This window comes from Schistocerca piceifrons, chromosome 1 (assembly GCF_021461385.2).
Source record: "Schistocerca piceifrons isolate TAMUIC-IGC-003096 chromosome 1, iqSchPice1.1, whole genome shotgun sequence".
Lineage (NCBI taxonomy): Eukaryota > Metazoa > Arthropoda > Insecta > Orthoptera > Acrididae > Schistocerca > Schistocerca piceifrons.
Window position 1 is genome coordinate 436,720,554 of NC_060138.1, and position 72,089 is coordinate 436,792,642.

Consider the following 72,089-nt stretch of genomic DNA (forward strand, 5'->3'; position numbering starts at 1 on the left):
AAATTTATCCCTTTTTTCCAGAAAAACTGTGTAATCACACTATACGTCTATCTGTTTAGTAGAGATCAGTCCTTGTAACCTTTTTAAATTAATGTATGTGGGAGATTCTTGTCGTAATTTAAAATCTATTACGTCATGTCCACTTCGGTATCACCATTAGCGCCAAAATTATTAGATAGAGTCAGACATCACTTGGGTAAAGCTTTACATTGGTGTAGCTGAAGGGTCGTTGTGTCCCGCAGTTAGGTACCTGACGGACGTAAAGAGTGGTATCCTACATTATCAAAATAAACTTAGATTGAGCCGTGGTGGCTAATTTCACTATCAATAACTTTTAGCTGACATCTCACCAGGAGACGCGGATTACTCCCTTGTGTGGTTATCGCTGCCTGGTCTAGCCTTCAAAAGTGGCTAGTAGAATCGCGGCTAAATAGAGAGACCTCCAAAGAACGTGGTCGTCAGTTGACGGGGGTCTTAGCACCGTCTGTGGCCGGGGTCGCCAGCAGTGTTGGAGAAACATACGCGTGGTGCGGATAGAAACGATGTCTTTTCCGGGTCGTCGTTCATTCTACTTCGCCACGACTGGGCAGAAGGCAGAGGTCTGGTTCCCTTATGTTGTGCAAGCTATTTGAACAGATGTTCATGTTTATGTTCATTTTGTCGTCAAGCACGCCTTGTTACTTAGCTCTGTGATTTTAGGAATAGAGTATCGCCCTGTCTTCTCAATGTGATTTTGAAGTAAGCTGTCTTACTCTGCTTGCCAGCATTCTCTCTCGAAGGATTGCCATGGATAATGTTTTTATGGTTATGTGACATGTTCAATTGACACGCATACCTATACCATGGACCTAACTGTTACTTACTTATTCTTTCTTAAAACGATGTTCTAAAATTCTGATGCAAGATAACCATTTGTTCAGAGTTTTAAAGTTTGTTTTCACGATGCTCTAGAAGCTGGTGGGCTCTCTGGTATTACTATTATCCAACCTTTTTAGGCATCTTATAAGGTCCGGCTATTGGTAAGTCCTAGCGAGTGTTTATTATATTTCTTCCTGAAGAAATTACAGCTCCCTTTCTATAGTAATGCTAGGGAAGCTTATTTCCTAAGGCGTATCAGCTTACCGGAAACCCTCTGTAAGTGCAATAATGATTAAACCGTAACTTTACTTGTAGTATAGTGCAGTCAGACACTTATCTTCCTTGTTTGTTAGCAGCACTTATGAAGTTTCAGGGAGAGTGTTTCGTGTCGTCAACTTCTTGCTGCGTTTGCCTGTATTACTTGCGGCCGTGTGCACGGCTCTCTAGCATTTCCTACCGCGAACTGCAGTATGTTTGAAGTCGCGCCTCCTGGCTGTCCGTGCTCGAGTTGATATCTTATGTTTTCTGACTTGCAATGTAAACGAAATTTTGCTGTCGGCCAAGAGGCCTTTGCTTAACCGGCTTCACACAGGAAATTTTCTCTTTAATTTCTAATACACATTGCGTTCTTGTCCAAGTTTTTTGTAAGTTTTTGTGTGTTATCCCTATGTTACCTTTGTTAATATTCATCTTTTGGGGTCCATCTAATGACTTGGACTTGAATTCACTTGAAGAAATATATCTAGAACCATTGTAATTATTTTAATTGGCTAATTTTCTTGAAATTGTTTAATTTAAAAATTTTGAAAAGAGGCAATATCTTTAAGGATATATTTCTTCAGTTTGTTTGAGGGTATTATTATTTTAACTAAACGACTGTCTCACTCACCATTTTGAAAGCTTGTCATGGCAAAGTAATTACAATTTTTCTACCCATTTTTCCAAGGCGGCCTGTTCTTATCAAAGAAAATACACTACTGGCCATTAAAATTGCTACACCACGAAAAAAACGTGCTACAGACGCGAAATTTAACCGACATGAAGAAGATGCTGTGATACGCAAATGATTAGCTTTTCAGAACATTCACACAAGGTTAGCGCCGGTGGCGACACCTACAACGTGCTGACATGAGGAAAGTTTCCAACCGATTTCTCATACACAAACAGCAGTGACCGGCGTTGCCTGGTGAAACGTTATTGTGATGCCTCGTGTAAGAAAGAGAAATGCGTACCATCACATTTCCGACTTTGATAAAGGTTGCATTGTAGCCTATCGCGATTGCGGTTTATCGTATCGCGACGTTGCTGCTCGCATTGGTCGAGATCCAATGACTGCTAGCAGAATATGGAATTGGTGGGTTCAGGATGGTAATACGGAACGCCGTGCTGGATCCCAACGGCCTCGTATCACTGGCTGTCGATATGACAGGCATATTATCCGCATGGCTGTAAACAATCGTGCAGCCACGTCTCAATCCCTGAGTCAACAGATGGGGACGTTTGCAAGACAACAACCGTCTGTACGAACAATTCGACGACGTTTGCAGCAGCGTGGACTATCAGCTCGGAGACCGTGGTTGCGGTTACCCTTGAGGCTGCATCACAGACAGGAGCGCCTGCGATAGTGTACTCAACGACGAACCTGGGTGCACGAATGGCAAAACGTCATTTTTTCGGATGAATCCACGTTCTGTTTACAGCATCATGATGGTCGCATCCGTGTTTGGCGAATTCGCGGTGAACGCACATCGCCATACTGGCATATCACCAGGCGTGATGGTATGGGGTGCCACTGGTTACACGTCTCGGTCACCACTTGTTCACATTGACGGCACTTTGAACAGTGGACGTTACACTTCAGATGTGTTACGACCCGTGGCTCTACCCTTCATTCAATCCCTGCAAAACCCTACATTTCAGCACGATAATGCACGACCGCATGTTGGAGGTCCTCTACGGGCCATTCTGGTTATAGAAAATGTTCGACTGCTGCTCTGGCCAGCACATTCTCCAGATCGCTCACCAATTGAAAACGTCTGGTCAATGGTGCCCGAGACACTGGCTCGTCCACAACACGCCAGTCACTACTCTTGATGAAATGTGGTATCGTGTTGAAGCTGCATGGACAGGTGTACCTGTACGCGCCATCCAAGCTCTGTTTGACTCAATGCCCAGGCGTATCAATGCCGTTATTACGGCCAGAGGTGGTTGTTCTGGGTACTGATTTCTCAGGAGCTATGCACCCAAATTGCGTGAAAATGTAATCACGTGTCAGTTCTAGTATAATATATTTGTTCAGTGAATACCCGTTTATCATCAGCATTTCTTCTTGGTGTAGCAATGTTAATGGCCAGTAGTGTATATAAAAATAAATGTTGTTGTCCTTGGGTAAATGATGTCCATGAAATTGACCTTGTCCTTCCATGTCATTTCGCTGATCTTGGTAATTCTCGATTTCACGCTCTACGGACATTTTGTAAAACTATATACAGCGCACCAATCTTAGATAATAATGGAAGAAGTCATTTGTTACACATATGACTTGTGTCAGTGCTTGGAACGCCATTATGCATGTGTTAAAACATCCGTAGCAATATAGCTTTTGTACTCTGTTTCCTAGCAACTTAAAATAAGAAGGACAAGTAAATTTTCACAATTATCACCTTGCACTGGTATCGTAGTTATGACCTTTACACCTTGTCTCAACATATAGAAAAATTGAGTCATTTTACACTAAATAACTGTAGAGAAACATCATTGGTTATGAGGTCAAGCTTCGTTCGAATGCAAAAGTCCTTCACAACTGTTGTTATACGCTGTATATGCTTCAGTGCTTCTGACAGCTATATTAACAAAAAACACGTGCACAACGATGTGAACCAACCGTTGGACCAAGTTTGAACAGTATACAAGTTAGCATCAATCGACGATATCCGTAGACATTTGTAAATATTACTGTCTAGATCAATGCATCATTTTTAAGGGTTATTGTTTTTAATTACTGTGTTATGATGTATTCACACTAAGTAATTTAAGTATCTAAATGAGACAATACATATGTTGAAGTGAGAGATTCAGTTTGTCATAGCCATTCAATACGGGGAAAAGGCGTATGAACTCAGACCTCCTCAAAGATACGCTGCGGCAAATCAGAAGTTAGTGGAACAATATGGTACAAACAGGATATTATGCACCAATACTATCAAGCATTTCCACCTGACATTGGTACTCCTCAGTAAGTCGCTCCTCTGCATTCACTACAGACGGTTCCTAAAGCACCTCTATCGGAAACGGCTGATTGACTCACTCCGATGTGAGGAGTAGTGGAGAGAGATTGCTGTTTTTATGCAGACTCTGGTCTGGAGAGGAGACGCTGGGCTTCTTATGAGTGGGTTGCTCTTGGGACACTGATACTGAGGATGAATTCGCACTGGCATTGGACTTCACAGGGGAGGCTGTGGTGAAGTTATAGTGGTACAGATCGTTTAGATCTCGACAAAATAAATCTCGGGTAAACAGCTTGGTGTGATTGTACAAAGGACACAATATTTCACACCTGATGATGGCAACAAGGTGGATTTCCGAAATATTGTGTCCTTTGTACACTCATACCAGGCTGTTCACCCGAGATTTATTTCGTCATTGAATACGTCTGGAGATATTGAAGAATCACAGTTTAGATCTCAGTCATCCCAGACTGGGAGCGGACAGTCTTATTCGTATCAGGTCTGCTACTGCTACCTTGACGTTGTATACACTGCCGTGAGTGAGTTAAACTGGTCCGTGGTATGACCGGCAAACGGGAGCGTCACACACTGGAATACGCCGAGATTTCAATTCTCCCTCGTCTAACAGATCGCCAGCCGACGACTCTGCATATTTCGTGAATTACGGACGCCACACATCGAAACTCTGCAGACGCTTGCACCATGACCGTCACTTTGAAAAGGGGTGCAGTACTACTGCCCTGGCATGTTAGGGCAAACAGGATCACAGTCCCGCCACTTGCCCAGTGTCGAACTAATCCATCAAAGACTGTATAGTGTTGATAATTTCATGTTTTGAGCAAGGTTAAACAGATTAAACAGCTAAACCTTCGAATTTTCCAATGAAACGCCACTAAGTGAAGTGCTAATTATTTTTCACTTCCATTTGTACTGAAAATAGTTCATGCTTTATTTGTCAACTCACTTAACTTGTTTTGTTTGTCCTGTTTTATGATCAATAAACTTTTGCCTAGTTTTAATGATGCGGCCTCCATATTATTTAAGTTCTTCAGTATTCACGCTAATTATTTGTTGCCTCTATTTGTGTTGCTAATAGTTCTTGATTTATTCGTAATTTCGCTTAACTTGTGTCACTTGTTATTTTATGTTCAATAAATTTTTTTAATTTTTTTTTATTTTTAAACCTGTGTTGATATATATTAATCACTCATAAATAACTGACTACAACAATGACAAGCCCAGTATTTCGATAAATAATTTTAGCATTCCAGATATATTTAAGACAGTCTCCAATGGAAGCTAGGGACAAGAACCATTGTCAATGGCAGAGTCAGTTTAGCAGACGCATGGAAAATTAGACACGAAGATGACTTAGAAGTAAAAGTGATTGCTGTGAGGGCGTAAACTTACAGCCATTTGCAGCGTTTCAAATCAAACTACTAGATCAGTGTTGTTTTGCAGCCACATTGATGTGTTCCACAATGGTGGAAGGGTGGACGCGCCTCGTATTAATCTGCACTAGTTATGAAGCCTAAAAAATTGCATACCAATTATTTCCAAAAGACACAAATGCCTGACGTCTTGATTTCTCAGAGTGGTCCTTCAAAAACCGACTAAAGCTGACCATGAAAAGTATTGCTACTTCTGCGTGTGTCGTCTTTGACAGCTTTTCAGTAGAACCCGACGGGACTAGTGGTCGTCGCGCACTGGTTTGACCAACTGGAGTTGATCATGTTGCATTTGCAAGGAAAGTACATTCAACCTACGGGCCACCTGAACCAACAGTTTAAGCGCGCTCTTGTATGCCGAGCAGGCTAGGGAAGGCCACAGGTTGTCGACGACTAACCCATCGTTGCTCACTCTTCCTTCAGTCCGGAACCACGCAGCTGCTACGGTCGCAGGCTCGAATCCTGCCTTGAGCATGGGTGTGTGATGTCCTTAAGTTGGTTAGGTTTATGTAGTTCTAAGTTTATGGGACTGACCTCAGCTGTTAAGTCCCATAGTGCTTAGAGCCATTTGAACCACTTTTGCTCACTCTTCGAGACAACTCGATTAATAAATGTTCCAGTGTAGCGTGAAATTACAACTGCAACCGAATCTCAGAGTCGTCTATGTAGCTGTTCATTCAACAAATCATCGTAACATCGTTACACAGAATCACTCCATGGCTTGGCCTCATTTTCTCCTGTATTACAATAATTTTTATATTTGTCATTCTCCTGTTAATCTACATGTTACTGCCTGTTCAGTAATGTGTAGAAGTCGAACGGTTTAAGCACACCTTGCCACTGTTTTTAGCATTATAGAGTCGGTGGATTAAGAGAGCCTCTCGTTTTGTTGACATGTCAATGTAATTTAGTGTCACCTGCGTTTGTTATCGTCGTGGCTTTGTCGATTCCCCATCTGTCCTCAATATCTAATAGTAGATTGATAATAATCACGGTGACTGAACTAGAGGGCAAGTACGAAATGAAGCTTATTTTTTGTTACTTGTATTTATTGTCTGATTTGTGGAACGGGTCTCAGATTTTTGTTACTGGTGGGAATATTATGTACCAATCACCATACAGTCACGCAGTGGTAGTCACTTATAAGGGGACGTACCAACGTCCACTAACCGACTTGATTCATATTGGTATACATAGGCCACGACTATGACTTCAACATATCGTGGGCTTACTGCAAAATGCCACTAACTCTGTTTTAGCTAGTTTCGAGAAAAATTGATTTTTATAATCCTTAGTGAGCCATAAATAATTGAATTAACAAATGAATTGTTGCAATGCAATAACTAAGTAATGGCGATATCTAGTAAAGGTTAATGCATAAATAGCTTGTTAATGCTTTATAGCTTTTTATTAATTAACATGAAATACAAATATTGCATCACATAATAGGTTTTGGTAGTCAACATAGTAATTATTTATCAACTTGAGCAAAGTTACATAAAAAAACACATTACTGAATAATTAGAAGCACAATAATGAGTCATTTTATAATATCACTTAACAATTGAAAAACACTCTGGAAGGTTCTTTTCTTCTCCACTCTATACATCTGCTTTGCTACTGTCGCTGTCTTCTACACCTGGCTCAGGAACTGTGTCAATGGCTGCAGGTGATTTAGGAATAGATTAATACCAAGACTGAAATTCTTCAGGAATGACACCATTTTTGCATAACTATATCAGGCAGTTCTTTTCTTTTTCCTTATAGGCAGAATGTTGGGATAAAGATCTTCTAAGTGAATATTTGGTCGTATCTGTATTCGATCACTCCTGGATTGGTCTTCTGGTAGCGAAAACATTTCACTTTCAGCCAGTCAACTTTGTTTCCGTGAATGTCAGTACTTCTGTTTTTAATGATAGATGCTGAAAGTTTAGATAAATCCTTGAATTCTACATTTTTCATTTCATCTATTGCGTAAGGAGAACTTTTCTTGTTTGGAATTCTTTTAGATCTTGCAAGTCTGAATATGTTAAGCCAATCCTGAATAGTATAACCGGGTACATATTTTTTCGCACATTCAATTGCACTGTGCATGCTATCTACTTCCATGAAGGTGTGGCCAGATTCGAGAAATTTGTTGTCTGAACCAAGTGCAGAAACCATGCAGCTACGCTTTTGATTCCTATTTTGACCGCCGCAGGTGTCAGAGAAAAACGAAATGTACTTTATACCTGGTCGAAGCTATTTAATATACTTCATGATGCAGGAACCATTTTCGGAGCTACCTCTCTTTCCTTTTAGCTCGGACCAAGCGTAGCAGAATGCATCATTTGGCTCAAATAGTTTGTAGACAGTTAAATTGTATATACAGATTTTTCAGGCTGTAGTACATCGGGCTGACGTCAGTTGCAGATATATGCAAGACAGATTGCAGATCAAACGTGGAACACATAAATGTCTTTTCTACCTCACATTTTTCTTTATCGGCGGCTATTGCTTGGTTGCGTTCATTTTTCCTTGCAATATGCTCATTATACTCTGCTTCTAAAGCTTTCTTTTCTTCATTACTTTTTGATTTCTCATAACTCACACATTTTTGACACTGATCGTTTTTTGGCTGATAGAAGGCCAGATTATAGTCCTGATAAAATATTATTCTATACGTTACTTCACTAACTAGTTCGAAATCCTTACATTATTCTTTGTTTAGACCATACATTTTGGATGTACTTAGTTTGGAGTCTAAATACAGTCGTTTTGTGGTTTTCCCTGAGTAGTGAGATTCCATTGTAGGAAACTTTTCTATGTGGTCTTTAACTTTCTGCATTTCAGTAGGTTTAGTTTAATTATGAGGAATTTCTTTGCCTCTCTTATCACTTTCTACGAACAATTCACTCTCATCTTTTCCCTTATATGCAGTGCCTATAACATTAGCCGAAATACAGAGTTTTAATAAAGAATTTCTTACACACTCTGACTTTCTTATTGTCTTTGTTCAGGTAGTATACCTTAGAATCTTTACGTATATTCAGCGGCTGAGGAATACTTCGTCTCCATGCTGGAGTTAAACTCAGTGTATTGCAAAGAATAAAACCCTTTAGCCTTGTATAATCACAGTCCCAGAAGCTTCTACAAATAGAGTACCTAATTTCATTAGAGAAAGTTTTGTTGCACTTATATCTACATCTTTCACAGTTAACTGGCTTTTGCTTTTTGTTTTCAACTTTACACTTCTTAATTTCATTCTTCTTCCAATTTTTGGGATCACTTTTCTTCCATTTTGATCGTTTACCACTAGTTTCCTTTATAGCACAAATTTTTTTTTTCTCATGAGATCCGTACTATCTGTATCACTCGAATCTGCTCCTTGATGGAGAAATCTGAGTCAAAATCAACCGCCTCTACACTTTGATTGACACTTTCACTTGATTCCCCTGTGAGCTCACCTGATACAGTTCCTGCTTCGGTTTATCTTACCCAATTGACTCTATGGGGACTTCATTGAATACTCTGCGTGCATCATGAACTCTGCTTCCAGTTGACACACTTGGAGATACACATTAATTACCTTAAAGTAATAATATGAAATAAAATTAATTTATTAATTTTAAAATGTCAGTATACTATAACAGTTCAGTTCATGTTTACAGATTTGTATTATTCTATTGCTTACCTCCAATACTATCTGCTGTGAGTATCGTTTTCTTGGTCAATGATTCAGTCGGGGCAATTCCTGAATACGTTTTAGAATTAAACACACTCTAGGCAAACAGCAAAATGCTACCGCACTCACTGAACTAACAGCAGCTACTGTGACAATATGCTCTTATTCAAACAAACTGAAATAATCGAAAAACTGAAATAATCGAAAATAAGGCTGTACTTGAATTGTTCACGTATTTTACTATAATGGTAGTATTACAGCCTATGTGGAATCGCGTGCATTGTTGTTGGCTGTTGGAAATACGATACACAGATTTACCACAGTCTGATAAACGAAGCTGCTGTAAGAAATACAAGCTTGCAACAGTCGACTTATAAAATTTAAATCCAGTAAGTTGTGGTTTCTTTATCTGCTGAAATCCACTAAGTAAACTTGAAGGATTCTCGTTGTTCAAATTATTTTATCAAGCATATTGAAAGGTACTGGAAAAATCATTCAAGTGCACCAGAATGATTTTTGCTGTACAAAGAATCACTTATGTACCTAGTGGAATCTTGGCATATCTCTCTAACTCCTTAGAGTGATAAATGCTCTTAACTGGTTTCTCCAGGCGAAGGATATTCGTTTTCTGATACCGGCTTTGTACATAACTCGAAAATGTCAAAAATTGGAGTTAACGGGTTTTTGCAGTAAGCCCACGATATGTAAAAAGAAGACGAAACTCTTAACCGTTTCCGGGAAAGTCGAGTTTGAGAATTTTACACCGTATTCATACAGGGTGAACAATAAGAAAACCGACAAACTCGAGGTACGGATTGCTCATTGGAAATGCAGGAGGAAAGATTCGGTGAACACGTGATCACATCATGGATTGCTGCACACTTTCACACGTTCTGGCTCCCCTCCGAATAGCGTTACAGGCGTCGTGAAAACGCTGTTGAAGGGTCTTCATATCTGGAACCGGTTTAGGACACACAAAGCTTTTGAGATGCCTCCAGAGGTGAAAATCCAGAAGTCTGGTGCTACATGGCCTCCGCGTCCTGCTCAGCGTCTGCTGAGGATTTGGTCGAGGTGTTGGTGGACTGTAACGCGGTGGTCGGATGGTGCTCCATCATGCAGAAACCACATAACTTGTCGCTTGACCAAAGGCACATTCTCAAGCTGCCCAGGCCGAGTATTCCGCAGGAAGTCCTGGTACTCTCTCCCGTTGAGATGTTGTGGAACAACAAACGGTCCAAGTATGTGGTCGCCAAGAATCACTGCCCACACACTGATATTGAACCGATGCTGATGAGACGCTTAAACCATTTCCCGAGGATTGTCAGCATCCCATAGATGACGATTATGCAGAGTCATGATGCCAGTTCTGGTGAAAGCTGCTTCGTCGTTAAAGAGGACTGATGACAGAAATCGCATAATTGTGATGGCCTGGTGCAAAACCATCGGTAAAGTCCTTCCACCAGAGGAAAACTGTTTGCCAATAATCCTAGCACTCGTTGCTGGTAATAGGCGTAGTAGTGGGTGCCATGCACGATACACATAATCGCACTTTGGAACTTACACGATACTGCCGGGCCACTTTCCTGGAGTTTGTACCAGGGTTCGTCTCAATATGATGTAAAACACGATCCTCCAAATCTGGTGTACGCACATTCCGCCGCCTCCCTGCACGTTTATCCTTCTGAAAGGACCCATGATTACACAAACGCCCAAAAAGGGATTGAACGTTTTGTATGGGGTCGGTGAGGGTACTTGTTTAGGTATAGTCGTTTTGGCTCTCGACCGTTTCCATGCGCTTGGCCGCACACAAACACCATCTTCGCTTATTTCCGATTTGAACACTGGAACTTTCTGCTGGTTACAGTACTCTGCGACAATCACACAGCCTGCAACACGCAAGGAACACACGGCACGTGGTCAGAGGAACTGTCATTCGACAGCACCATCTATCGTGGCAACGTTGCATTTCGGACACATGTTCATGGGACCTTTTCTCCTCCATTAACTAGACCGATGATCTCGCTGTTTGGTCCCTCCCTCAAATCAACGAAGCAACCTCCATTTAGAATCATGAATCCGTCCCTGCAGTTTTAGTTTTATTTCTGTTCATCCTGTATATCTTATGATCGATAGTGCTCAATAAGTCTGCAGCCGCGCGTGTTAAACCGTTAGTTCCCACGCGAGGTCCGTCGATCGAATATCTCTCCCTATACTCGTTTCTTTATTGTTTACCACGTAATTACTGACTGATTCACTTATTATTTTCATAATGTTTAAGCTGAAGAAGGAGAAAAATTATCGTAATGAGAATGGAGAGTAATGGTTCACAATCAGATCACTGTAGTCACTTTACTTATATATTTTTTTTATCTGTAAGCGTGACAAGGTTAATGTGTAACGTATGGAGCAGTATAGGAACCAAGACGTTACCGATAATATAAAAACGGGAAACAGTAATTATTACTACATACAGCACTTGTAATGAACGCCAAATCTTGTTTGTGCATAGTTTCGTCAATATGTCTATTGTAAAAACAAAGTTATATATCAGTTTAAAACAGCAGATACAAATTCGCTTGATGCCTTCCTAAGAGAGAGTCTCCAATCCTTCCAAGCTTATTATGTAAGTGTAGACCAGATATGGCTGAAATTCAAAGATACAGTATCGACAGCAATAGACAGATCCATACCGCATAAGTTAATAAGAGACGCGACTGATCCACCATGGTACACAAAACACTTCAGAACAAGGTTGCAGAAGCAACGAAAAAAGCATGCCAAATTCAGAGGAACGCAAAATCCCCAAGACTGGCTAAGTTTCACGGAAGCTCTAAATTTAGTGCGGACGTCAATGTGAGGTGCTTTTAATAGTTTCCACAATGAAATATTGTCTCAAAATATGGTAGAAAACCCAAAGAGATTCTGGTCGCACGTAAAGTACACCAGTGGCAAAAACCAGTCTATACCGTCACTGCGCGATAGCGATGGAAATGTTACCGATGATGCTGCCACTAAAACGGAGTTACTAAATACAGTTTTCCGTAACTCCTTCAAGAAAGAAGACAAAGTAATTATTCCAGGTTTCTAAACCAGAACAGCTGTTAATGTGAGTGATATTACAGTAGATATCTTAGGTGTTGCGAAACAAGTCAAATAACTTAAGAAAGGCAAGTCTTCCGGTTCAGATGGTATACCAATCAGGTTCCACTCAGAGAATGCTGACACAATAGCACCTTTCTTAGCAATCATATACAACCGCTCACTTGAAAGATCTGTTCCGAAAGACTGGAAAGTAGCACAGGTCACACCAATATTCAAGAACGGAAATAGGAGTAACCCAATGAATTACAGATCCATATCACTGACCTCAATTTGCAATAGTATTTTGGAGCATAAACTGCGCTCGAACATTATGAATCACCTTGAAGAAAATGGTTTATTGATACATAGCCAACACGGATCCAGAAAATATCGTTCTTGTGCAACAAAGCTAGCTCTTTATTTCCACGAAGTAGTGAGTGCTGTCGACAGGGGATCTCAGGTCGATTCCGTATTCCTGCATTTCCGGAAGGCTTTTGATGCCGTTCCTCACGAGCGACTATTAATCAAATTGCGTGCATATGGAATATCGTCTCAGTTGTATGACTAGATTCGTGATTTCCTCTCAGAGAGGTCACAGTTCGTGGTCATAGACGGCTAATCATCGAGTAGAACAGAAGTGATAGTGTCATAGGCAATCTGCTGTTATTGATTTACATAAATTATCTAGGTGATAATCTTAACAGTCAGCTTAGATTGTTTGCAGATGATGTTGCAATTTACCGTCTAGTAAAATAATCAGACGATCAGTTCCAATTACAAAATGGTCTAGAGAGAATTTCTGTATAGTGTGAAAAGAGGCAATTGGCACTAAACAAAAGAAAGTGCGAGATCATCCACAAGGGTACTAAAAGAAATCGGATAAATTTGGGGTATACAATAAAACGCACAAATATAACGGCTACCAATTCGACCAAATACCTAGGAATTGCAATTACGAGCAACTTAAATTGGAGAGCCCACATAGATAATATTGTGGGGAAGGCGAAACAAAGACTGTCCTTTGTTGGCAGAACACTTAGAAGATGCGACAAATCCACTAAAGAGACAGCCTATATTACATTTGTCCGTCCTCTTCTGGAATATTACTGCGCTGTGTGGGATCCTTACCAGGTAGGATTGACGAAGGACATCGAAAAAGTGCAAAGAAGGGCAGTCCGTTTCGTGTTATCGCGAAGTAGGGGTGCGAGTGTCACTGATATGATACGCGAGTTGGGTTGGCAGTCACTGAAACAAAGGCGGTTTTCCTTGCGGCGAGATCTGTTTAGGAAATTTTAATCATCAACTTCCCCTTCCGAATGCGATAATATTTTGTTGACACCCACCTACGTAGGGAGAAACTTATGGCTCTGAGCACTATGGGACTTAACATCTGAGGACATCAGTCCCCTAGAACTTAGAACTACTTAAACGTAACTAACCTAAGGACATCACACACATCCAAGCCCGAGGCAGGATTCGAACCTGCGACCGTAGCGGTCACGCGCTTCCCAAGTGAAGCGCCTAGAACCACACGGCCGCACCGGCCGGCCTACGTAGGGAGAATTGATCATCCTAATAAAGTAAGAGAAATCAGAGCTCGAACGGAAAGATTTAGGTGTTCCTTTTTCCCGCGCTCCATTCGAGAGTGAAATGGTAGAGAAGTAGTACGAAAATGGTTCGATGAACCATCTGCCAGGCACTCAAGTGTGAATTGCAGAGTAACCATGAAGATGTAGATGTAGAAAGTTGGGCTCCATTTGTCAGCGGTGCTTAGGCATCACACAATTTCACGGCTTACCATGCGTATCTGCTGGAAACGAAATAAAAGAAGAGTATCGGAAGCGAGATTCTGTACACAGATCTCGTGCTTGTGAAAATAAGCCCTTATTCATTTGGGTGCTAAATCTTTGATTATTAGCGGCCATGCGAAATATCTAAGCATGCGTGAAGTATTAAAACTTAATTTGCTCGAAAACAGTTGTACTGGTACTTCTTGCTATTTACATATGCTGAAGTCCTAGACTTGCGCTACAGAGCCTGTCAGTATGAATCACATCGGTGAGGAGGTGTTCGTGCGGCCTCCTTGATAGACAGCACCAGCCACGTGACAAAGTGTCCACGTTCAGGAGTTACGAGAACGCGCGGCGGGTTCCTCGAACTTGGCGGCAGAGCGCATTGTCCGCAAGCCAGTGCCGGTCTGGATAGACATAGAAGCCGCTCGCTGTGTGAGCAGCTTGCCGGGGCTTACCAGTCGCGTACACGGGCGGGCAGAGGATGAGGGGAGGGTGAGGGGACGGCGGTTGCTGAGAGCGTGTCGGCGCCGCCGCGCCGGTGATGAATATTCAGAGAACACGGCGCAGCAGCCCGCCCACACCCGCAGTTTAATGAACGTCTTCAGACGCCGCGCAGCCCGCAACCGGCGCCGCCACCCCTGCCTCCTCGCATATGGCCACCGACTACACAGGGGTGGCAGCTGAAAAGCAAGTTCGTGTAAAGCCGACAGTCTTTAGCTGTGTGCCTTTACTTACTCTTGTCATCTCGTGCATTGTCTGTAACGGGAATAAACACACCGACGGAAAATATTTGAGCATCAAAATTAATCAATGCAGTGTAACGAAATTTTGGTAATACATCTCTGTAGGTAACATTCGTAAGTGAGTAACATTGCAAGATTACTGGTTTATGTAAGAGCGAGGTAAGACATTGGAAATGTAAAATGCTGGTACACTAATAACCAGTCATGCAAACGCACCTGCATTCTGTGGCACAGATGCCGGATGTCAATTTGTGGGATAGAATTCCATGACTGTTGCTCGCCGGCCGGTGTGGCCATGCGGTTCTAGGCGCTTCAGTCTGGAACCGCGTGACCGCTACGGTCGCAGGTTCGAATCCTGTCTCGGGCATGGATGTGTGTGATGTCCTTAGGTTAGTTAGGTTTAACTAGTTCTAAGTTCTAGGCGACTGATGACCTCAGAAGTTAAGTCGCATAGTGCTCAGAGCCATTTGAACCATTTTTTTAACTGTTGCTCCTGGTCGGTCAGTACAGGCACGGTTAACGCAGTTTGTGGATGACGCTGGAGTTGTTGTTCGATGATGTCCCATACTGGAGACAGATTTCGTGACCGAGGAGGCCAAGGCAACTCTTCGACACTCTACAGAGCATCTTGGGTTACAACTGCGGTACGTGAGTGAACGTTATCCTTGTGGAAAGCACCCCTGGAATGCTGCTCATGAATGGCAGTAAAACAGATGGCATCGCAAAATTGACGTATAAATTTGTAGTCAGGACATGTCGGATATCTACAAGAGTGATCCTGCATTCATACAGATCGTAACTCAAGGTGTAGGTGCAGTATCTCTACCACGCAATAGGCCAGTTGCAGGCCCCCAATTCTAACCAACACAAGACCATCACTGGCATCGAGGAAGAGCCAGTTTACATCAGAAAACATAACAGACGTCAACCCCAACCCCCAATGGGTTCTCGTTCAATACCACTGAACTCGCAAATGGCGGGATTTGGGTCCGTGGATTCCTCGCTACAGGGTTTCTGGTTCGGAGCTGTTCTTAAAATAACAGATTTACAATATTCTGCCAACGGCCTTGTCAAAGAGGGTGGAGGAGCGGATAGAGGTTCGGGGCACCCTCTTGTCCCAGGGGTGGGAAATTGCCCCTAAAGGCGGAAGAATCAGCAATGATCAACGACATGAGGATGCAGAAGGCAATGGAAACCACCGCATTAAAGACACGTAACGTGGATCCACAGGACATGTGGCCTGTAATTGAAGAAGTGTCATGATGATCTCTCCATTGACAAAAGATTCCGGAATAGTCCCACACTCAGATCTCCGGGAGGGGCCGGCCAAGGGGGAGGTTGCCATCAGAAAAAGATTGAATAATCAACGAATGGATAACGTTCTACGAGTCGGGGCGTGGAATGTCAGAAGCTTGAACGTGGTAGGGAAGCTAGAAAATCTGAAAAGGGAAATACAAAGGCTCAGTCTAGATATAGTAGGGGTCATGTGAAGTGAAGTGGAAGGATGACAAGGATTTCTGGTCAGATGAGTATCGGGTAATATCAACAGCAGCAGAAAATGGTATAACAGGTGTACGATTCGTTATGAATTGGAAGGTAGGGCAGAGGGTGTGTTACTGTGAACAGTTCAGTGACCGGGTTGTTCTAATCAGAATCGACAGCAGACCAACACCGACAACGATAGTTCAGATATACATGCGGACGTCGCAAACCGAAGATGAACAGATGGAGAAAGTGTATGAGGATATTGAAAGGGTAATGCAGTATGTAAAGGGGGACGAAAATCAAAGAGCCATGGGCGACTGGAATGCAGTTGTAGGGGAAGGAGTAGAAGAAACGGTTACAGGAGAATATGGGCTTGGGACAAGGAATGAAAGAGGAGAAAGACTAATTGAGTTCTTTAACAAGTTTCAGCTAGTAATAGCGAATACCCTGTTCAAGAATCACAAGAGAAGGAGGTATACTTGGAAAAGGCAGGGAGATACGGGAAGATTTCAATTAGATTACATCATTGTCAGACAGAGATTCCGAAATCAGATACTGGATTGTAAGGCGTACCCAGGAGCAGATATAGACTCAGATCACAATATAGTAGTGACGAAGAGTAGGCTGAAGTTCAAGACGTTAGTCAGGAAGAATCAATACGCAAAGAAGTGGGATACGGAAGTACTAAGGAATGACGAGATACGTTTGAAGTTCTCTAACGCTATAGATACAGCAATAAGGAATAGTGCAGTAGGCAGTACAGTTGAAGAGAAATGGACATCTCTAAAAAGGGCCATCACAGAAGTTGGGAAGGAAAACATAGGTACAAAGAAGGTAGCTGCGAAGAAACTATGGGTAACAGAAGAAATACTTCAGTTAATTGATGAAAGGAGGAAGTACAAACATGTTCCGGGAAAATCAGGAATACAGAAATACAAGTCGCTGAGGAATGAAATAAATAGGGAGTGCAGGGAAGCTAATACGAAATGGCTGCGGGAAAAATGTGAAGACATCGAAAAAGATATGACTGTCGGAAGGACAGACTCAGCATACAGGAAAGTCAAAACAACCGTTGGTGACATTAAAAGCAACTGTGGTAACATTAAGAGTGCAACAGGAATTCCACTGTTAAATGCAGAGTAGAGAGCAGATAGATGGAAAGAATACATTGAAAGCCTCTATGAGAGTGAAGATTTGTCTGATGTTATAGAAGAAGAAACAGGAGTCGATTTAGAAGAGATAGGGGATCCAGTATTAGAATCGGAATTTAATAGAGCTTTGGAGGACTTACGGTCAAATAAGGCAGAAGGGATAGATAACATTCCATCAGAATTTCTAAAATCATTGGGGGAAGTGGCTACAAAACGACTATTCACGTTGGTGTGTAGAATATATGAGTCTGGCGATATACCATCTGACTTTCGGAAAAGCATCATCCACACAATTCCGAAGACGGCAAGAGCTGACAAGTGCGAGAATTGTCGCACAATCAGCTTTACAGCTCATGCACCGAAGCTGCTTACAAGAATAATATACAGAAGAATGGAAAAGAAAATTGAGAATGCGCTAGGTGACGATCAGTTTGGCTTTAGGAAAAGTAAAGGGACGAGAGAGGCAATTCTGACGTTCCGGTTAATAATGGAATCAAGAGTAAAGAAAAATCAGGACTCTTTCATAGAATTTGTCGATCTGGAAAATGCGTTAGACAATATAAAATGGTGCAAATTGTTCGAGATTGTGAAAAAAGCTACAGGGAGAGACGGGTCATATACAATATGTACAACAACCAAGTGGGAATAATAAGAGTGGACGATCAAGAACGAAGTGCTCGAATTAAGAAGGGGGTAAGACAAGGCTGTAGCCTTTCGCCCCTACTCTTCAATCTGTACATTGAGGAAGCAATGATGGGAATAAAAGAAAGTTCAGGAGTGGAATTAAAATACAAGGTGAAAGGATATCAATGATACGATTCGATGATGACATTGCTATCCTGAGTGAAAGTGAAGAAGAATTAAATGATCTGCTGAACGGAATGAACAGTCTAATGAGTACACAGTATGGTTTGAGAGTAAATCGGAGGAAGACGAAGGTAATGAGAAGTAGTAGAAATGAGGACAGCGAAAAACTTAACATCAGCATTGATGGTCACGAAGTCAATGAAGTTAAGGAATTCTCCTACCTAGGCAGTAAAATAACCAATGACGGACGGAGCAAGGACGACATCAAAAGCAGACTCGCTATGGCAAAAAAGGCATTTCTGGCCCAGAGAAGTCTACTTATATCAAATACCGGCCTTAATTTGAGGAAGAAATTTCTGAGGATGTACGTCTGGAGTACAGCACTGTACGGTAGTGAAACATGGCCTGTGGGAAAACCGGAACAGAAGAGAATCGAAGCCTTTGGGATGTGGTGCTATAGACGAATGTTGAAAATTAGGTGGACTGATAAGGTAAAGAATGAGGAGGTTCTATGCAGAATCGGAGTGGAAAGGAATATGTGGAAAACACTGATAAGGAGAGGGGACAGGATGATAGGACATCTGCTAAGACATGAGGGAATGACTTCCATGGTACTAGAGGGAGCTGTAGACGGCAAAAACTGTAGAGGAAGACAGAGATTGGAATACCTGAAGCAAATAATTGAGGACGTAGGTTGCAAGTGCTACTCTAAGATGAAGAGGTTAGCAAAGGAAAGGAATAGGTGGCGGGCCGCGTCAAGCCAGACAGTAGACTGATGACCAAAAAACAAAACAAAAAATTGTCGTGTCACGGTCGTTCCCAGTGCTACTCAATTTGCTGCTGCAGAAGCACTACAATGCGCCAGTGCTCTACGCCAAACACGGTGTTCTTCCCACTTGGCCGTCCGGAGTCCGGTCTTGTAGCGCCAGTGCATTCCCTTGACTAACGCTGTTAGAGATTTTGAGGAGAGGGCTCTCGATTCGGCGATGTTGAAACCAACAGTCTTCTGGCGGTATGTGAACGATACTTTTGTAGTGTGGCCTCACGGTGAAGAAGAGCTTTCACGGTTTTTACAACATCTGAATGCCATCCACACAAATATTCAGTTTACGATGGAAGTTGAAAAGGATTGTTGCCTACCATTTCTGGACGTCATGGTTAAACGCAGGGTGAATGGGTCATTGGGGCATTCTGTCTATCGAAAACCCACGCATACGGATCTGTACCTGCAGGCGTCAAGCTGTCATCACCCGTCACAAACTATGGGTGTCCTTCGAACGTTGGTGCATAGGGCACATGTCGTGTCTGATAATGACAGCCTTGCAGACGAATTAGAGCATTTGAAATCGGTATTTCAACATAATGGATATTCTGCACATCAGGTCAGTACTGCTTTAAGGAGGAAAAAACGCGACCACCCACAAGATCAAGAGGATAAGGAGGTGTTTAAGTCCAGAGCATTTCTCCCATGTGTCGGGAACATTTCATGAAAAGTAGGCAGAATTTTAAAGAAACATCGTGTGAAGGCAATCTTCCGGCTACCTACAAAGACTCGTGCTCTTCTGGGCTCTGCCAAGGATGATCTGGTATTACGGAAGGCTGGAATTTATAAAATACCTTGCGAGTGTGGGAAAGCCTACATTGGTCAAACCACACGCACAGTACACGACCGCTGCGTTGAACAAGAGCGCCACACTCGCCTTTTACAGCCCAGTAAGTCGGCCATAGCCGAACATTGTATTTCCACAGGACATACTATGGATTATTCGGCCACAAAAATCTTGGCCCCATCGAGATCCTTCTGGGATTCAGTTGTGAAGGAATCCGTGGAAATACGTTTAGCGGAAAATCTCATTAATCGTGATGGCGGCTTTTTATTGAATAAGGCCTGGGACCCGTTGATTTCTTTAATTTCAACCAAAAGAAAACTTTTTATGGCTTCTGACATGTCGAGCGACAAGTAATTTTAAGTTTAATATTGAAACTTTGCATTTTTTGGTCACGTCTGTGTGCATGTTTTACTTTTTTCACACCTTCGTTTGCGCTCCATAGATGCAGTGATATTGTAGAGGGCCTTGGAATCGATAGGTGGCGCGCATGCTACGGTAACTTGCCCATGCGCACCTGCGGCATTTTTACGTATAAATAGAGCGACTTACACTAGCAATCTCCAGTGTCAAACACTCGCCTGAAAATGGCTGTAAGGTTGTCAGCCGAAATATCGTGGAAAGAAGTCGATGAGATCCGGCTGCTATCCCGAAATCTTGTGGAATATTCGATACGCCGGGAAAATTTCAAGAGTAACTTCTACTTTTCTGGGAAGCCTTTCTGCAGTGTCGCAGAAGGAACATCGAGTTTCTCGTAGCCCTATTACATGGTTTCATTCCACCTCGTTGAGACGTTGATGATGGTGTCTTTGTCGACTCAAATGCATTCTTTACTAACACCAACTCACCATATCCAGTTTGAAAGGTAACCTACGCTCACGACCGTTAGAGGGCATATACACTCCTGGATATTGAAATAAGAACACCGTGAATTCATTGTCCCAGGAAGCGGAAACTTTATTGACACATTCCTGGGGTCGGATACATCACATGATCACACTGACAGAACCACAGGCACATAGACACAGGCAACAGAGCATGCACAATGTCGGCACTAGTACAGTGTATATCCACCTTTCGCAGCAATGCAGGCTGCTATTCTCCCATGGAGACGATCGTAGAGATGCTGGATGTAGTCCTGTGGGACGGCTTGCCATGCCATTTCCACCTGGCGCCTCAGTTGGACCAGCGTTCGTGCTGGAAGTGCAGACCGCGTGAGACGACGCTTCATCCAGTCCCAAACACGCTCAATGGGGGACAGAATCGGAGATCTTGCTGGCCAGGGTAGTTGACTTACACCTTCTAGAGCACGTTGGGTGGCACGGGATACATGCGAACGTGCATTGTCCTGTTGGAACAGCAAGTTCCGTTGCCGGTCTAGGAATGGTAGAACGATGGGTTCGATGACGGTTTGGATGTACCGTGCACTATTCAGTGTCCCCTCGACGATCACCAGTGGTGTACGGCCAGTGTAGGAGATCGCTCCCCACACCATGATGCCGGGTGTTGGCCCTGTGTGCCTCGGTCGTATGCAGTCCTGATTGTGGCGCTCACCTGCTCGGCGCCAAACACGCATACGACCATCATTGGCACCAAGGCAGAAGCAACTCTCATCGCTGAAGACGACACGTCTCCATTCGTCCCTCCATTCACGCCTGTCGCGACACCACTGGAGGCGGGCTGCACGATGTTGGGGCGTGAGCGGAAGACGGCCTAACGGTGTGCGGGACCGTAGCCCAGCTTCATGGAGACGGTTGCGAATGGTCCTCGCCGATAGCCCAGGAGCAACAGTGTCCCTAATTTGCTGGGAAGTGGCGGTGTGGTCCCCTACGGCACTGCGTAGGATCCTACGGTCTTGGCGTGCATCCGTGCGTCGCTGCGGTCCGGTCCCAGGTGGACGGGCACGTGCACCTTCCGCCAACCACTGGCGACAACATCGATGTACTGTGGAGATCTCACGCCCCACGTGTTGAGCAATTCGGCGGTACGTCCACCCGGCCTCCCGCATGCCCACTATACGCCCTCGCTCAAAGTCCGTCAACTGCACATACGGTTCACGTCCACGCTGTCGCGGCATGCTACCAGTGTTAAAGACTGCGATGGAGCTCCGTATGCCACGGCAAACTGGCTGACACTGACGGCGGCGGTGCACAAATGCTGCGCAGCTAGCGCCATTCGACGGCCAACACCGCGGTTCCTGGTGTGTCCGCTGTGCCGTGCGTGTGATCATTGCTTGTACAGCCCTCTCGCAGTGTCCGGAGCAAGTATGGTGGGTCTGACACACCGGTGTCAATGTGTTCTTTTTTCCATTTCCAGGAGTGTAAAAAGCAAAGCTATTTTGCATTCTAATAGCAGCGCTATTAATGTCACTCTTATCTGGTTGGCACTAAATCTGAACAGACATCACCTTTCAGATAAAGGAACACCCCTAACAATTTTCCTTTATGTTGCATTACTTCTTCGCGGTACATCATTCTTTTACGTAGGTGTCATTTCATTGCACTACCGTTTAAATACCGTAATATAAGGCACTCTTTTAGAGTAAAAGGCCAATACGAGCAGAATTTCTGCAGAGAAAACGAGGTCATTTTTATAATCATTAAAATATGTACCGAAATTTATCAAAACAGATATGACACAAAAGAAAAACACGTTGTAGACCCTGGTATAGGTGTAGCGTCTTTGATTAACAAATAAGACGCCTTTGGTCACGTGTTTGAAACCCGCCATCGCTTACAATTTGATAGATAATCAGGAATGGAGGTCAAAGACTTTCAGCATAATAAGTCACACTCATTCTGACAATGGTGTTGCCACAGAGGGTGGAGGAGTGGACAGAGTTTTAGGACCCTCTCCTCTACTCTGGATGGGAAACTGCCCTTAAAGACGGAAGAATCAGCAATCGTCAACGGCATGAGGATGTAGAAGGCAACGGAGACCACTGAGTTAAAGACACCTAACGTCTACTCACAGGACATGCAGCCTGTAACTGAAAAAGTGTCATGATAATCTCTCCACTGGCAAAAGACTTCGGAATAGTCCCTCATTCGGATTCAAGGAGGGGACTGCCAAGGCGGAGGTGGCCATAAGAAAAAAGAGCTAATAATCAACGAAAGGATAACGGTCTACGACTTGGGGTCGTGGAACTTCATAAGCTTGAACTTGGTAGGGAAGTCAGAAAATACGAAAAGTAAATGCAAAGGATCAAATTAGGTATAGTAGGGGTAAGTGAATTGAAATGGAAAGTACGCAAGCACTTCTGGCCAGATGAATATAGGGTAATATCAACAGCAACAGAAAATTGCCTAACTGTAAAAGAATTCGTTATGAATATGAAGCTACTGCCGAGAGTGTGTTACTGTGAACAGATTAGTGATAAGGTTGTTCTTATAAAATTCTATAGCAAACCAACACCCATAACGATAGTCCAGGTATAAATGCAAACATTGAAAGCTGAAGGCGAAGAGGTGGAGAAAGTGTATAAGGATATTGAAAGGGTAATAAAGTGAGTAAGGGAAGATGAAAATGTAATAGCTGTGGGGGACTGGAATGTAGTTGTCGGGGTTGGAATAGAAGAAAAGATTACAGGAGAGCCGGCCGCGGTGGTCTCGTGGTTCTAGGCGCGCAGTCCGGAACCGCGGGACTGCTACGGTCGCAGGTTCGAATCCTGCCTCAGGCATGGATTTGTGTGATGTCCTTAGGTTAGTTAGGTTTAAGTAGTTCTAAGTTCTAGGGGACTGATGACCACAGAAGTTAAGTCCCATAGTGCTCAGAGCCATTTGAACCATTACAGTACTGTATGGGCTTGGTTGTAGGAACGATAGAGGAGAAGGACTAATAGAGTTCTCCAACAAATTTCAGCTCGTTACAGCAAATACTCTGTTCAAGAAACACAAGAGGAGGAGGAATACTAGGAAAAAGGCAGGTTACACGCAACGATTTCTGTTAGATTACATTGTGGTCAGACAGAGATTCCAAACTCTGGTTCTGGGTTGTAAAGTATACCCAGGAGCAGATATATACTCAGATCACAGTTTAGTAGTGATATAGAGTAGGCTGAAGCGTCATAGATTAGTCAGAAGAATCAATACGCAATGAAGTGGGATACGAAGTATTAAGGAATGGCGATGAACGCATGAAGTTCTCTGGAGTTATAGCTACAGCCTTGGGGAATAGCTCAGTTGGTACAGCCAAAGAGGTATGGACATCTTTAAAAAGAGCAATAACAGAAGATGGAAGAAAACGTAGGTACAAAGAAAGTAACTACTAAGAAACGGTGGGTAAGAGAAGAAATACTTCAGTTGATCGATCAAAGAAGTAAGTACAAAAATTTTCAGGGACCTTTAGGAATATCGAAATACAAGTCACTGAGGAATGAAATAAATCTGATGTGATTGAAGAGGAAACAGGAGTCTGAATTTAAGAAAATTTGTTCAAATGGCTCTGAGCACTATGAGACTTAACATTTGAGGTCATCAGTCCCCTAGAATTTAGAACTACTTAAACCTAACTAACCTAAGGACGTCACACACATCCATGCCCGAGGCAGGATTCGAACCTTCCGGACTGAAGCGCGTAGAACCGCACGGCCATGAATTCAAGAGAGCTTTGGAGGACTTACTATCACATAAGGCAGAAGGGATAGATAAGATTTCAGAATTTCTAAAGTCATTGGGGGAAATGGTAACAAAACTAAGTAAAAAAGTAAGGCTATTCATGGTGGTGTGAATTTTGTATGAGCCTGACAATATACCCTCTCTCTTTTGGAAATATATCGTCTACTCAGTTCCGAAGACTGTAAGAGCTGACAAGTGTGAGAATTCCCGCACATTCAGCTCAACAGCTCAAGCATCCAAGTTGCTATCAGGAATAATGTACAGAAGAATGAAAAAGAAAATTGAGTATCTTCTAAATGATGATCAGTTTGGCTTTAGGAAAGGTAAAGGCACCAGAGAGGTAATTCTGACTTTGTGATTTATAATGGAAGCAACACTAAAGAAAAATCAACGCATGATCAAAGGATCATGGTGCAATATGTTCCAAATTCTAAGAAAAATAGAAGTAAGCTATAGGGAGTGACAGGTAATACACAATATGTACAACAGCCAAGAGGGAATAATAAGAGTGGACGTCCAAGGACGAAGTGCTCAGATTAAATAGGGTGTAAGACAGGGATGCATTCTTTCGCCCTACTGATCAGTTTGTACATCGAAGAAGCAGTGATGGAAATAAAACGAAGGTGCAGGAGTGGATGGATATCGATGATACTGTTCGCTGACAGATTGCTATCCTGAGTGAAAGTGAAGAAGAATTACATGATCTGCTAAATGAAATGAACAGTTCCAGTGAGTATGGAATATGAACTGTTAGTAAATCGAGGAAATACGAAGGGAATGAAAAGTAGCAGAAACGAGAAATGCCAGAAACTTAACATCAGGATTGATGGTCACGAAGTTGTCTCCTACCTAGGCACCAAAATAATCAAATACGGTCGAAGCAAGGAGGACATCAAAAGCAGACTAGCATTGGCAAAAAGGGCATTTTTGGCTATGGGAAATCTAATAGCGTCAAAAACAGGCCTTAACTATGTGAAACATTACGATGATTAACAAGCAGTGATGAAGTCAGGATTGTCAAGGGATAAAACATTATCCACACTCGCTCACAAACGAGCACTCGTAAATATTGTACATAGTATGCAGGTTTGTCAAATGCCAAGGATAGAATAACGACGCACTACAAATAGCAATCCTAGAAGTAGCTCGACCTCTGAAGCAGACGCCATCAAAATGTCATGGAGTCTATACATGAAATATGAATGTGAATAGTACATTTATTTGTCATTATTATTGTCAATGTTTATGTTTATGTAAAATCTATGTAGTATTGTCAATTTAATGTAAAGCTTTATTATCGAAGGAGAAACATTTATGTATGTATGTGAAGTGCAACGCGACGGACGAGTAAAACACTTGTACGTGTGACGTGATACAAAAATAGTAATGCCTGATAATAGCAAAAATAATGGGTGACCGGTGATAAGGTGAACACTACAGCCTAGCAAAGTGAATACATTGAGTATGATGCGGCCGGCCGTTGTGGCCGTGCAGTTCTAAGCGCTTCAGTTTGGAACCGCGTGATCGCTACGGTCGCAGGTTCGAATCCTGCCTCGGGCATGGATGTGTGTGTTCTCCTTAGGTTAGTTAGGTTTAAGTAGTTCTAAGTTCTAGGGGGCTGATGACCTCAGATGTTAAGTCCCATGGTGCTCAGAGCTATTTTAACCATTTGAGTATGATGCGTGTGCGACGCAGAAAACAAAGGAAATCCGTATAACCACTAATTGCTGTGTGAGAAACGCCGAATTACAGTACACAACAGAAGACAATGCCGAATCCTGCTATGCGGCCCCTACCTTCAATTTCACTAGGAGAAAACCTCGTCCAGGTGCTCGATGAGATATTGGTGTTCATCGAGTTGAACTTTGGGGCTGAATCCGTCATATCCATTTTCCGGACTAAATGGGCGTACACAACACCGACTTCATTAGCCGCGAGTGACTTTACAACGACTCTCGGGCAGTGCTACCGCTGACATGACACTTGCGTCACTGCGAGAGGAGCGTTCAACAATGAGCTGCTGCTGGCGATAAGTACAGCGAACAATGGGAAAGCGTGTCCCGAAAGGACACCTTCTCAGAATTGCCAATGAAGTGGAAGCAAATGAGAAAAACAATTTTCAAAACAGAGTGGAATGTCAGTTTAAGAAATTTATTATTTTTCCCCTGTTCACGCCATACAGGTTTAACAAATGTAAGGATAAATAACAAACTAAGACGGTAGCATAACATGCACGTGCAATTATGTAATGTAAATGTATGTGAATGTATTGATGTGTATGAATTTGCGCCGGCCGGTGTGGCCGAGCGGTTGTAGGTGCTTCAGTCTGGAACCGTCGCAGGGTCGAATCCTGCTTCGGGCATGGATGTGTGTGATGTCCTTAGGTTAGTTAGGTTTACGCAGCTCTAAGTTTTAGGTGACTGATGATCTCAGATATTAAGTCCCACAGTGCTCAGAGTCATTTGAAACATTTTTTGTATGAATTTGCTATGGAGAAAGAAATTAAGTTTTGTGAATATCCTTGTAGCAGCATAAGGGTATTAAAACTCCACTGACTTACACCAAGTAGCCAAACTATGAGCCCCAATATAAATAAGGCTACTTATACTGTTTACCTAAATAAAGAGACTTATTTCCGACAGTATACAGTAGGGGACATTTGTGATGTATCTTTTGTAGTTCTTCCTTTAATGTTTTTGTTTACTACAAAGGCAAAGGCAAAAGGTGAACTGGTAGCCCAGCGTAGAGGCTGCGCCTACCGTCATGTATTTTTAATTTTCAAATGTTGAAAAACGTAAGACGTTACTCCTGATCCTTGGTAATAGGGAAGACTCGCTCTCTGTTAATGAACGAAGGTAGACGCACATCATTTTAGAGCGTAATCGGCGGTAACCATTTTGGTTGAGAGGATAAGTAAAAAGTCTGTATTTTTTATGAAGAATATAGGCTTATTCTATCAGTGAAGTTGTATGAGTCGTTATCTCAAGCCGTACCGTAATATATAAAAATCCAAGAATCCCACCTCAGTACTTCTGAGTTATCATGAAGATCCGATTACAGCATTATGGACACGTCAAGATTTTGTAGGTAGATACGGCGGTCGAACGTAGTATTATTAATTGGTAAGCACAAATCTACAAAAAGAGAGAAACTATTTCGTTTATGTGGAACTAATATTTGCAAGGTTCTTTACCCTTTTACAAGCATAGCTCAGTTTATTGTTCATGTCCAACATGCCGGAAAGTTAATCTCATTATTTACATATTTCTAAACTTTATTTTTTTGTATTATATCGTAACTTGAGGAAGGAATTTCTGAGGATGTACGTTTGCAGCACAGTATTGCATAGTAGTAAGCCATGGACAATGTGAGAAACTGGAACAGAAAAGAGTCGCAGATTTGAGATGAGATAGACGAATGCTAAAAATAAGGTCGTAATATAAGGTAAGGTATGAGGAGGTTCTGCGCAGAATCGGAGAGGAAAGGAATAAGTGGAAAACACTGACAAGGAGAAAGGACAGGATGATAGGATGTTAACATATTAGGTGATGGCTTCCATGGTATCAAAGGGAGCTGCAGAGGTAAAAAACTCTAGTGGAAGACTAAGATTGGAATACATTCAGCAAATAACTGAGGACGTAAAAAAGTGCTATTCTCAGATGAAGAGTTCGTCTGACAGGATTTCGTCACGATCCTGTATTGAGGAAAGTTGCTGTTGAGGAAGAAGTAAAAAAGAAACGTTTTTCGTTCTGGGAATAGACGGGCCAATCGAGTCCGACCGGCCGCAGTGTCATCCTCTGCCAATGGCTTCATCGTATGTGGTACACAGGGCCACGTCTCTAAATGGTTCAAATGGCTCTGAGCACTATGGGACTCAACTGCTGAGGTCATTAGTCCCCTAGAACTTAGAACTAGTTAAACCTAACTAACCTAAGGACATCACAATCATCTATGCCCGAGGCAGGATTCGAACCTGCGACCGTAGCGGTCTTGCGGTTCCAGACTGCAGCGCCTAGAACCGCACCGCCACTTCGGCCGGCGCCACGTCTCTCCTGCAGGGTTTCTTGACATACCAACCGCCCCTAATCGGTGGAGTAGACCCTAAATTCTATTGAAAAGGCTGAGTGGACCCCGTATAAATCTCTGGCAGTGCCGGCAATGGAACCCCATGTAAAATACGCTCTTCAAAAATGCAAAACTAAGGCAATACATTAGTAGTGAAGCCACAACGTCAATCTAAAGCAAAGTTTTAGCATGAAACTATAATTCTGATAAACTAGAAGTACTATAAAGATGGAACATAAGGAAAATATTAAGCACGTGAAGCTGTGGAAGTATGGAAATTACCTAGTAATGGTGCAGTTTGTAGAAACATAGAATACGTATCAGATGTAATGAGAAAAAAGAATTTAGCATTTATTAGATGCATGTCTTGAAATTATTTGTTCCTGTATTTTCCAGACGTTCCTACTTGATTCCGTACATTTTTCTTTGGATAATGCAGTTTGTGCTATGCGTTTTGCATAATGATTGGCTTTGAGACGGATGTTTTCTCATTTTTCGGTGTGCAGTATTGTTGCAATGAATATCCTTATTAGTTGCTATCCATCACTTCCTACCCTACTTGGTGTAATAAAAGGCAGACCATGGTCACAGGTTTGCTTGCCATCAACTGTCATCTCGTCCCACCGATGCATCATGGATAATATAAACTTAAAATATTTTTGAAATGTGTATTTTTATAAACCATTAATCAGTACAATATGTCAATAAGACGGTTACCGCATATCTGTATGTATCCTTAAGTCACTGATGACGTACGTTACAATATTTTCGTTAATATTTTTGAAATTTGTGTGTTTATGAATCATTCATCTGTACAATATGTCTGTATGCTGGTCCTGTATATCTGTATGTAACCTTACGTCACTGATAACCTACCTTACAAGATCTTCATTAAGTGTGGCACGCCAGTAATAAATAGATTCCATCTGTATAAATATTTCAGATATTTATACAGGGTGTATCAAAAAAATCATAACTGTTACGTCATTTGAGATATGTACGTGAACAACCAACTGCTGGAGAAAGCCAACTCTCGAGTTTTACATAGTTCCAACAATGTATCAACAGTGTGCGCCCTCTTCAGTTCTAGTAAAAATGATGTGAGCACAACAGAAAGCGTTTTCGATTCTATTTTTTGCGCAGTGTGGGTCAGTAACAACTTTTGAGAGTGACTGTCGTATTAGGTATGGTGTGGACCCTCCTAAGGAAAATTGCCGGTCCGTCCCCGAGTGCCTGACACAGACGTCAAACGCATCCGCCATAGTTTCACCAGGAGTCCGCAGAAATCCGTTCACCGTGCAGCTCTACAGCTCAAAATGCCACCAATATAAGTCTGGCGTGTGTTGCGTCAACGTATACACATGAAACCATACAAAATTCAGCTGCTGCAAGCTCTTCGTGAAGGTGACAAATAACAACATGCAGAGTTACGTAATTTCGTACTTGGTAAGACAGAGGATGACAATTTTCTTCCACGCTTAGTGTTTAGTGACGAGGCAACATTCCATTTAAATGGAAAGGTGGAACGTCATAATGTGAGAACATGGGGTACGGAACAGTCACATGAAGCTGTACGACATGAGAGGTGCTCTCTAAAATTTAATGTGCTGTATGCAGTTCCATGGGTAAAAGGTGTAAGGTCCACTTTTATTTCCCGAGAACACTGTCACACGTAGCACATATCTCGATATGCTTCAGAACTTTCTTTTCTCACAGTTGGAGACTCATTCGCGACTTCATTTATCAGCAGGATGGGACACCGCCACACTGGCATCTGGAAGTGCGGTAATTTTTAAATCAAATGATACTCAAGGACGGATCGGTGGCACTAGACCAAATGATTCGGCCTTCAAGGTCACCGGACCTGACTGTATCTGACTGTTTCTGGTGGGGGCTTATAAAAGACTGTTTATGTGCCTCAGTTGCCAAAAATAATGAATGAAATGAGACATCGCATAACAGCGGCTGTGGAAGAGGTAACTCAAGACATGCTCGCTGCAGTGCGGGAAATAGGAGGAGGAAGAAGTTAGTGTTTAACGTCCCGTCGACAACGAGGTCATTAGAGACGGAGCGCAGGCTCGGGTTAAGGAAGGACGGGGAAGGAAATCGGCCGTGCCCTTCCAAAGGAACCATCCCGGCATTTGCCTGAAACGATTTAGGGAAATTACGGAAAACCTAAATCAGGATGGCTGGAGACGGGATTGAACCGTCGTCCTCCCGAATGCGAGTCCAGTTGCAGGAACTATTTGAATACCACATTGACATGTGCCGTGCCTCTCAAGGGGAGCATATTGAACACCTATGAAAAGGCATTAAATAAATTGAGTTTTCCGTTCATAAAAAGCTAAATTCGTTGCGTATATTTATTAGTTTAAGACATAGACGTGCCAAGCCGGATGATTCTTTTTGATACACTCTGTACATTCACATATAATTTTAATGTACAGTAAAGAATAATAATGCCCCTATGTGACCTTTGGTTAACGATTGACCGAGTACACTATCCTTCAACTAAGTTTAGCACACCAGCAGTAAAGGAAATGTAACTGCACATAGCACTGGCACGTGAATTTATTTCAGGTGCTTCATAATGTCTGACGGCCGACATTAGCTCACTGCTCTGCTTCAGCAAAGCACAATACAGCCTACAACCAACAACGTACTCTTTTATTAGAAATAAAGAAGACTGGTATTTTTGGACCTACCGAATGGAATACAGTATATTAACCAACAAAAAATCTTCAAATATTTGTGCGATAAGAAGTCAATAGCAAGCTCGAACTACGAAGTAATAATGGATTTACAAACAAATAATATAAAAGCTGAAGAAACAACTGACAGCAAAGTGCTTAGGGAAAAGTATTGAATGCGGAAGGATTCTGAGGTAGATGAGTAGAGAAACCTGTACTAAATGGTGGGAAGACAGGAGGAAAAACCATTGAGAACAAGTGAAGGTGTATGGGAAGAGAAGAGGACAACAACGATTAAGGAACTGAAATTGAGACGTGGTCCTTAGCTGACCCATCCGAAAAAATAATGCTATTTTGATCTGCACAATCTTAAGACGTGAATGAAAACTTTGTAGTAAAATTTGTTGTAGCCGATGAAGAACTATTGAGAGTTACGCTGAAAGCATGAGTCCACGAAGGGGATGCGGATGTCAGAAAACATAGGTTTTCGCAAACCTATAGCTCATTGACGAACGAAGATGGGAACTTAAAGTAACTTTTAACAGTTGCATCCGAACTGAAAGCTTACCTTGCAAGTTTCAGCAATGTATTTTTGCTTCTAGGGATGTGTACGATACAGCTAGCTCGTTCGGTCACTCACTTGTTCATAATACTAATTGGGATGCGCATTGTCCACAAATGTTGCACTTCACTGCTCCTGGCGCAGCTCTCAGATTGGCATGCTAAGCGGCCGCTACTAATTATGTCATATCCTGTATCTCTGTTAACCCCTCACCCCCCACCCCCGCCCTTCCCCCGGGCGCCCGTCCGCCTCTCACCATTCTAAAGGGCGGCTTGTGTTGCTTGGAACTTAAAGTGGGACTGGATGGTGAAAAGCAGTAATAAAACCTAGTAAAGCTGTGAGGTCGGGGCGTGAGTTGTTCTCGGTGTACTCCGTTGGCAGAGCACATGTCCGTGAAAGGCAAAAGTACAGAGTTCGAGTCTCCGTCCGGGACACAGTTTCAATCTGCTAGGATGTTACAAAGTGGAAACGCGTTGAATTCATTTTGGGCGTGGAGATGTAGATAAAAGTTTCCTTTCAATTTTAGCGTGCACTAATTAGGCTACGTAGAGACGGAAATATTGAACTGCCGCAGTGTAACAATATGAGGGGACATAAGCCACATGTCATAATCGAGCAGGGGTGTGAGTATCGAGTACTTCAGCGCACAAGCAACCAACGCTAACTGCGTGCATGCCCGTAAGCTTGGAACATTAACATGAACATCGAATACATTTTGCGCTGTTTCTCGGGCAAACATTTACTCCACTGGCAGTTACACGCACTCGGGTAATCGGCAGCACAGTACCTACTTCCACCTCAGAATCATTTAATGACGGAAGCTAACATTTCCGGCCACTTCACATTCGCCGCAACATTATTTAGTCAACTATTAACTATAGTGATCTCTTTTTTTTTTACGGCGATCCTCTGTTCTGTTTCATTTCTCAAGTTCGCATTTGGGTCTTGAATTTCATATCTCAGATGGGATCCGGTATCATAATAGAAACAGAAAAATTGAACTGCGAAAGCCAGTTATGTCTATTTATTACAAGTATTTCACTCTCGTCTCTCCACATGACTCTCGCTCTTCTCAGTTTAACACTGACTGCTTCCACCCCTGACAGAAGTTTCTGCTCCCTGGCACAAATGTGCTGCTGAGATATTAAATTTTACTTTCTCGACACCCAAACTTGGTGTGTACACCTTTTTTAAATTACCCATTATATAAAATTATTTATGTTTACAATTACATGAGCCAAATCTGTTTTTGTATGACAAAATTCGAAGGGCACGACCTACAATTAAACAACTCGCTGACATATTGCGTATTTCCTCACGCATTTCTGGTCTCCCAAGGTCACCTTCAGCGTTTACAGATTTGTACACTTGACTATCTCCTAGTCTATTTCTGCTACCTCGAGCGGCTTATCAGTGAAAAGACACACCGCGGCTGTGTCTTCTCCCTTGCTTACCATCACTGCAGCCACCTGCTCCGCGACCTACGTGTTCGGGATGTGACGGTCGTTTCCAGAAGATGATCGCGCAAGACTAGTCATTTACCTCTCATTCGCCTGTATTTCTGCACATCCTATCAGGTTTGGTTGTTACGTAAACTATCGCGGACACAAACCTACACATATGGTACAATGTTAGCGACTAACAACCTCTTGGCACCATTTGCAACAACGGGACTGCCGCACGCCTGTTGCGTCGCCGATTGCCGCTCTGATATTCAACACGTTTTTAGGAACCGTGCCCATAATGAGAGAATGAAGAGCTTCCCTTGTTATCTATAGATCAGTGCTCTGATTACACGACTTGCCACAATTTGAAAAATATCTTAAAGTTATATTTATTCGCTGTGTTCCATGAAACTTTCGACTCTACGTTAGATGCCACAAATTCGAAATTCCAAGTTAGGAATTACGAGGCTTTTAAAATCACTTTGCAGCTCAGAATTAGAGTACAGTAATCGTCTGCAGGAATTTTTTCACGCCACGCGAGCACACGTAAATTTCTTTGGTTCCTTTATTAAATTACTTTAAAACCACACATCTGCCACTTTCTGTTGATTGTCACAAGCTGCACCTTGTCTAGCACTCGCAAAAGGTTAGCATGACCGACATAGCAGCATCCATTAGCATAGAGAATCTATACGCACAAATGTAAGCATTTGCGCGTGCTCCTTGACAATAGCAAAGAGGAAAATCCATTTTGTGAGTGATTAACCTTGTCGAAAGTCTTGCCCGTCCAGTGTACACATCTATTTCGTTTTCTGACCTCAGAAATTTACTCATGATTTATTTAAAGTGTAGAAGGTAAGTGACTTACAACTGGTAATAGCACGGTTTACACAAGTTACATGGCATTCGCTAAGGAATTTTTGCAGTTAGTAAGAAACGCAAGCTGTGTTTGTTCGAATATCTTGGAAGATCTAGGAATTTTCGTACATAGAATGCGATTCCATGACCGATTACGTAATGAGCAGCTTAGTGAACCAGATACAGGTTTTTTCGCTTTTTTAATAATGTCTATAGTTGCCATTGGAAGTGAAAATCGTGCGCGCTTGGCCGCCACTACTTGTAACGCCACATTTACGTAACTTTTGCCGCTAGACTAAGTTTATTTTTATATGCTGTAATTTTCAAATTTGCAATATTTTCTGTCATGTCTTACACGATGTTATGCTAACGAGCCTTACTTTTGTCATTATCTGGATATACAAACTTATTAAATTTCCTTCTGGTACCGGCGGCTCCGCCACCTAGCATTGCGCTCTCCCACTATAGGCCAAGGTGCGCGTTAACAGCAGCTGTGGTTCTGGTTGATTTGGTTTCCGTCTGTGTGAGCAGAAGGCTATTCCACCTGATATACGGCACCTGATGTACGGCATTAGCAACTGCCTCTTGAGCCTACATAATTGCAAATGCTATGCGCATTTTGTGGTTTTGATATATTCGATCTTTTACTATTTCTGTACGTTTTCGAACCTTGCATTTGTATTATTGGAAGAGTTTGTAATCCCAAATTTTAACTGCTCACAGGTCACCAGACGATGGGCTGCGCCTGAAATACGTTGTGGATGTGGAAATAAAAATATCTGCAAAACCAGCTACGAAATCTTTTCAGCAACCAACAAGCATTTTTAGTCATCTTTTTTTTTATATATGCCATGGTTGCCTGTCTGTACAACACTATCAGTCTGAAATAAATTTTATGAAACATAGCTTGGTGAGGATGAAGGTTAATGCACTTTATGGAAGTGGTGGTGCATTATGTCCAGTCAGATAAGAATTAAGTTCAACAAGTCTTGTATGTATCATAACGTAAAAAATAAAAGTGAATTATTATGAGTAAAAGGCGATATGAGAAAGGCTTATAAAACCAAATCCTTCGCTAGCGAAATTCCTAACAAAATTAAATAGTTTTCACGTGATCAACTGTCACCGTTTTTATATGGAAGGGTGCAATGGGTAATTCATCAGTATTTTCCTTACGAAGCTGATGTCAATCAAGTGTGACAAGAACGCAAATACCTGCTGTTTCTCTAGCGTCAATCTATTAGGGGCCCGATTTAACAACAAGTAAGTGAGAATGTTCTCACACCACGTGTAGTCAACCTCTCCCGTTTGACGCTATCAGATGGTGAAGTGAAGCTCTTCGGAAAAGTTCATAACTTCAGAAGGCCAGCCTCCATCAGACCCCCTTCGGCTAGAAAGAGTCGTAGCAGAGGTGTAATAAAAGTGAGAAATTTTGAAAATCTCCAAGAATGTTCGGGCTAATCTTGCAGTTGCTACCAACGATGCTTTGTCAGTAGCAAGTAGCTATAGTTGCTCACAGACACTAATTAAACAAGCTTAACAGCTGAACGGTAGGTTCGAAGAAAATAAGGTGATTGAAACTTCCTGGCAGATTAAAACTGTGTGCCGGCACACAGTTTTAATCTGCCAAGATGTTCCATATTAGCAAACACTCCGCTGCAGAGTGAAAATCTCATTCTGAATAAGGTGATTGTCACGCAGGTAGATAAAGACATCTCCATAGTGTTGTAAATGGTAGTGATTACATTAGTAAGACTTCGAAATTCTTTAGTGAAAATAGTGTTGTGGAGGTTGTTAAAAATTCGCTGTCTAAGTTCATAGGTGTGGTAAAATCCGTAGCCAATAATTCCGAGGTTTAGTTTCGAACCAAAAGAGAGAAGAGGTGTGCGCACATGGTGAACGTAAAATGCCTGCTGTAACATCACAAATTAAATTAAATAAAAAATAAAAAATCCATCCGTCCGGTGGTTGGCTTCTGTTGGAGTCCAACTTATTTCGTCAACATATACTGTAAAAATGAAACTGAAGAATTCTATGCACTCGACATAGTGCATTGCTTATAAAACATTTATGAACTTATTCAGTTCATTAACGATCTTAGGCTACCGAGTGACTGTGTTTTGTTTTCCTTGAATATCACTAATTTATAAAAGTGGTTCAAATGGCTCTGAGCACTACGGGACTTAACATCTGAGGTCATCAGTCCCCTAGAACTTAGAACTACCTAAACCTAACTAATCTAAGGACATCACACACTTAAGTTCCAACCCTCGTATTTCATGCGTGTCGTTTTTGTATGAAAGAGACACAGTCTTGTGTCAGGTTTTTGAGTTACTAATTTTATTTGGTATTTGCGCATAGCCGTAACGTTTCTGTTTTACAGACGTATCAGATCGTTTAATTAAAGACACCCCCAAACCCTTTCGTTCACTAACACATCGAAAACCGTTAACCAACAGCAATCAAGATTGTCCCTCAGTGGCAGGACCAGATAAACAGTATAGAACTGGCTGTTGTTCAGTAATTTTGTACTTATATTAACTGAATTTTTGTGGAGTGTGATTTTGAATGATCTGAAACATCCGTAGTGTTAATGGACGTTCGGGTAGGCACTCCTGAAAATTCATCATCTTTTCCTTTCAGTTTTTGCTCTGGTCCGTTTATCTCCTCCTCTGATTATCATCGTGAATTACTACTAAATACATTCTCATGTTACCAGACAGTGTGTCCTGGGAGGAGTGTTTAATATTCAGAGATACGAAAGTCCGATGGCCATTTAACATGGGCTCTGAACTGCCGGCCGGAGTGGCCGTGCATTTCTGGGCGCTACAGTCTGGAACCGAACGCCCGCTACGGTCGCAGGTTCGAATCCTGCCTCGGGCATGGATGTGTGTGATGTCCTTAGGTTAGTTAGGTTTAATTAGTTCTAAGTTCTAGTCGACTGATGACCTCAGAAGTTAAGTCGCATAGTGCTCAGAGCCATTTGAACCATTTGGCTCTGAACTGCGAGGTTTCTTGAAGAGCTATAAACAGCAGATGTGTGTCGCGTAGCAAAGATGAACAAATACTAGTAGATCCTAAACTACGCACTTCTGAGCCTTTGTTTATTAGAAAAGAGCTGGCAAACATAGAGCTTTCAGTATAAGAAATTTGTTTCGCGTATGGAAGACGAAGAAGTGCTAGTAGCTCTTAAATTGCGCGCTTCAGAGTGCATGTTCATTGGTTTTTTGCTTTTAGTGGTGCTTCCTGTCATATGTCTGAATATTGACGATTCACCCGAGTACACACTGTGGATTCGCTGTTGCATGTCCATGAGGCAACAGATTTTCACGGCGTATCTAGTGAATCAGAGTTCCCTAAGGAGATAGACCATTGCGAAAATGAAGGTAAATGAGAGATATCCGACCTGATACGCAGGTTTATAAACAGTGGTTCATTGCAAGGATTATTGCGGACTGGAACAGTTAAGGTGGGTACTGTCAGTGGTACCAGAACTACCATTTTTCATACTCAATAGGATGACTTATGTATAACAGATATACACGTTATAAGGTAGGAAAGAGTTTTAGATCAACATGCCACCAACAACAACGTAGCTGTATTGGACAAGAATGTGCAAGGAAACCTGGGATGGACTTTTCACAGAAATTAAGCAAGCCTGCTGGAGGCCAGTCAGTAAAACTACGAAAGATTTAAATATAACGACCGGACTGGAGTCAAATTCTGCTTCTTCTGGTTTTCAGTCCAATGCAAAGAACACGGCTACACCTCCCTCCGTGAGGACACACAACAGATGATGTAATGACCACACTAATAAATCTGTTTATGAATGAGGTGGCTACTTCATATAGTCGTCTCTCAGTTGCCGACGGAAGAAAAGAACGTTTGTTGGTCGATAGCCATATTATAAAGATGATGTAAAGTTCACATAAAGCCAAATGGAGCCACCGGAAGAGATATAAAGAGCCTAATGAGTGTAATCGAACTCTCTGGACGGATCACGGACAAAAGGGTAGTAAGTCCCCTGCCCTTGAGGAATAGTTTATAACGACAATCTTTGTACACCTTTCCGACAAAGAAATATAACTTCATTAACATCCCCTGCGTACGGACGCTCTGTTAATTTGGCTCATCTCCTCTGTCGATTGTTCTTCCTCTCAAAAACAAACAAAGGAGGAAGGACTGACAGCGGAAAGAAGTTGTTTCCCAACTCGTACACGGTATCCGGTCTCCAATCAGTTGCCGGAGTCGCGGAGGAGGCGGTGGCGGCAGGCGCCTTTGTTTGTGTCCAGAGTTGCAGCCTTGTTAACTTTTTTAATTGCCGACAACAGTGGCGACGAGGGCAACAGAAGAATTAGCGGCCGACGGGCTGGACCTTAACGAGGCTTTCCGCCGGCGGACGCTGGTCGAATCCCCGAGTTCGTTAGCGCCCTGCCCTCCGTCTGTGGCGTCCGCCACTCGGCGCACTGATTTTCAGCAACTTCTCCGCCATATCCGCCGCCAGGAAAGGAAACCGTGTGCGGTCATTATCGCCTCGTGCTCCAGCTAAATGGAGTTATAGTAATGTGTGTAGTGGGTCGCGCGTCATCTGGAGGCGTTAGGGTCTGGTAATCCGCATTACGAAAATCACAAGTCTTCTACTCTCTACTACTAATGGTCTAGTTAGGGTTTCTTGATACTACATACTCTTGACATGACTCTGACCTGTCAGGCACTGTCGGATCACACCTACATCTAAAGAGCATCCTAGAATTATTGCAGATCAATAGGGATACGACAGGCACGATCATTCGAACAAAAAATCTAGTAAACAAGGCCTGTAAAATTCATATCTTCAAAGCTATGAATATTTGTTCATCTTCGCTATAGTGAAACACATCTCTCCTACTGAACAAATGCACGTAGCTGGCCGCTGTGGCCGAGCGGTTCTAGGTGCTTGAGTCTGGAACCGCGCTGCTGCTACGGTCGCTGGTTCGAATTCTGCCTCGGGCATGGATGTGTGTGATGTCCTTAAGTTAGTTAGATTTAAGTAGTTCCAAGTCTAGGGGACTGATGGCCTCAGATGTTAAGTCCCATAGCACTCAGAGCCATTGGAACCAAATGCACGTAGCGCTAAAGCCACGTTTGAAATTTATTCATGAAATTCACTTCTAATCCTGGGACACCCTGCAGATGTAATTCGACATGTCTGCTAGATCAGGGTCAGGTCTCAGATGTGCAGTTTCGGGGAATCCTAATTAGACAAACAGTAGTAAACAGTTTAAGTCTTGTCACAGGAGCAGATGTATTATCTAAAGCGACATTTGAAAACTTGCACTGGACGGTGAATCGAACCCGGATTTCCTGCTAATTGCTAGCGGTCGCCGTATTACTTGGGCTGTCTGATCACGCTTCCCGGACCGACCCAAGCTTCTACAAGCCACAGACTTGTCTGCTTCTTCTCATGGGTTATTATTCATTCATTTACCCGCCCTCACACACCTCGTCATTCCCGTGCAGCTTTTAGAATCAAGGCAAGGAGAAGCAATAGACTTACGTAATCATTTTCGTCACAAGTCCGTCTTCGCAAACCGGCATCAAATACAGGATGAGTTAGTAACTATTTCAACCTAGAATACCTCCAGAAGTGTGATAGTAGGTGAAAAGTTTGTGGGACAAATGTTGCATGGCACAACGGGGGACATAATATGACGTTGGTTCTTTGTTGCTAGGTGGGGTCGCTTCAGAGATATGAAGCTCAATTTTTTCTTTTCAAATGGGATGCTATAGTTTGGTACTTATTTTCTAATAGCGGATATCGAGACGAATCCAATGATGTGTAACAGAATGGTCTTTGATGGTTAACGAAGGCCAAAAGGGTGGCACGAACGTCCATTTACGGAAGGTGTTCGAAGTGATGGCCATTGGTATCAATGGAGTGCTGCAGTCTTCTTATCATGGATTGAGTGGTATTCCTTATCACATCGGCACTTATCGAACCACATGCTCTGACACTTCTCTTCCGCATATCTTCAGGTGCAGTTGGAACTTCTTTATAACAATATCTTTTACGAATCACCACAAAAAAAATCGAGAGGCGTCAAGTCTGGCGAACGATCCGGTCACGACAGCATCTCCTCCGCGTCCAATCCAACGATTTGCGAATTGTCTCTGCAACTGATTTCCAGCCATCAGTGAAAAATGTGCCGGACGCCAATCGTGCTGATACAACATTCTCTTCCTTGTTCCTAAAGGTATTTCTTCCAATAACAGACCTAATGTTCCTTGAATTAAGATTTCCTTTGATTGAACAGGGGCCTATAATTCTGTCCTCCAGAATCCCAAACCATACATTCACTGACCACGGTTTTTGGTGTGCAACTTGCAGCAGCCAGCATGGATTTTCAGTTACCCAATAACGCATGTTCCGCAAATTAACATTTCCATGGTTCGTGAATGTAGCCTCGTCAGTAAATAAAATCAAATTAATAAATCTGTCATCCCTCTGAATCTGAAGTTGAGCCCATCGGTAGAATGTAATGCCACGCATACAATACATACCAGTTAAGTTTTGGTGGAGACTAACATTGTAAGGATGATATTTATGGCGATGCAGAACATGATCAACGTTACTTTGGCTCATGGCAGCTTGCCTTGTGATTTGACGCGAACTGACACAAGGATCTCGAACCACAGTGGCAAGAGTACCAATTTCTGTTTCCTCGTTAGTAACTTTCCTTTGCTGGATATGTTTCTGATGCGTTAAAGATTCAGTTGTTCTTAATTTATCATACACATATTTAAATGCACAACTTGTAGGGTGAGTATGTTAAGGATATCTTTCAGCGTGTAAGTCTTTAGCTCCCACTGAATTTTGTTGGCATTCTCCTTAAATGAGGAGCGCATGGACTTGTTCTTCGAAGGAATACATCATTGACATTCGCTTGATTCAACGATATTAGTCTTATCGTTCCCATTAGTGTTATATTGCGAAACTGTCGAATGGTGTTTACACGTCAGTGGCACGCTACATGGGTAGGCCATATTCGGCGAATATTTACTATTTACACTATATACAAAACAGAATTGTCAGAGCATGTGCTTCGATAAGGGCCGAAGTGATAAGAAATACCACTCAATCCATAATAAGAAGGCTGCAGAACTGCATTGATACCAAAGCTCATCACTTCGAACACCTTCTGTAAATTCACGTTCATGCCACCATTGTGACCTTCGTTAACCTTCAAAGACCACACTGTTACACATCATTGGATTCGTCCCGATAGTCGCTATCAGAAAATAAGTACCAAACTATAGCATCTCATTGAAAAGACAAGGTCGACCATATCTCTGAAGCGACCCCACCTAGCAACAAAAAACCATAGTCATATTATGGCCTCCATTGTCCCATGCAACTTCTGTGCCACAAACTTTACAGCTCCTACCACACTTTCTCTCCCCGATGTAATTCAATCTGAATATTGAGCAAGCAGTAAAGGAAACAAAAGAAAAATTCGGAGTAGGTATTAAAATTCAAGGAGAAGAAGTAAAAACTTTGAGGTTCGCCGATGACATTGTAATTCTGTCAGAGACAGCAAAGGACTTGGAAGAGCAGTTGAACGGAATGGACAGTGTCTTGAAAGGAATATATAAGATGAACATCAACAAAATCAAAACGAGGATAATGGAATGTAGTCAAATTAAATCGAGTGATGCTGAGGGAATTAGATTAGGAAATGAGACACTTAAAGTGGTAAATGAGTTATGCTATTTGGGGAGCAAAATAACTGATGATGGTCGAAGTAGAGAGGATATAAAATGTAGACTGCCAATGGCAAGGAAATCGTTTCTGAAGAAGAGAAATTTGTTAACATCGAGTATAGATTTAAGTGTCAGGAAGTCGTTTCTGAAAGTATTTGTATGGAGTGTAGCCATGTATGGAAGTGAAACATGGACGATAACTAGTTTGGACAAGAAGAGAATAGAAGCTTTCGAAATGTGGTGCTACAGAAGAATGCTGAAGATAAAGGTGGGTAGATCACGTAACTAATGAAGAGGTATTGAATAGGATTGGAGAGAAGAGAAGTTTGTGGCACAACTTGACTAGAAGAAGGGATCGGTTGGTAGGACATGTTCTGAGACATCAAGGGATCACCAATTTAGTATTGGAGGGCAGCGTGGAGGGTAAAAATCGTAGAGGGAGACCAAGAGATGAATACACCAAGCAGATTCAGAAGGATGTAGGTTGCAGTAGGTACTGGGAGATGAAGAAGCTTGCACAGGATAGAGTAGCATGGAGAGCTGCATCAAACCAGTCTGAGGACTGAAGACCACAACAACAACAACCACACTTTCGGAGGTATTGTTGGTGGCAATAGTTAGTGATTCAGCCTAAATATATATACAGAGTTTTCGAAAATTCGCAACACGAACTTCTACGAATTGTAGTGGGGAGAGAGTAGACAACATTTTGAAAAGGAATCCATGTCCGGAGACGTTACCTTTTTAGTCTACGACAGATTACATTAAGATATTTAATTTATCCACTTTTGCCTGAGGATTTAAATTATGCGTGACGCAGTACAATGATAACAATTCGTCAGGAAACGTAACGAAACATAGATTTATCACTTGCTTCAATGCTTTTGCGTCTCCGATAAGGTAAACATGGATTGGTACACGCATGCTTCTTGTGTACCGCGATGCTGGAGGAAACGGAAGAGCTGCTAGTCGATTGCATCACGAACGTTTTCCGCAACGTAACACGCCATCACACAAACGTCTTGCCCAAGTTACGCAACGGTTTCGCTAAACACCGTGTGGAGGCCAGACTGTTGTAGTCCACGGCAATGCCGCACGCCCGAATTCTCGCAACAAGGCAAATTTTAAGTGAAATCAGGTGACCGTCTGACGTAATACACATCATCCTGTCTAGCCTATTGCTCAGGAGGACAACCAGCCCTGAGACTTTTCTCTTTCCTTGACCAGACGTGGACGTGTTTCACATCTGAATTCAAACCGTCGTAGAACGGAATCGGTACGTCTCCGGGTATGGGTTCCTATTCAGATTATTATGTGCTCACTCTTCTCTACGAGTCCCAGAAATCTATAATGACAATTTCCGAGCAGTATAGATATATAGGGCTAAGACGGGCCTGTGACGAAAATAACACGATCTATGGCTTCTCGTTGTCTTGATTCTAAAACCGGCTCGAGAATCGCGAGGTATGCGAGTGTGAGTGAATGAATCAATAATCTATGAGAATAAACAGATAGGTGTGTGACATATGGAAGTTGCCCGCTCCAGGGAGCGTTCTCGGATCGCCTAGGTGGTAAGGCGACCGCTCGCGGCTATCAGAAATTTCAGAGTCAAGTTTCCGTCAGGTACAAATTTTATAAATCTCTTTAGGTATGCCTATCACAGTTTTAATTTGAATTTCAGGAGTAAATGTCAATATTTGGAACTTTAGTTCGTCATGAAATATAAATACATCTTAACTTACATATTTTAGAGTCCGTGTTTGGCAGACAACATTTTCTTGCTTTGGTCCCTGCTACCTCCTCCAAGTGTACAGAAAGGAAAGTGCTTGCATAGGTTTGGTTCACACTGCCGAACATGAAGATGTGCGCATAGCTCTTACGGCATGCATTTTAGAACCCATGCTTACTAGACTTTTTGCTTCGAATGCTCGTCCTGTCGTATTCCTTTATCCGTGAATATTGATCATTCCTCCTGGGACAAAAAATATCGAAACATCAAAAGTACAACACATTACCAAGCCTAAAACGGCGCGGCGCCTAATACGGCACAGAAAACCTGTTAGCATTCACAGCTTCCAATCATCTCAGAAAAGATAAATACAGGTCCTGTATGGTTTCCAAGGGAATCCTATACCATTCTTCATGTGAAATGGTGTGAAGTTCGGGTAACGATGGTGGGGATGGATAGCGATCACTCACACGCTTAATCATATTGAGGGCTGAGGACTGTAGCGACCATTGGAGATAATTCATCCTCATGCTCACAAATTTATTTCTCGACGATGCGAGCTGTGTAGGCAGGGGCCTTGTAGCCTTAGGATACAGCATCACCATTTGGGAAGAAACATCGGACAGTGGGATGGGCCAGATCAGCCAAAATGCCTACACAATTCCTGGCAGTAATACGACGTTGCACGATAACCATGACCACTTGGAATACCACGAAATTGCTGCCCAAATCGTCACCGAACCCACACCAATGTATCGCTCTTGGTAAGTAAGCTCAGCTGAATGTTGGGAGCAGTGTGAAAAAAGACTCACCTCACTATTACTCCACTTTCCAGTATTTTTGGCTTTGGCATCGCTTTTTTCTGTTATAGGAATCTCCATAATTGACTTGTCGTTTTGGAGTTCCAGATCGTCCTGCTACTCCTTCTTAAGAAACTTCCTTCGTGTTTATTTGGTGCTTAGGTTATGCAAGACAGTTTCAAATGGCTCTGAGCACTATAGGACTTAACATCTGAGATCATCAGTCCCCTAGAACCTAGAACTACTTAAACCTAACTAACCTAAGGACATCACACACATCCACGCCCGAGGCAGGATTCGAAGCTGCGACCGTAACGGTCGCGCGGTTCCACACAGAAGCGCCTAGAACCGTTCGGCCACAACGGCCCGCTTTAAGAGAGGGGGATACTCGATTCTGCAGTGACTTTTACAGCCAACCTTGAGAAAAATTTTAGCACTCCTCACCGACGTATACCGCATGATAATTCCGTTCAAGTTGAAACTCTGAGTACTAGGAAGTGTAAAGGACTGCACCACATTTCTCATGTAAAACTGTTTATTGAAAGATAATCTGCTTTTTAACTTTGTCTTTGCCATATAACTTTTCACTTCACATTTCTAGTATGCTTTGTCAGACTTAAGAAACTGTTAACATGCAACAATGTTTGAAGTTAAATATCCAATCAAGAACCAAGAGAACTTATTTAAACAGAAATTACGAATGCATTGTTATAGTGAACAGACGTCACAGTGTTATTGTGTGTGTACATTCTTGCTTGTTAGTTGCAAGATTATGTAATGACTATAAGGCTTACATACTCAGAACATTTACCAGTACTGCTAATGAGAAGCTAATGCAACATTTGGGTTTACTTGAAAATACATTCTGGATTTAAAGTACTTTCTGTGAGATACCAGAGGAGACAGTGGTTAGTTTATGTGACAGCTACACGATTTTATCACGACACTACTAATGAGTGACAATTTACAATGTTGCTTTTGCGGTGTATCTGTTTTATATCTGCACAGATTTCTGTATTATTCTGGAAAGTAAAACATGTTTTAGTACTAACTTTTGTGGTATAGGTACAATTAGACAGCCTTTTCCGTAGCACAACAATACATTACAGCACAGTAATTTCTTCATCACAACAATAAGCGTTATAACTAAGATATCTATACGCAAAGCATTTCACTTTTGTTTATCATGAGATAAGTACATTGACTTCTGCAGAACTTAGCTTTCGGAGGACGATAACTACGACACTTCCACAGTGATTATCTTACAGCAAGACGCACATTTAGCGCCACAGGACATGTATTTGAGTGATTAATTTTATACTTAAAACATTTATTTTTAAAGGTTTTTGAATTACAAAGAAAGTTTTCCATGATACATTTTATTCCATTGCAATAATCTGTAACACCTGAGGGTATAATTACATTAATCCTCAGGGGGGTACACGCTTACTTTGTGTACCATGTGTTTGGCAAGCACAAGGAGCCCTAGCTAATATGGTATTTGCTTATACAACTTTACACATCGGTACCATATTTTTCTAATCCACTAATTACACAGCTATCTGATCATTTAACTGAGAGATAAACTTTTTTTTACTGCATCAGTGACACATGTTTACGCAATTTCACAGTTGGGTAACTTCACACTTATGAAATTTTATTTTGTCTGTACTTTGTGAACTATTCATATTTTTTCGGAACCATTGTGATACTATGAGAGCTTTGAATGATGTATTTGGTATGGGATCATGATTTTTAAAGTAAGTTTGAGGTAAATGACACTACTGACATGAGCAGAGAATTTTTTTTAGGTTTTGAAACTATTGGAGGAAGCTACGACGATTTTGAGATTTGGCTGAGGTTTTATGATGTTATTATTACGATGATGATGTGTATTATGCTGTTGCGGTATGTTTATGATTAATAAGCTGATGCTATATGAGTTATTTGAGTATGCTACGTATGTTATGATGAAATATTGAAGAAGTGTCGACGAAAAAGGTAAGGAATAATGAGTAGTAGTTAGGGACTCTGGTTTGTGAAAAAGGTTGTTGGAAACCAAGAATCGTACTTTAAGAGTTACGAAATGTGTGTAAATGCGTGAATGTATCACAATGCAGGCGAAAATTTTTTGCACACTGTTATATTCATAGGATTTTGTTTCTACACATTTGTAACGTAAATTTTCGACCTGTGAAATTTTCATGTGAGACTGTCACTATAGCGGAAACTGGTGTCGTAAATATTTCGGTAAGAAAGTTAAGTGACCACCTGCACGTAATGCGTCGTGGGCACCCAGCTGGGCGACAGTCGCCTGGAAAAAAAGCCATTAGCGTATGCCCCTTTCAGAGGCACAGGTGGAGAAAAATTAAAGGAGGCCATTATCCTCGCTATTGACGTTCCTTTGTAGAAAGCATCGCAAAAACCACATGGTCGAACTTGAAAACATATGATTACACTGTGGAGCTCTTAATTTATGATATTTACTAAAATGCCTAATGAAATGATGAGAAACATTTTGCATCCATTGTCTTTCTAGTTGAGAGATTGCTCATTTTGTTTAATATCTAGTTTCTAGCTGCACTGCAGCATTGTTTAAAATAAAATTTATAGATCTACTAATATTAACATTTTCTGTCTACAGATCGAGTAAATAATAATTTTTTTCAAAAAAATGAGGGAGCACAGAAAGACATTTACCTTCACAGGAACTGCATTCATAATTTTCTTTTCAAGTACTTGGTAATTTATTTTGTAGAATAAGTTGTGGTGACCTCTTTAATTACATAGACATTAAGATGCGATTATACATTCCCTTTTCTGCATTGTTGTCTTTAGTGCAATATTTTTTCTGCTTGATCTTTGCCATGCTTAGGTATTAGTTATAGCATTTACTGCTGCTGTTTGCCAGGCATAGTGTTACTAAATTTCACTTTGTATTACTCTTTTAAGCCAGTTTTACTACCAATTTATTTTTCTTGTTTGCTGCACAGTGCCTTAGATTAGTTGCAATATTGCAATTGCTTTGCCAATTTGAATTTTTTGTCATTGATGTTTGTGTTAATTGTTTTGTGCTGCTGCATTGCCTCGTCCCTTAGTTTAGCATCTGAGCTCAGTAGATTTAAGTTAGCTTAAGAGGGGGTAGACTATATAAGAGAATGAGTTGTGATGAATTGGAAGAAATGCATTGAGAAGCTATAAGAAAATAGTTTGGCCAAAAAAGTATTTTGAAAGAGGATATGAACAAAAAAGTAGGGTTTAGGGACAACAGGTTTAGGTAGGATTTTCTTGGAAATAAATGATGAGGTAAGATAATGGAAAATAAATAATGAGGTAAGAAATATGTGAGCAGAATACAGAAAGCATGCTTGGATAGAATTTTTTTTGTGGAAACAAATGTTGAAATAAGACGAAAGACCTATGGAATGAAGTATTGGGTTGGACTGCAGTACCAAATGTTACACTGAAAACAAACCCTGTCCTTTTCTCCTGTGTTATTCTGCTTTGTGTTTATGTACCCTTGTGTATTTGTCTTTTTCCTGTCTTTATGTGTTTAGCTAATAAGATTTATATTGTAGAATTTTTCAGATACTATGTTATTTTCTATGTAAAGATGTTTACACATTATTTATTCTGTTTTGTTTTAATGCTCATGTGTGAAGTTGATGTTTCGAAAGTTATTCAGACCTTTTATGTATGTACTTATGTCATAATTCCTGTAACACTGATGTATATGTTAGTTCGATTCTTTTGTAAAGCCTGTACTACAAATGTTATCTGTATTGTTATGCTCTTTAATGATGTATTTTGTACCTTTGTTATTGTATTTTCATGTTGTAAATTTATTATTGTATAGACACCAGTTCTTCAAATTAAGTTACATTTCACTGCACACGTTTCTGTTGGTCATTGTATATGGACAATATGTGAGAAGCAGGGACTGATAGTGTTTGCACATGTGTTAATGATTCAGCAAGGGACTGGATAACAGCATTGCTGGTTCTAAGGACAATTCCAGAAACTTTGTGAGTGCACAAGTGGTGGTTTATGGACTTGCTATATTGTCCGCAAGACTGTTCGATGGTGATTGTGCACCTGCACATTTGCAACAGATGGCTGCTGGCCGTCTCTACAAGGACTACAGTGGGTCTGCGTCTTTGCTGACTCACCAGTACCATTATTTCTACAAGGACTGCAGTGGGTCTGCGCCTCTGGTGGCCTACCAATATCGTAATCTCTACCAGGACTACAGTGGGTCTGCTCTGTGATGACCTACCAATACTCTTCAAAACTTCGATTGACTCTGCTGTGGGTTTGCTCTGTTGTGGCCCATTACTTGTCTGCATGTCAAGAGTCAGCACTGTCTTTCCATTGGAAGGACAATACTACTTCTTAGCATGAAAATCCACTACTTCTGTGTGCATTTTCTTTTACTGCTCAGACTTTGAGAAAAACACTGCAATTTTACTGTGATGAATCAGGACTGTCTTTATAGACTATGAGAAAATTTTAGCTTTTGATCAACATTGTATCAATAAGTGTGTGCCTTTGATTTCTTTGTTATTGTAATTATGAAAAACTTTTTCAAATCTGTATTGGCCACTGCCCAAAACAAATTTGTAAAATTTATAGTGGGGAGCATGGGGACTATGTAAGTAGGCTGTTTAGGTTTTCTTAGCGCTCTCTATGAAACTCACTGGCTGTGCTGTGCGCAGTCTGTGGGTAGTTTGCATTGTTGTCTGCCATTGTAGTGTTGGGCAGCTGGATGTGAACAGCGCGTAGCGTTGCTCAGTTGGAGGTGAGCCGCCAGCAGTGGTGGATGTGGGGAGACAAATGGCGGAGTTTTGAAATTTGTCATGAACTGCTATATATATATATATATATATATATATATATATATATATATATATATATATATATATATATATATATATGATATTAAGGTAAATACATTGTTTGTTCTCTATTAATATCTTTCATTTGCTAACTATCCCTATCAGTAGTTAGTGCCTTCCATAGTTTGAATCTTTTATTTAGCTGGCAGTAGTGGCGCTTGCTGTATTGCAGTAGTTCGAGTAACCAAGATTTTTGTGAGGTAAGCGATTTGTGAAACGCATAGGTTAATGTTAGTCAGGGCCATTTTTTTTTAGGGTTTTTTGAAAGTCAGATTGCGTTGCGCTAAAAATATTGTGTGTCAGGTTAAGCACAGCCATGTATAATTCTTCAAAGGGGACGTTTCAACCTAACTAACCTAAGGATATCGCACACATCCATGCCCGAGGCAGGATTCTAACCTGCGACCGTAGCGGTCCCGCGGTTCCAGACTGTAGCGCCTAGAACCACTCGGCCAACTCGGCCGGCTGTGTGATAGCAGTCACATCTATTTTTCGCTGAGAAGATTAGGCATTTCTTGGTCTTTTTCCCTTATTTGTCAACTGTATATATAAACTGGTCTCCAAAATTATAGCAAAAAAAGGAAATTTTGGAAGATTGCGTTTATTTTGCCACCAAACACAGCAAACGAGTGAGAGTAAAGTAGAAACAAGGTGTAGAATACAAAACGTAAACAAGTGCAAGAAGTATAACGATACACAAAAGTGTTCTTCGTTTTTTCCAAGTTAACGGATTTGCGTACACATTCCGACAGTATTTAGATCTTTCTGATTCGCGAGGAAAATTTCATAAAGAGTTGTCGGATTTATCAACGCAATCCCTGCCCACACCATTAGGGATCCTCCTTGATATCGGTCTCTTTCCCCAATGTCCGGGTCCCGAAATAGTACCCTCCAGATGCGAATCTGCCGAAAATCACTCTCCAAGCAAAATCGGCACTCATCTATAAAACGAACATTCGGCCCCTGTTCGACCATCCGCCGGCCAGGGTGGCCGTGCGGTTCTAAGCGCTACAGTCTGGAACCGCGCGACAGCTACAGTCGCAGGTTCCAATCCTGCCTAGGGCATGGATGTGCGTTATGTCCTTAGGTTAGTTAGGTTTAAGTAGTTCTAAGATCTAGGGGACTGATGACCTCAGAAGTTAAGTCCCATAGTGCTCAGAGCCATTTGAACCATTTGTTCGACCGTCCAGGTGGCATGTTAACGACTCTGCCGAAGCCTTCTGCACACCGCGATACAACACTGGGTGCTGCGAGTTCAGATACCAGTTGCACTGCAGTACTAGGGCGGTACGCCGTGTCCTTACAGCCGAATAGCGGTCCTCTCTTTCTGATGTAACAAGTTGTCGGCCCTGCTCTGGTCTTCGGAATACAGTTTCGGTCCCAATGAACTGTCGCCACATCCGAGAAACGACAGAACGGTTCACATTAAGCCACCGGGCCACGTCAGTTTGCGACAGCCCTGGTTCCTTTCTTGCTACGGCCCTCCACGGCAGAGTGACTGGCAGGCGTCTCCTCTGTGGCGTACTGGACAGTCTGTGACTGCACGCAGTGACTGTGGATGTGGGACTACCCGGCAAACACTACCTCGTTTGATAGGCGTTTTTACGTGGTGCTCGTTGACCGGAATGCCATCTTCAACGCAGAACACGATCGTACGGACATCTGTTGCAGTCTGTATGATTATATCTTGAATCAGACACAGGACGAGGAGAAAGGCGGTTTATTGCTTTAATTTTGGACACCAGTGTTTATATGGTGTCCCATTTATCATGGTCACCTAGAGCAACTCCTTTTAGTGTTTTTTAAAATCACTGGGTAGTTCTTCCTATGGGTATGTTCCCCCACAAATATAGAAGGCACGCGGTAAAAGTTAAATTTTTTAAATGGAAACATATACATTTTATTCAAATATACATTTACCCTCTCCAAGAGTAATTAAAAAATGTATCACACTGTACCATTTTATGCACGAAACTAGTAGTTATGGAAACGATAAATAATATGTAACTTCCCTATTTTAAATATCACGTCAGTGCATTTCATTAACTAAACCATTTAATCTCTTCAAGAGGTTTGAACATTTTACAAATTACCAAAAAACACTGGATGCAACAGTACTGCACTGTACAGTAATTGGATCTTGTTATTTTGTACCGTATAAAAGTACTTATGCCAATGCAGCAGTAACACAGCCCTTTGTAGTAACCTGTACTGTGATAATACAAGTACATGAAAAACAGCATTTACATCACATGCGCAATGGTAGTCATTGGCATTCGTACACAGGGTCACTCTGTGGATGAAGCACGCCCTACAGCGTGCTACTACTGCCTCTGTGATGGCTGTAAAATCATCAATAATGCGTTGCTGCATGTCCTCTATTGTTCTTGGAATATTTTGACGCCTCGCGGGATTAGCCGAGCGGTCTGAGGCGCTGAAGTCATGGACTGTGCTGCTGGTTCCGGCGGAGGTTCCGAGTCTCCCTAGGGCATGGATGTGTGTGTTTTTCCTTAGGATAATTTAGGTTAAGTAGTGTGTAAGCTTAGGGGCTGATGACCTTAGCAGTTAAGTGCCATAAGATTTCATACACATTTGAACAATATTTTGGCAGACAATATCCTTGACTCCTCCCCATACGGAAAAAACCAACGGTGTAAAATCCGCAGATCGGACAGGCCAACTGACTGGTCCACCACGTCCAGTCCACCTACTAGAGTATTCTCTGGCCAGAATTCATTGTGCTCGTAAGGCATTATGTGCAGCTCATTCATCATGCTGATACCACATAACCATTCTCTGATTCAGAGGTACGGCGTCCAAGAGAAGAGGAAGAATGTGTCTTAAAAATCGGGCATATTATCTGCCAGTTTGGTTAGCATATACGAAGAAGGTCCTGTAACGTTATCTCCCACAATTCCTCACCAAACATTAACGTTCCATGGACACTAAAACTCTACCTGTGGGAGCATAGTGGATTGCTGATGGACCCATAATGCTTATTTCTCGTATGCACTACTCCTTTGTTGGAGAATGGCGCCTAGTCGGTAAGAAGAACATCTGAGAAGAGTTCAAGAATAGCCAGAAGCTGTTGCTGAGCCCTCTGACAAACCTGAACCCCGTTGCTGAAGTCATTTCCACGAAGTTGTTGGTGTAAATGAACATGGAAGGGCTGGAATTTATGACGTTTCAGAATGGGATGTGCATTTGTTTTGAAGACATCAACTTCATACAAGTGTCAGAAATCATAAATAAAACACACACCTCTACTACAGTACTACACGTGTACGTAATTCGGACAGCCAAGGCAGTAAACATCTTGGTTTCTTCTCGATCTGTATACTCCTTATCGCTTGCACATCTACGTTTGACTGACGAAAATATTACAGGATGATACATTTTTTAATAGCTCTTGGAGGGGGTAAGTGTGTTCTTGAATAAAATGTACACAATTCCATAAAAAAAAATTAACCTCTGCCCGTAGCTCTACATCTGTGGGGATACATGAAACGTACAACCTCAGCGAGAACTACCCAATAATGTTAAAAAAAAGCATTGGTCAAAAAAATTTTCTTTTAACGCATCAAAAAAATTTATTTTGGATCAGCAAGATAAATGGGTCATATTCGATTTTTAGTGATTACTTTGTGTGATTTTTACCTTTTGAGGAATATAACGTCAATTCCTTAAGCTCAAGATTTGCGTATCAATTTTTCATCATTGTGTAGTCCCGGGTATCATGTGGTTATTTCTCTTTTAATATTCTGTATTTCGATAGATGGGTGGCTTCCAGGAGATGGACGGCAAAGAAAATACACGCCAGGTCTTTTCTTTCGAACTGACAAGCCCATCCTGGCCGTACATGAACCCCCGTGCCAGCCGAGAAGGTCGTAGTCAAGGAAGCACTACGCAACGTCACCTGGATGCCAGTCTCTTCTACAGCGTTGACGACGTCTATTGAAGCAGCTATCTTCGTCGCAACTGGGCCACGTACCAACGACCGCTGTCTGATGGTGTAACCATCAGGCCGTCAGTACTCTGCCGTCATATCTGCGAGACCTTGCTTTATTTTATTGCTTCCTTTACACCTTTCATTTATAACGTTTTTGAAGATGTTACACATTTTCATTGATTACGAAGTTTTATCTCAGCGTAGTAATTATGATAATGATAATTAAGTAACGAGGAATGGTTGATATTCAGGTATACAGCAGGAATGTTCATGGGTCCTAAAACACATACATTAAGAGCTATGAGCCCTTTTGACCTACGCTACTGTGGAATACATCTCTTCCACTGAGCAAATGCTCATAGCTGTTAAAGTATGTATTTTAGAGCTCATGTTTCATCGACATCTACATTATACTCCGCAATTCACAATCAAGTCGTTGACAGATGATTCACCTAAACACCTCTTTCGATAAATAGCTTGAAGGTGTTTAGGTGTTTAGCTATTTATCACCGTTTCACTAGCGAACAGCGCATAGGAAAAACCGCCACTTAAATATTTCCCTGCGAGCTACGATTTCTATTGTTTTATTATGATGATCATGTCTCACTACGTCGATAGCGGCCAACAACATATTTTCGAATTTGAAAGAGTAGGTTGGGGATTTAAATTTCTTGAGAAAATCCTGTCGTAACAGAAAACGCCTTTGTTTTAATAGGTTCTATCCAAAATCGCTTATCATATTCATTCCAAACTCTCTCCCATTTCACGAAAAACTAACTGCTCTTCTTTTAACTTTTTCTGTATCCTTCGTCAATCTTAACTGATGCGAATCCCACACAAAGCAGCATTACTCCAAAAGGAAACGGACAAACGAGGTGTAGGAAGTCTTTTAAGCAGGCGTTGTATTTTCAGTTCTGTCAATAAATCGCTATTTTTGGTTCGCTTTCCACAAAACGTTATCTATTTCGTCGTTCCAATTTAAGTTATTTCTAATAGTAACCCCTAAGAATTTTATTGAACTCGCATCCTCTAGATTTATGTGATTTATCGTGTAACGTAAATCCAGGCGATTCCTTTTAGTACTGATGTAGATAACTTCACTCTTTTAATTCATTAAAATCAGTTGCCAGTTTTCGCGTCATACAGATATAATGTATAAATTTGCACTTGGGTTTGATGATCTGATGACTTTACAAGATGGTAAATGACAGCGTCATTTACCAAAAATCAAAAAGGGCTGCTCAGATTGTATCCTAAATCTTTGATGTAGATCAGAAACAGCACAAGGCCTTGACACTTCCTTGTGGAAAGTCAGATATTACTTCTGTTTTATTCGATTGCTTTCCCTGAGTTACTAGGAAATGTGACTTTTTGACAGGAGATCACAAATCCAGTCTCACGTCTGAGACTGTACTCCGTGGGCATGCAATTTGAGTAGAGTGTCAAACTCCTTCTGGATATCTAAAAACATGGAATCTACTTGACACCTCATGCCGATACCATTCATTACTTCATGAGAATATGTAACTGTGTTTCACAAAACAAAATTTTCCGAATCCTTGTTCGCTATTTGTCCATCAATCGCGTTCTTCGAGCTAATACATGACGGTAGGAACAGTATATGTTTCTAACTCCTACAACAAATCGACGTTAATGACGTGAGTTTGTAATTCAACGCATTAGTGCTGTTTCATTTCTTTGGTACTGGTGTGACCTTTGAAACTTTCCAATCTTTAGGTACCAATCTTACACGAGCAAGCCGTTGTATAAGGTAGCTAAGTATGAAGCTGTTTTGTCAGCATGCTCCGAGAGGAACCTAGACTCGACCGTTCATGTACTATCTCTGAATTCTGTCCATACCTCCTGGAACATGGTTTATAAGGTTGAGTGTCTAAGAGTCGTCAGTCGCATTTTCTCTTGTATTTGGCTACACATTTGCAATCAAACATGTAATCAAACCTCGCACAGTATGACGATAATGGTGTGTTTTCTCCGGAAAAACTGAATTAAAAGTTTGACGAACTGAAACTGTGTGTTTACCGACAGCTTTGAACACTTATTCGACTAAAAACACACGATCTTCAATGGTTAGCATTTTAACAGTGACAAAAACGAATCAAACGAAGAAAGGAACTAAAACGTTCACGTCAACGAGTAACGACACACACCAACGATACTACTGACGCAAGCTGAGATAAACGAAACAGTGGAATGTTGGGGAGTCCACTTGAAGGGAAGTAACACAGGCAGGCGAACAATCACACGGCACGTTCGGCTAACAAACATACGGCACTGCGGAGAGACTTTTTGAACACCCCGTAGTTAGGTGTTGCTGTATGACCACATTGACAGACGTTGTTGTTTCCCCTGTTCCACCACCTCCACGAGACCACCTGCCAAAATCCCCCCGGTCGACTTCATGCTCCGAGGCACGAACTGAGGTTCTCCCAGCCCCGTGCCATGGGTGGGTGTACGACGCCGCCAGCAACCGCTGTCCGGCGTGCGTTGCCAGGTTCGTCACCCTGGGCAGCTTCATTACCTTCTGCTGGAATGATTGTCGGCTGGTGCAACCCTTGGCCACTTACCTCTCCAAAGAAGTACTGACTAAGTCTTTCGTGTCTGTCTGCTTTTTCGTCTTCCCTTTTCGTTTCTTTTTGTGTGTACTGCATACCTGCTGCGCTAGTATTAAGTACAATCTCTGTCGGTGAAAAACTGACAACCCAGGAGGCCGTTTCAGCATTTGGTGGTAGTATTGCCTCATTGGTAGCACCATTTTCTGGTAGACCTGGATAAGATTTTTTTATGTATTTCTTTATAATTTGCATACAGCAGCGAAGTTAGGTGCGTGTTTGGATTAAAATTAACAGGGGATGGTACGGCTTTTGTAATGTGTAATGAGAAATAACGTGTACCTCAGTCTCTCGAGGAGCTACAGAAAGGATTGGTTAGTACCGAAGGAAAAAGATGTTTAGAATTTATCGTGAACAGCTTAGTGGCGTTGTACAGAAACAAGAGGAATCAGTGGAGAGCCTTGTAGCTCTTATCATAGAAACGTTTTTGAGAATAAAATTACGTTTTCAAAGATCGCACATTCAATTCCTTCTTTTATTGTGCGTATGCCGTACTGAAGTGTAAATAAATCCAAATTAAAGTTATTAAATGAAAAATGTGGACACAAAATGTAGACACGACTCCATAAATTTCGTTGAACGTCGGCCTGCCTTTAGGTAAAATCTGTCAGAGCCTTTGTTTAAAAACTGATATTGAATATTACTAAGGATGAGAGAAATTTGAACGCTCAAGATACCTTGCGGCATACGATACTCAAGCTTTTCTATTTGGTGACATCCCCCCATGAAGGAAAACAACGCCTGCTTTATAGTTTATGCTGAACATCGTGAAAGTCAGAAGAGTTGTTTGATAGCTACAACAGCAGTGCACAGACTGACAGGCTTCAGGTACCGAGGTTAACAAACGAACAGTATTTAAGCTATAGTTTTGCTTACACTTAGTTCAGTAGGGTGGATGTTGGAATTCTACTTCTAATGGTTCGACAGTGGTTTGGGGTGCTTTTATCTTGTTCCTATTACATAAAGTTACGATATGTTGATTACGTCCTTTTCGATACCTCTTTCAACAGCGATAAAAATGGATTATATCGTTTTCATAATTCCGCAGGTAATAACTTTAAAATAATATTTTCTAGCCTCCCTGTTCAAGAATCATAAAAGAAGGTTGTATACCTGGATGAATCCTGGAGAGACTAAAAGGTATCAGATAGATTATATAATGGTAAGACAGAGATTTAGGAACCAGGTTTTAAATTGTAAAACATTTCCTGGAGCAGATGTGGATTCTGACCACAATCTATTGGTTATGTAGTGCAGATTGAAACTGAGAAACTGCGAAAAAGTGGGAATTTAAGGAGATGGTACCTGGATAAACTGAAAGAACCAGAGGTTGTACAGAGTTTCAAGGAGAGCATAGGGGAACAATTGGCAGGAATGGGGGAAAGAAACGCATTAGAAGAAGAATGGGATGAGGTAGTGAAGGCAGCAGACGACCAAGTAGGTAAAAAAAACGAGGGCTAATAGAAATCCTTGGGTAACAGAAGAAATATTGAATTTAATTGATGAAAGGAGAAAATATAAAAATGCAGTAAATGAAGCAGGCAAAAAGGAATACAAACGTCTCAAAAATGTTATCGACAGGAAGTGCAAAATGGCTAAGCAGGGATAGCTAGAGGACAAATGTAAGGATGTAGAGGCTTGTCTCTATACAGGGGCGATGTACTTGAGGACAATCTTATGGAAATGGAAGAGGATGTAGATGAAGACGAAATGGGAGATAAGATACTGCATGAAGAGTGTGACAGAGCACTGAAAGACCTGAGTCGAAACAAGGCCCCGGGAGTAGACAACATTCCATTGGAACTACTGATGGCCTCGGGAGAGCCAGTCATGACAAGACTCTACCATTTGGTGAGCACGATGTATGAGACAGGCGAAATACCCTCAGACTTCAAGAAGAATATAACAATTCCAATCCCAAAGAAAGCAGGTGTTGACAGATGTGAAAATTACCGAACTATCAGTTTAATAAGTCACAGCTGCAAAATACTAACGCGAATTCTTTACAGACGAATGGAAAACCGGGTAGAAGCCGACCTCGTGGAAGATCAGTTTGGATTCCGTAGAAATGTTGGAACACGTGAGGCAATACTGACCTTACGACTTATCTTAGAAGAATGATTAGGAAAAGGCAAACCTACGTTTCTAGCATTTGTTGACTTACGGAAAGCTTTTGACAATGTTAACTGGAATACGCTGTTTCAAATTCTGAAGGTGGCAGGGGTAAAATACAGGGAGCGAAAGGCTATTTAGAATTTGTACAGAAACCAGATGGCAGTTATAAGAGTCGAGGGGCATGAAAGGGAAGCAGTGGTTGGGAAAGGAGTGAGACAGGGTTGTAGCCTCTCCCCCATGTTATTCAATCTGTATATTGAGCAAGCAGTAAAGGAAACAAAAGAAAAATTCGGAGTAGGTATTAAAATTCATGGAGAAGAAGTAAAAACTTTGAGGTTCGCCGATGACATTGTAATTCTGTCAGAGACAGCAAAGGACTTGGAAGAACAGTTGAACGGAATGGACAGTATCTTGAAAGGAGGATATAAGATGAACATCAACAAAAGCAAAACGAGGATAATGGAATGTAGTCAAATTAAATCGGGTGATGCTGAGGGAATTAGATTAGGAAATGAGACACTTAAAGTAGTAAATGAGTTTTGCTATTTGGGGAGCAAAATAACTAATTATGGTCGAAGTAGAGAGGATATAAAATGTAGACTGGCAATGGCAAGGAAATCGTTTCTGAATAAGAGAAATTTGTTAACATCGAGTATAGATTTAAGTGTCAGGAAGTCGTTTCTGAAAGTATTTGTATGGAGTGTAGCCATGTATGGAAGTGAAACATGGACGATAACTAGTTTGGACAAGAAGAGAATAGAAGCTTTCGAAATGTGGTGCTACAGAAGAATGCTGAAGATAAAGTGGGTAGATCACGTAACTAATGAGGAGGTATTGAATAGGATTGGGGAGAAGTGAAGCTTGTGGCACAACTTGACTAGAAGAAGGGATCGGTTGGTGGGACATGTTTTGAGGCATCAAGGGATCACAAATTTAGCATCGGAGGGCAGCGTGGAGGGTAAAAATCGTAGAGGGAGACCAATAGATGAATACACCAAGCGGATTCAGAAGGATGTAGGTTTCAGTAGGTACTGGGAGATGAAGAAGCTTGCACAGGATAGATTAGCATGGAGAGCTGCATCCAACCAGTCTCAGGACTGAAGACCACAACAACAACAGCCTCCCTGTACATCGACAACGAGTAAATATATCAAAGTGTAGCTTTTGTGAATTTTTAATGGACAATAAGCGAACTTTCTGCATAAACATAATTGTTTATGCAGAAAAATTCGCTCATTGCCCTTAGCGATAACTACACTTCGACAGGAGTTGTTTGGTTGATTTGCGGGAGGGAAATATACAGTGAGGTTGGTTGAAATGGCTCTGAGCACTATGCGACTTAACTTCTGAGGTCATCAGTCGCCTAGAACTTAGAACTAATTAAGCCTAATTAACCTAAGGACATCACACACATCCATGCCGGAGGCGGGATTCGAACGTGCGACCGTAGCGGTCGCTCGGCTCCAGACTGAAGCGCCTAGAACCGCACGGCCACTCCGGCCTGCATACAGTGAAGTCATCGGCCCCATTGGATAAGGGAAGTATGGGGCAGGAAGTCAGCCGTGCCCTTTCAAAGGAACTATTCCGGCATTTGCCAGAAGCAATTTAGGGAAATCACAGAAACCGTAAATCAAGTTGGCTGGAAGCGGGTTTGAACCGTCGTCCTCCCGAATGCAAGTCCAGTGTACTAACCACGGCGCCACATCGCTCGGGCACTTTGATGAAGACTCTCTCGTTGTCGATATAAAGGGTGGTCAGAAAATGTCTGGATCTCCTTTAGGGATATTTCAGGGCAGATTGTACTGAGACATACATGTTGAGAAAAAATTCGATACGTTGCGCTGCTTCCGAGTTATTGAGCATTGAAAGTGGCCAATCGGGGCGTCGCGCGCTCACATTCAATTGGTCCGCCAGGGGCGGTGTTGCCCAGCGAGTGTGTGGTTGGTTGAAACTTGAATTTGCACACACGACGACGTTATTAGCTAACTTCAATGCTAAATAACTCGGAAACAGTGCAAGGTTTCGATTTTTTTTCTTAACGTTTGTGTGTCAGGACAACATGCCCTGCAACATCCATACAAGCCTTTCAGACGTTTTCTGATCTACCTGTATTTGTGTTGGCCTTTTTTAAATACATCGCCATTTCTAATGATGATTTACAATGTTCACACTTTCCCTGGAAGCTTATCTTGTCACTTCATTTCGTCCGTCAATCTCACTCGTTTCTTGTCTGCTATTCGTAATACCGACCATCCCAGTTCGTTAAATAGTGAGATGGAGCGTTTACCAAGAGAGCAACGTCGCTAAATGTTAGCACAATGGTATTTGAAGCTTCCGCAGTCGTACCAAAAAGTAACAGCCAAGAAGTAAGATACACGCGTAGAGGAGACATACAAAATCAACACTGGATCTGGCGACACACCGTAATCGGCAGCAAGCGCTCGCTGCGCGGACAGAAAGCCAGTCCATCGCCTCCGCGTTGTCGCCACTGGCTGCGGAGATATCCTTTGTGAGTCGGCCCTCAGTGCGCGGAATATCTTCCACTGAGGTACGTATCCAGTAACACTCAAGCGGCTAACGAAGGCACCCCGCCTTCCGTTCATCGCGCCGCTTTAATTGGCAAGGCGCAAACAAATGAAGTTAAATTGTGTGAGGGAGCAGCTGCGTCCCTGGGCAGAGACAGCGCTGGCGGTTCAGATCAAAGCTACGGAAACCGGTCGTAATTGCAAGTTAAACAGCGCTAGCGCAGTGGGCGGGATAATGCGCGTAATTAATTGGTGGTAAAGGCATCCACGGGTGCGAGGCTGGGGCTTCCAGGCGCAGGTTGGAAGATGGACGGGTAACCCAACGAACTACTTTGTTCCGGATGCGAACTCCACAGCACGGATTTGGAGAAGTGCCGTTGCTGAATTTCCTGGTGGTAGTCTCTGACGGCTTTCCTAGTCGCTATAACAGATTTCCCTTCACTACACCTACATAAGAGCCAGCTACCAACCTGAAAGGGCTGATACTTTCAGACAACTAAAGTTGATGATCGTCACTTATGATCACCACACGTGGCCACTCCATCACAGAGGTATCGCGTTGAACAACCTGTAGTTGGACACTAGTGATTTTCAATTAATTTCTTCCACAGGAGAAATTTTGTCACTGAGACATACTCTATATGTGACATGGTTCAACTACGGTTCTTGGTGTACCTAGTTCTCGTTATTGCAATTTGAACTATCGAAGAAAAGTGTTCGCCTAATAAGGTGAGTCGTCAGCGCGGATGACTCCCCTTTGGAGGTCTGGGGTTGGATTCCCGCTACTGCCAGGCAGTTTTCCATGATGGGGGAACTGGAATGTTGAGCACTAAACCTCATGATGTCAACTGAACACGCAGTAGTAACGGCTCCAAATCACGAAAACTGACAACGTCTGGGAAAACGGCGTGCTGATCCCACACCTTTCCATACCGTATCCAAAGATACCAGGGCCGTGGCTGCCGTAGGCGACAGTAGCCTTTATCCTGAGCATTTTCAATAATTGCCATTCCAGCGTATGAGAGAGTCGGTTGTGGTAGTTTCAACGTTGAAATGATCCGTGAAAGCGGTTAGCAAGAAACTGAACGTATAAGTAATCGATTTTATTTTTGAATGGACTGCAATGCGCGACCAAGCATTTGCTCACTTATTGCGGCAGGTATTTTCCCAACGGCGTTAAAACGTCGCAGACAAAGAGCAAGTCTGACGATTTTCGCTCATCGCTGACAGCCGTATAGCACAGATACTGCAGTGTTTGTTTGGAAGGGTGGACGAGATGTACTGGCGGAGAAAATGCTGTAAGGGTGTGTTATGAGTCGTGCTTAATTGTCACAGTTTCTTTTATATTATTTATTTAACATTTAATATTTTTACATAATAATATCACATAACAAGGAACAAAGTCATTTTATATGTAACAAGATACTAGACAACACAATCACATATCAGTCTTCCATACGCAAATCTGTAAGAGTTACTTCCGACCAGACACTTTTTTTTAATAATTCTCATTACGGTACTTTTCTCTGTATAAGTTTTTATTTCAAAATATTGTCATAAGCTTTATGTTTGGGACCTTCGCATACGTAATCCTGTTTGCTGGATGACGAGTTTCTTTCTCTGTTCAGCCCATAAGCATACCAGATACTGTAGGTTGTCCGTTAATTTAAGACCAAAATTTGTATGAATTGTGTGCACCATAATCCGCGGTGTTACGTGTCACTTTGCTTTGAGAAACAGCTTTCTTTCGGTTATTATGGCGTCGGGGGCCTGTATATTGTCTATTTCGGTTTTTTTGATTAGTCTAATCATGTCCGTTGCTGCCTCCCGTATCGCGACTAGTATTGGACACTCAAAACGATGTTCCGTTGTGTTCTTTGAATTATAGTTTCCACAAGCGGCCAATGCTATTAGCTGTATGGGGTAAAGCTAGGAGCTATTCGCTATTGTCCGTTTTACCATTTGGTACCCAGTCGACATGGTGCCTCTGGTAGTGTTGTCGTCATTAAATTTTCTCACATGGTGTTGCATTAGTGCAGTTGTAATTATAGTTCCCAGTTATGAAGAATCGGCATTCCTTGGAGAGCTAGGGCCGTTTTATGAACTTTTACTTCTTGCAGGGCATCCATTGGTGTACAATGTTTACTGAGATAATAATTTCTGGTGAAGTTTAATGAGTGTGGGTTTTTGGCTACATTAACTGGCGCTCGCACTGATGTAGCGATAGGAGTTGCCGGCGAAAGGCATACCTCCTATATTTGGTTCCGGGTCCGGCACACCTTCAATCTGCCGGGAAGTTTTCAAAACATCCGATCTTGTCTCAAAATTTACATGCAGTGCTTCTCTAATGACCTCCAGAAGATAAGGGTAAGAGACTGCCAACGGAAGAAAGTGTTTCAAATCTCACATTTTTTTTCATGTGAGTAACACTATCAGTAGTAAGTAGATTTGAGCAAAACATCATTTTCGAAATCAGTGCTAGAATTCAGTAACTTATCGTATCGTGAGTTGAATTTGCCAACATAAGAGAGATGTTAAACCATCGCTTAAAGTAATGTGTGCAGAAAATATGTTGTGCTATAAGGCGTTGGAAATTCAACATTAAGTTTTCAGCCATCTGGTCGAGAATTCTTCTTCTCTAGGACTGGTTAGCGCAATAGAATTACGAGAATCGGATGAAATAAAACGAAAGCCATATACTGCGAAGCACAGTAAGCACTTTCCAGTCTTCGATACATCTGTGCTTTATTCGGACTGACTTTATGACCCCAGTAAATCCTTCTTGAGTTAATGTCACTTGGGTCGTCTATATTTACAGGAAACAACGGTTCACATAACGACGACGAACACAATGAGCCTTTATCCTGTCTATGCCTTTAAGTTCGGTTTATTACAGTCGTGGAAATACTGCTCATTCTCTACTTACATTATTTTCGCTATTAAATGAAGTTATATTTGATAACATCCAGCACACACAACCGTGAGGAAAAGCGGTGGAAAACACATCGGAGTGGATCTTTCTAAAAATGTTGTTCTCTCTTTCCCTCTCTCTCTCTTCAGTTGGAAAACAAAAAGCTAACTGACGATTGCCCTTGAGTTTTTGCTTATGGAATGTATTAAACTACAAGAAAAGTTTCTTAACATTATTATCTAACATCCAGCTCCAAACGTTACAAGTTAAAATCATCGTTAAACACATACTCCAGTTTTGATATTTGCTTATATTCAAAAATGGTTCAAATGGCTCTGAGCACTGCGCGACTTAATTTCTGAGGTTATCAGTCGCCTAGAACTTAGAACTAATTAAACCTAACTAACCTAAGTACATCACACACATCCATGCACGAGGCAGGACTATAACCTGCGAGCGTAGCCGTCACGCGGTTCCAGACTGAAGCGCCTAGAACCGCACGACCACACCGGCCGGCTTACTTATATTCACAGCTTTCGATATGATTGTGCTAATAGTCAATTTTTCTAAAAAATGTTTTCTGGTGTAATGTGCCTTAATGCATGCGTGTGGTTAACTGCAAGTATGCACTCTACATATTTGTAAAGAGAAGCAATACTGAAGGGGCGGGCTGGTTAGCATCTGCGTGTTGGTTTTCGTTCACTTCCTGTGTGCGAAGGACTGTCTAGGTGAAACTGACTTCTGTGAAAGCATGGAAGAAGGAACATGCTTTAATAATAATAAAGCAATTTAATAAATATATTGGCTGTTGGCTTAATTGTTATCTTTTATTCTACGTTCCGTTCGGTGACAATTGACGCTGCTGCTTAGTATTGCAGCAGGCTGCTAGGTAGCGCGAGGAAACAGCACACGGAAAAAAAATTTCGAAATTTGTGGTAAGGTCTTATGGGACCAATCTGCTGAGGTCATCGGTCCCTAAACTTACCGACTTCTTCATCTAACTTAGGCTAAGGACAACACACACACCAATGCGCGAGGGATGACTCGAACCTCCGACAGGGGGAGCCGCGCGGACCGTGACTAGGCACCTAAGACCGCGCGACTGAAAAACAAATATCGATACGCTATTTACCACAGTATGTCTTACTATTGAATTTGTATGTACGTCGTCTGTCTTGATAACTGCGGGGTCAGCGCAGCGAATTGTCAAGCGAAGGGGCCGGCTTCGATTCCTAGCCGGAGAGGAGACTGACTGCGCTCAAGGACTGGGTGTTGTGTTGTCTGACGTTTGTATCGTCATAATAGACATTCCACCGTTGAGCTGACTATTCAGGCACCTCCAGAAATCCAAAAAATTCGAAAAAAGTCTACGTGAGCAAGCTGTTGTTCTTGGCTGCCTTGTAAATATTCCAGGGCGAAGGTGACTGTGTAAACCACATCAAATACTGACGAATCGATTCCACAGACCGAACGTGAGGAGAGGGGCTAGTGTAATTGGTTAATACAAACCATTAAAAAATGCACGGAAGTATGTTTTTTAACACAAACCTACGTTTTTTTAAATGGAACCCAGTTAGTTTTGTTAGCACATCTGAACATATAAACAAATACGTAATCAGTGCCGTTTGTTGCATTGTAAAATGTTAATTACATCCGGAGATATTGTAACCTAAAGTTGACGCTTGAGTACCACTCCTCCGCAGTTCGATCGTGTGTATCGGAGAGCACCGAATTACGTAGGGATCCAAAGGGAACTGTGATGGACCTTAGGTACAGAAGAGACTGGAACAGCACATTACGTCCACACGCTAACATCTTGTTATTGGTATTTCTCACTGACGCACATGTACATTACCATGAGGGAAGAGGTACACGTACACACGTGGTTTCCGTTTTCAATTACGGAGTGGAATAGAGTGTGTTCTGACATGTCAGGCCAATAGATGTTCAATGTGGTTGCTGCACACAATTGCAATGTCTGGCGTAATGAATGTCGTACACGCTGCAGTACATCTGGTGTAATGTCGCCGCAGGCTGCCACAATACGTTGTTTGATATCCTCTGGGGTTGTGGGCACATCACGGTACACATTCTCCGTTAACGTACCCCACAGAAAGAAGTGCAGAGGTGTAAGATCAGGAGAACGGGCTGGCCAATTTATGCGTCCTCCACGTCCTATGAAACACCCGTCGAACATCCTAGTGTTAATTGCGGAATGTGCATGTGCACCATCATGCTGATACCTCATACGTCGACGCGTTTCCAGTGGGACATTTTCGAGCAACGTTGGCAGATCATTCTATAGAAACGCGAAGTATGTTACAGCTGTTTGGGCCCCTGCAATGAAGTGAGGACCAATGAGGTGGTCGCCAATGATTCCGCACCATACATTTACAGTCCACGGTCGCTGTCGCTCTACTTGTCTGAGCTAGCGAGGATAGTCCACGGACCAGTAATGCATGTTCCGTAGATTCACTGCCCCGTGGTCTGTGAAACCCGCTTCATCCGTAAACAGGTAGAACTGCAACGCATTCTCTGTTAATGCCCATTGACAGAATTGCACTCGATGATTAAAGTCATCAACACGTAATTGCTGATGTAGCGACACATGAAACGGGTGAAAGCGGTGACGATGCAGTATGCACATGACACTACTTTGACTCAGTCCACCGGCTCTCGCAATGTCCCGTGTACTCATGTGTGGGTTCATGGCAACAGCAGCTAACACACCAACTGCACCCGCGTCTCCTGTGGCGGGCCTGTTACGGAACCGTTTGCGTGCTACGACCATACCAGTTGCATACAGTTGGCGGTAGATGTTTTGCAATGTGCGGCACGTTGAATGCTCTCTGTCCGGGTACCGTTCTGCATACACCCTGCAAGCTTCAGCTGCATTTCGTCGACACTCGCCATAGAAGAGTATCATCTCCGCCTTTTCAGAGTTCGAATACACCATGGTCACAGTTCCTACAACACTACACTATCACAGACGTCTGGTAACACGGTGTACTACAGTTGGTCTGCGGGCGGAGACGAATGCAGAATAACAATAGCAGCAAGCGCTACATGCGGACACTGCGACAGGTAGACCAAACCACAACAGTGCACTACAGCCACACTCGTAAACTCGGTCGTCATCTTAAACATGTTCCTGCAGATGCTGCTCGCCGACCGTGGCCCGTGTTTGTTACAACACGCAACTGAACGTCGGAGGTTTCAAGCGTCAACTTTAGGTTACAATATCTATGGATGTAATTAATATTTTACAATGGAACAAACGGCACTGTTTACCTATTTGTTTATATGTTCAGATGTGCTAACAAAACTAACGGGGTTCCATTTAAAAAAACGTAGGTTTGTGTTAAAAAACATACTTCCGTGCATTTTTTTATGGTTTGTACTAACCAATTACACTAGCCCCTCTCCTCACGTTCGGTCTGTGGAATCGATTCGTCAGTATTTGATGTGGTTTACGAAATATATCCAGCGGTAACGTTAGGTGTCACACCCTGTATATAGTTTTGCATATTAATCACATGGAAAAATACTCTATTCTTTGTGTGCTATCATTTGCCGAAATCTTGTTTCGATACCGCGAATGGTTTATGAGATACATGGGAGTTATCACTATTTCTTTCTGGCTTTTTCGCTGGCGCGTGCTTTCATGACCGAAAGGTTTACATACATCTCGTTTTCTCGAGGCTGCAGACTGATCCCTTCATGTTTAAAGAATAATTCAGCAGGTTTTCTACATTTCATACGAAACAACATATGAAGTAACGTGCACGAAACGCAAATTCATAGCGGCCCTTATTTTTCACTACAAACGTTAAGGATTTCTTGCAGTACTTTACCTAATATCACAATAACTGCGAACATTAACAAAATGCTACACAGTTCATCATCAAGCTGACGAATTAACCTATAAGATGTGCGAGAATCAGATGTTTTTAGCTGATATTTCTTTAAAACCGTTTGACAAAGTTTGCAGATCGACCAGCTTGCGCAGCTTGCTGTTAATGCAGTCAAATGCTGACGCGTCCAGCGCACGCTGCACTACGCTTCCCTCCACTCGTTTGGTACAGAACTGTCAAAAGTCGCAATTAATTTTCAATACACTATAGCTGAGAGCTGAGTGAATTACTCTGATAGCAGAATGGCAAGATGCCAGGATGACTGTTTCTAATACAACGCCACCACTACCGGGTGTGGCGAACTTGAAAACAACAGCATATAAGGTGTAAACGGGATAAGGCGCCAAAATTATACAGATGGCACATCTCGCAATGCTTGACAAAAAACTCTAGTAACATGTTTGGGTATTTCCTACGGTTGTCCCAGAAAAAAACAGTTCGTCTCAGGATAATGGTTTTGGAAAAGTAGATACTTGGCCGCGCACGTACGTAAGCTAACGGTTCCTGTTGTTGCCCGCTGCGCGTATTGACATCGCAGGCGTAAATCGTAAACACATAGGCAACTGCGGCCTGAATTGCTGCGTCATTGTAATACACCGAGCGACGACAGTAGGCGAGTAACCTGTGCAGATGTTATTGCAACTCTTAACTGTTAGGATGGAAAGGAGATTTACTACAGCTGAACTATGCAATATGCATTTAATGTATGGCGAGGCAAAAGGTGTTGCGAGGGCAGCTGTACGAATTTATAGAGAACGCTTCCCACAAAGACGACTTCCTGCACGAAAGACATTTGCTGCTGTGGACCAAAGGTTTGTGTCATTGTAATTCTGTACTTGTATGCGATTATTATGCATTTACATCTTAGCGGGCCGGTGTGGCCGTGCGGATCTAGGCGCTTCAGTCTGGAACCGCGTGACCGCTACGGTCGCAGGTTCGAATCCTGCCTCGGGCATGGATGTGTGTGATGTTCTTAGGTTAGTTAGTTTTAAGTAGTTCTAAGTTCTAGGGGACTGATGACCTCAGATGTTAAGTCCCATAGTGCTCAGAGCCATTTGAACCATTTTTTAGCCATCTTAATAAAGTGTAGTAGTTATCTGCACCCTTGTAAATTTTCGTTCATATGATAAACGTATCTTCTGTTCTGGTATGCTTTCCGTTTTTGTTAAATCATGAAAGAATACAACTGACGAGTACGTATTTAATTTCCTTAGATTGAGAGATACTGGCTCTTTACTGCCCCGCGCAGAAGGCAGAGGCCAACAACGCGCCGATCGTACATTGGAAGCTGAGGAAAGAATTCTGGACCGCATCAGAAGGATCCTTCTCAGAGTACTAGAAGCATCGCCCGCCACGTGGGTATATCGCACTCTGTCGTTCATCGCACTTTGCAAGAGCAGCCTCTGCGGCCTTACCACATTCAACGCGTACAGGCATTGGAAGAACAAGATTTCCCTCCACGACGTGTATTCTCAGAGTAGTTTTTGTTACACAGTGCGCAGCATGATTTTGTCAACAAAATACTCGTCACAGATGAAGTGTGTTTCACTCACGACGGAATAACTAATTTCCGTAACATGCACACGTGGAGTGTACACAATCCTCGCCACGTAGTGGCAACACATTTTCAGAGACGATTTTCCGTAAATGTGTGGGCGGGTATGCTCGATAATTACATTATTGGGCCATATGTTTTACCTGCACGTTTGACTGGTAACTATTACCGAACGTTTCTAGAGGAAACATTGTTACCAACGTTGTTAGAAGACACTCCGTTAGGCATACGTCGTAACACGTGGTTCCTTCACGATGGTGCTCCACCCCACATTCGTCACAGAGTACGTAGATTTTTGGATAGTCGATTTCCAGGACGATGGATCGGGCGTTCGGGTCCACGTCGATGGCCAGCACGCAACCCTGATTTAAATCCACTGGATTTTTACTTTTGGGGCCATATGAAGGAACTTCTTTATGCTGAGCCAGTAAATAATGTGGACGAATTGACGCAGAAGATTTTAGATGCTGCCAGTACCATAAAGGCCAATGTGCATGTGTGTGAGCGAGTGCGACGAAACTGGGTTCGCCGTAATGAAGCATGTGTAGAAGCGAATGGTGGTCATTTAGATCATTTATTGAAGTATTGGTGTAAGAGGAAACGAAGTAATGGGTTTTCTTTTCTTTACGATGTTGGTGTACAGAAGGAATATAATGTGAATTTAGTATTCGTTATGGCATTGCCATAAGAAGGTGAAACAGTTGATTGTAATTAATGCACAACTATCAATTTGTGATTCATTGAATTTGTACTAGTGGAAATACATTGTGTTTGATATTAGCTTGTCATTACTACTACGACCTTCGTTATCGACTTGTTGAGAAACAGATTGGTTGTATTCAATTCATGTAAAGCGAATTACACATTCTTGACAACTCAAAAACCGTATAGATTCCTTTTCTCGGTACCACCTGATTATCACATCACGTCGTTGTACACGTCTAATGATTTCAATCCTCTGGTCGGATCGTTGCCTTTCTCTGGCCGCCCCGTCATTGTAGGCGATAAGCTCGGTACGCCGTGTACTGTCGGTTGACTACGTAAACAGAAATGCGTATACTATCTATCCTACGAACATTAGGTTTTAATAATACAAAACTAAAGTGTATAATACAAGAAAATGTCATTAGACTTTCTTGTCAAGCACACCGAGATGTACCATCTGTTCAATTTTGGCGCCTTATACCGTTTACACCCTGTAAATATATATCTGTGTGTGTGTGTGTGTGTGTGTGTGTGTGTGTGTGTATATATATACATGCATTGTTATTTTCAGGTTTCTTATGTACTGAAAAACATTACATCAGTATTTACGTCATTTCCAGGCTAATAATTATAACTACTACAGGTGGAATGTTTTTAGGTCGGTAAGTACTTTCAACAACATGCGGGTAAGAGGATTATACCAATGCTTATTTTCACATGAGCAGCAGGTCAAGTGTTGAATTGTGGGTGTCTGAATGCAAAACAATAAGTCTATGCTGATAGGCATAGCCTACTTAGCGGCGCAGTTACAATCATGCAGAAATCATCAGGTAGTAAATACTGCGATGCGCTCAATGCAGAGAAACAAGCAACACAGTGATGTGTGTGCATATTAACCTACTACATATACAAATATCTGCATTTTCACTCGTTTACCATGGACATATATGGGGTTTCAGCTTCTGTAACCGATGTCGCTTTAGGTAACCTGAAATGTTGTATCTGATGTACAAAACATGTGCGAGACTTTCGTATTATCTTGCTCACTACGTGCAAACTATTGATCATACAGAAGAAACTATCAAAACATTTTTTAAAATATTTTATTAAATTAAAGTGTGTAGTGTGATACATTTCCGGTTGGGGAGGCCGTTTCCTAATTGTTCAAGGAGAAACGTACAAAATTGTCGGCAATCGCTCCACAACCCCCCCAATCAGCCCCTACTGGTGAGGATTTTTAGTAAGTTCATCACTGCACTCCCTCCCACCAATGTACAAAAATTTTGTCACTGCAAGAATTATATCCCACTTTCGACCTTCTTTGTTCTACATTGACTGGCCTTATTACGAACCGGCTTAGTTGAGCACCTACAAATAATAAAATTGATATATATGTCAATTTTGTGTAACGATTTTATGAATTTTAACAGCGTAACATAACCATTGCCTTTTTGCATTCGTGAGACCTGACTGAAAAACTACTGTGATTGTAACGGTTGAGTTTGGATCGAAATGTCAACGTAATTAGATTTAGCGTAACGTTTACAAACATTGTTTTCATGTTATCAACTTCACAGGCACATTTAAATTAATAATGTTAATAAAGTAGCTGACTGTGCTGGTGGCGTAATATCCCAGTCAAGAGAGACCGAAAAAGGCGAAATATCAGCAGTAGTTTGTGTAGCCCAAATTTTATTGGCAGTGTTAGGAATGAGTGCCACGAGAACGCACTAGAAGTACTGACCAGTGGGGGATGAGTGTGGGGGCGGAGGTGCATCTGAAGGTAATTTTTCACGTTGTTTTTGAATAACTCGAACACCGTGGCCTCTAGCTAACTCCTATCCCAGTACAATATTTAACTAACTGCATTAAATTTACTTCAAAGAAGTTCTGTTCATATTTTCTGTAGCACTGATACTTGGCACATAGTGAGCAAGAGAATATGAAAACGTCGTGGATGGTTTTTCAGTGACAGATAACACTGTGTGGGTTGCTTAAAGGACTAATTACTATTCCACATTAACTTTGGCTGTATTATTAATCAAAGTACATAAAGGTGCTAACACTACTGGTGTAACTAAATATACAAATTTTCGTCTCCTGATAGCAGGCTGTGTTTTATCGGCTATTAATATGAAACAGTATGTTTACCATAGTGGCCAACCCTTTCTCTGTACTCCATTTGGCACCCAAATGAAATGGTTGTCCTATCATAGTGTCAAAGTAAAACAACATTTCAAAGGAAGCAAAAATTGTCAATATTAGTTCTCACACCTCCGCTAGGACCTTGCCTAGTACGGCGGTGCGGGTCTCCCGCATCATTCCCCTACGCTCCGTCACGAAGTATGGGACTTCATCATCATCATCATCATTAGTACAAAACACATGTCGCCTGCTGATTTCCGTTACTGGTCCAACTTTTAAGGTTCTCCTGGCGACGACTACGGTTAGAATTTTGCACCCTATTTCGTGCAAGGCACTTGGACACTCAAATGAAAATCCATAGTGTTCTTTACACATC